This window comes from Marmota flaviventris, chromosome 4, assembly GCF_047511675.1.
Source record: "Marmota flaviventris isolate mMarFla1 chromosome 4, mMarFla1.hap1, whole genome shotgun sequence".
NCBI lineage: Eukaryota > Metazoa > Chordata > Mammalia > Rodentia > Sciuridae > Marmota > Marmota flaviventris.
The window spans coordinates 110341588-110413676 of record NC_092501.1 but is presented as its reverse complement, the minus strand read 5'-3'; the positions used below and the strand labels follow the sequence as shown (position 1 = coordinate 110413676).

At 34.1% G+C, this 72089-nt stretch overlaps 1 pseudogene; it reads right to left on the bottom strand.

Moving 5' to 3' along the window:
• Positions 1-18392: 18392 nt before the first annotated feature.
• Positions 18393-64478, bottom strand: LOC114094904 (heterogeneous nuclear ribonucleoprotein A3 pseudogene; annotated as a pseudogene).
• Positions 64479-72089: the final 7611 nt, after the last annotated feature.

Below are 72089 nucleotides of genomic sequence, written 5' to 3'. Positions count from 1 at the left end.
TCTCTCTTACATGCAAAGGAGAAAAAAATTAAGAAAATAATTCCTCCTGTTGCAATTGAAAATTGGAAAAATACATGAAAATACAATTCACAGAAAATACACAACTATCTCTCAGACATGTGAAAAGTTGCTTCAGCTCAATCATCATAAAAGTTATGTACATAATGACTGTTACCTTTCATAATCTGATCATTCAGATTGGCAAAACAAACAAATAAACAAACAAAAAACCCAAAATTGGGAAACATAAGATATTTTGAATACATCAGTTGTTTCTAGCAACTATGAAGAATATGTGACATGCTTCTAAGACAATCGTAAGTTCAGTAGGCGGTTTTAGTAATAAATATTATTCAAACTCCACTGTAGAGTGCACCTTTGCCCCTTAACTTTTTCAAAAGTATATAAAACAAATGAAACTGGGTAAAATGTCATCAAGAACACAAAGTAACAGTCTATTCTGGGCCCTGAAATTTTCTGTACAATATTTTTAAAATCAAATGGCCACTGTTTAGTTCATCCATATCTGTTAGTGTTGGTCTTTTTCCTGGTCTGGAACTGGAAGACCCACAATTTGTCTCATTATTACTTAGCTACAGGTCTAACCAGCATTTCAAGACTGTCTTCAAAAGCATCAAGATAGTTTTGACCTTTCGTAGACCCAGCAGATAAATCCTCATCAGGACACTTTCCTCACACATTCCCTAGGGCAGGCCCTTTAAAAAGTGTGCCCTTACACTTGGAGACAGGTAATAAAATACTCTCAAATTTGTCCCAATGGAACTGCCATTTCTCCTTTCCCCATTGTTCACTTTTTTCTCTTTCTTTACTTTTCCTCTCAAAATAATCACCTGAAAAGGGGTGGGGGAGGGGGCTGTCAGAATGCCAGTGATGGTCAAAGCCTTGTTTCCTCTTACTGACAAACTCACTGGGTCCAGCAATAGCCCTCTAGAAAGTCACATTTCTTCAGATCTGAAGACTCTCTGTGTATCATATTTCCTCCTCAACTTTTCTTCTATATTAGTCATATGCAATGATAAATCATATGGGCATAGTTTTACTTATTTCTGAAAAGTATATGTTCATAAAATTTTCATATACAATAACTGAATGTGGTGGTACTCACCTGTAGTTCTAGCAGGTGGCTATAGAAGGAGAATGGCATAAGCCCAGGAATTCAATGTCAGCTAGGCAAGATAATGAGACCCCATTTCTTAAGAAAAAATTTTTTCTTATATGTGTATATATATATATATATATATATATATATATATATATATATATTATATGTATGATATATGTATATAAATATAAAATAAAACATAACATCTTGGAGCTTCTAGAAAAGTATCTCTTATCTTTGTGTAAAAGAACATGTCCTTATGTGGATCATTTATGTTTACTCTCACAACAGCATATCATTACTTTTTACCATACATTATGGATTCTAAGTAATGAGTAATGTGATAATTATCATTAAGTGACTTTCATATATATGTATGCATTAAAACACAAGACCCAGAATTTATGCAGCTTAAAATATATGAATTATCTCTTCTGAAATTTCTATTTAATATTCTGGGACTGTGATTTACTACAAGTAATTTAAACCATGGAATGTGAAACTGTAGATAATGGAAAATTACTGTACCTGATTCATTTAATTAGAATAAAAATGTATGATAATTTGGGTATCAAATTAACTTTGTTTCTAAGATTATATTAGAATAATATAGTTTGATGTTTGCTAATTAAATAAACTATCTCATTAGCATTAACCAAATAGGATTATTTTTAAAATAACAATTTTAAAAAAATATATTTTTATTATATTTTCATAGCATTTTTTTCAAAAAATCTTCAAAAGCTGTGCATATTATCAAGATCATAATAAAATAGCAATGCACAAATATTAAATACTTTCTTAAGATACAACCTATAGAATGGGAGGAAATAATTGCAAATCATATGCCCATTAAAAGATGACTATCCAGCCAGATGCAGTGACACACCTCTGTAATCCCAGTGGCTCAGGAGGCTGAGGCAGGAGAATCACAAGTTCAAGGCCCACCTCAACAACTTAGGAAGTTCCTTGGTAAGCTAACAAAACCCTGTAACACAATATTTTTTTTTTAAAGGCTGGGAATGTGACCTAGTAGTTAAGCACTGCTGCATTCAATACTCACTATCAAAACAAACAAACAAACAAAAAACCATAAGGGAGTCAAGTCAAACAACTCAACAGAAGTACAGTAAATAAAAAATGGGCAAAGAACCTTAAGAGACTTTCTCAGATGAAGATACACAGCCAGCATAGTTTTGCATGCAATTACAAAGTATCAGGAGACTGAGGCAGAAGTTCGTAAGTTGGTGACCAGTCTCAGCAACTTACCAAGACTTTTAGCAATGCAATAAGATCTTCTCTCAAATTAAAAAAAAAAAAAGTAAAAGTTAAAAATAAAAAGGGTTGGGGTTGTAGTTCAATGATAGAGCATACCTGAGTTCAATCCCCAGAATAAGAAAAAAATGAAAAGAAGAATCAACATATGTTTAGATGAACGAATAAAGAAAATATGACATATATATCTTTATAGATAATGGAATAATATACAAGCATAAAATTGAATAAAATCTTTTCATTTGTTTCAATGTGGATAAGCCTGTAGACACTATGTTAAGTCTGAACCACAGTGTCTCTCTTCATTCTAGTGCTCAGCTTGTATATTGTTCTACTAGGGTGAATAATAACAAATGATATATTGGCATTTGATTTTAATATTTTAAAAAGGAAAGGAAGAGGAAGAAAGGCAAAGGAATGAGGAAAAAATGGGGTACAAGAAAAAAGAGAGAAGGATTGAGGGAAACTAGTAGTGAAAGATTATATTGTGTTTCATACATATTTCATAGTTAAAGAATTGTAAGTTTGTGGACTGGGGATCTGTAGACCAGAAAGACTTAGGAGTGGAAGGGAGAAACACTGTGGCCCACAGCAGAGTGGAAAGGTATAAGCAGATTAAGAAAAATGACTTAGGGTGCAGAGCAAAGCATCTGAGGTAAGAGGACCTGCACAGGCATTGCATGGTGGGAATGTATGCTAGACTAGGGACTCAGCCTGCCAGGATGAAGCATGAATTCACACAAAAGTGTGGCCATTGGTGTGGGTTCCAATACTCTGAACAAGTTATGGAGATCTCAGATTGTGTTTTCAGGGAGCTAAAATCAAGTAGGTTGGAATATGTGTAATGTGCTCAAAGGTGTTTTCAGTGGATAAATTTTAGTTTAACCTCTGTGATCTCTGAGTGCTGAGAATTTTAACATATATTACACGTGATTTTCAGAGTTTAATTAAAAATCAAAAGTGCAAACTTGGTATTGATACTGAGCTCCTCAGGTACGCAAATTGTGGGAATCCATAGGGCTTTATTCAGTAAATACTTATTATATTTTATTGATTTAATATTTTCATTCCAGCTGATTATTCTCTATGCATAGCTTGATAAAATGTCATAAATACCTATATACATAACAGAATGGCCAAAAATTCAAAAGAAAATATGGAGTGCTAGGAAGCATGCAAAGCAATTCTCATATAGTGTTGCATAAAATGCAATTGGAGGTAATATTTTATATTATATTGAACAAATGCTTAAGAGCATCTACTAAATACTTAACACATGTTGAAAACATAATACTCTCTGATAAACAAAAACAATTGTATATAAATATGCATTTATTTGTTTGTTAAATATATATATACACACACACACACACACACATACATGAAAACCCCAATATATATGATATATTTTATAGCCATTAACAAATAGCAAGAGTGTGTATAGCTGCTCTATTAGCAAGGGCTTTGAATATTACCTAGATTGTAGTAGAAGCTTTTAGAAAGCTTACAACAGGAGTGTAATAAGATTAGATTGACATTTTTGTTTCCAAATAACAATCTGCCTCAAGGGGAATGAATGTATGGTAAGGGCAAGACGAAAGAGTGGAAGAAGAGTTAGGTGAGGGAAAATGGTAATTTGGATGTGGTTATTTGAAGCATAGATGACTCAACTTGCATTTAGGATATATTTTATTTGTATTTGACATGTTTTTGCAGTAAATGCATGATCATTTTTGCCTTTGGAATACTGTTTCATATAAGAACAGAGAAGAGAAAAAAAGAAAATACCAACTATTTTCACATTTTCCTAGATATATGTCTAGGCTTAGGAACACATTCAAGTATTTGGAATGTGTATTTTACTTTTTCATATCCTTATGATATCTTTTCACATAATTAATTTCTTATATTCACAGGCATAATTTTTCCTCATGCTACCCCAATTTCCTCTTTGTGACATCAAAGTAAAAATAAAAATAAAATCTCCAGGGTCTCAGTTTGTTTTCTCTGTGAAATTTCTCAAAACATCCATTATTTTCAGGAAGAAAATGAAATAATCACATTAACAAATATATAAGTAGTAAGAAAATAATTTTCTTAAATTTCTGAAGGACTGAGAGATCAATATTCCTTCTTATAATGTTCTTATTTACTAAATATTAGGAAAAGATCCTGGCCTTAAACAGAATGGCATGGTGCAAACTAGCTATAATTAATAAGTATTGAAAGAAAACAATGAAGCTGGGCTCAGTAACTGTAATTGCATCTACTCAGGAGGCTGAGACATAGGGATCACAAGTTTAAGGCCTGCCTGGGAAAATTAGAGGGACTGTATTTCTAAACAAAAAATAAAAAAGGGTTGAGGATGTGGCTCAGTGACAGAGTGGCCCCAATTTCAATTCCCAATACTACAAAAAGAAAAAAGAGAAAACAAAGTGGACAATGATACTTAATGGATAAAACAAGATAGGTCACTTCACAGAGAATAGCAGACAACATGAGCACCAGCAGAGTCATATCAGTTTGTGTTTCCAAGTCCCAGGGGTTGCACTGTGGTCACAGATAGCTATTAGGCACATACTATGCTTTTCTTTTCTTTTTTTAAAAATTTATTTGTTTTAATTACTAACACAAGAGTACAATGATACATATCATACATTTCAATCAGTTGGGATATAATATCTCATTTTCTGAGTATACAGTTTGCAGAATCACATTGGTCATACATTCACATATATACACACAGTAATAATAATGTCTGTTTCATTCTCCTATCCTTCCTATCTCTCCAACCTCTCCCCTCCCCTCCCATCACTTCTCTCTACCTAATCTAGGGTAATACTATTCTTTTTATTTTTTTCTCACATCTTCATACATGTATTTTGTATAACAATGAGGGTCTCCTTCCACCATCCATGCAATTCCCTTTCTCCCTTCTTTTCCCTCCCACCCCTCTTCCCTATGAAGAGGTAATCTTCTTCCCATGCTTTCCCTCTCTTCCCCATTTTGAGTCACCCTGCTTACATCAGAGAAGATATTTAACAAAAGAGGTGAAAGATCTATACAATGAAAACTATAGAACCCTAAAGAGAGAAATAGAAGAAGACCTTAAAAGATGGAAAGATCTACCTTGCTCATGGATAGGCAGAATTAATATTATTAAAATGACCATATTACCAAAAGCACTATACAGATTCAATGCAATTCCGATCAAAATCCTATTGGCATTCCTCACAGAAATAGAAAAAGCAATTATGAAATTCATCTGGAAAAATAAGAGATCCAGAATAGCTAAAGCAATTCTAAGCAGGAAGAATGAAACAGGTGGTATCGCTATACCAGATCTTAAACTATACTACAGAGCAATAGTAACAAAAACAGCATGGTACTGGCAACAAAACAGGCTGGTGGACCAATGGTAAGGGATAGAGGACATAGAGACTAACCCACAAAACTACAAGTACGTTATATTAGGCAAAGGTGCTAAAAGCATGCACTAGAGAAAGGATAGCATCTTCAACAAATGGTTCTGGGAAAACTGGAAATCCATATGCAACAAAATGAAATGAATCCCTTTCTCTCACCATGCACAAAAGTTAACTCAAAATGGATCAAGGATCTAGGAATTAAACCAGAGAGTCTGTGTAGGCCCTAATCTCCATCACATGGGGATAGGCCCCAATTTCCTTAATAAGACACCTATAGCACAAGAATTAAAACGAAGAATCAATAAATGGAATGAATTCAAACTAAAAAGTTTTTTTCTCAGTAAGAGAAATAATATGTGAGGTGAATAGGGAGACTACATCCTGGGAACAAATTTTTACCCCTCACACATCAGATAGAGCTCTAATCTTTAGAGTATACAAAGAACTCAAAAAGCTAAACACCAAAAAATAAATAACCCAATCAACAAATGGGCCAAGGATCAGAACAGACACTTCTCAGAGGAGGATATACAATCAATCAACAAATATAAAAAAAATGCTCATCATCTCTAGCAATCAGAGAAATACAAATTAAAACTACTCTAAGATACCATCTCACTCTAGTAAGAATGGCAGCCATGATGAAGACAAAGAATAACAAGTGCTGGCGAGGATGCAGGGAAAAAGGTACACTCATACACTGCTGGTGGGACTGCAAATTGATGTAGCCAATTTGGAAACAGTATGGAGATTCCTTGGAAAGTTGGGAATGGAACCACCATTTGACCCAGCTATTTCTCTTCTTGGGCTATACCCAAAAGACCTAAAAACAGCATACTACAGGGACACAGCCACATCAATGTTTATAGCAGCACAATTCACAATAGCTAGACTGGAGCCAACTTAGATGCCCTTCAATGGATGAATGGATAAAAAGGAAAAGTGGCATATATACATAATGCAATATTACTCAACACTAAAAAAAATAATAAGATCATGGCATTTGCAGGGAAATGGATGGCATTAGAGCAGATTATGCTAAGTGAAGTTAGCCTATCCCAAAAAAACACATACTATGCTTTTCAGTGAAGCTCAGAAAATTTGTCACTTTTGTAGGAGGCAATAAGCAAGGCTGTCTCCTTTGTCTAAACAAAAACATACAGAAGCACAAAAACTCAGACAGGACTAACTAACCTTCCAACATTCCTCTGTATGTGTGTATATGTGTGTATTAAACATCAGCAGAAGGAAGTAACTAAAAGCATTTGAGAAATGTGAGGTAGAATTTTTCCCCAGCTAGTTGTGTGCGTCTTTACTCAGCATTCTATAGCCAAGTTAGACATGATTTTAAACACTCTTCACTTCACTAATCTAAATTCAGAGAGTTTTAAAACTTCAAGTTTTCAATTTGTTTTGCTTTTTCTTATTTTCTCTCATTTTGTTTTGGTCTCTTAATTGCTCCCATAGAGACAATGGGAGTTAGGGAGGAGAATTTATGGAGGGGAGTGTGGTAGGGAAATCCTGAGTTTGGGTGGGAAAGAGAATATGAGGCCAGTGTCCAGGTGGCTTGGGGAATGGAGATGATTGCAGCTGCTTGTATTTCACATACTGATAAATCAAGTCCTTCCAGCATTCATAAACTAGAACAATACTTTTTTATATATAAATAGTAGTAGCTCCCTCTGCATACAAAGGCATGAAGCTTGGAGTATATTTTCAGCTGCTTTGTCTTTTTTCCTGTTAATGTGATCTTGCTAAAGCAAGGAAGCTGAATGAAAAAGATAAAACATGTAACAAAAATGTATATGCCTACTACTCTATAGTCCTGCTAAAAGTGTGCTTTGTCTTTTTTTAAATTAAAATGCCAATTCTACTCAATGAATTCAATATACACTGTTTGTTTAAGAAGGCAAGCATTATTTCATACTTTAGTAGTTAAAACACCTGTACAGGAACACCCAGCTAACCAGAAGAGGTTAGTTTATAACAAAATGTGCTAACACCTGGTCCAGGAACCCTGAAGAAATGAGATATCATTATGAAAACTAATTATGCCAAGTTTTTTTTTAAAAAAAGTCTCAAAAGTGAACCTGAAACAAACTTATCTATGAGAGCAGCTGTATCAGTAAACTATTTTGTGGCATATCCAGTAAAATGAGAATTCGGTCTCTAAATTGGAAGAAAGCCCCCACAAAAGCTAAATGTTATTCTCATTATAAATCAAATTATAAACCACAAAGATTCTCCATGGCCATTTATGAACAATGATATACATGTGTATGCACACATATACAGGTGTTCACACACACACACACACACACACACACTCACATGTAAAGAAAGATCAGCTTGGGAAAGATGTTTACTTGCTTTATGGCGTTTAAAAGATTTGACTCAACCAGAGTAAAATTTAGAATAATGTAAGTGGTATTTCCAAATGATCCAAATAATTCTGACCATAAATTCACAAGAAAAACAGCTTATAAGGTCTGAATCAAACACGAAAATAATGAAACATACCAACTTCCATTTTAATTTTGACCACATAGCATATTTGCTACTTGTGTAATGCAAGCAGAGCAATCTTCAAATATAAAGATAGCATACTTAGATCCATTATGCTTACTCAGAAAGATTGTCTCTAGAGTGTACCAGCTATTCTAAGTGAAGCAGCTTTCAAAGATGATAAGACCAATCATTTCCTTAGTGCACAGAAAATTGTAACATCTATGATACTGTGCCAGATGTTGAATATATTAGATGCTACTTGTGAGTAAATTACTTTCCAAAGGTAAATAAAACAATTTTAAAAACAGAACAGCATTTTCAAATCATTCATATTCTTAATAAATGAAGGAACAATATTTTTTTAAAGTAGCAAATTCATTTTAATGCAACAGAGCAACAGGATATTTAAGTGTCAAGCTGTCTGTGAATCTTTGTGACTGCTTATAAAAATAAGTGTGCATTTTCATAAAAAAGGTATATAAAAACCAAACGCAAGAAAAAGTCCCAGATTCCTCAAGGCACTATTATGAAACTGTATTTGTTTTCCAAAGTACATAAAATTATATCTTGTTTCAATTGAAAATTTGGTGATTCAAAACTATAAATTATCATGAAATATTTTTACATATGCTAACATGTATTTTCTGAAAAATAGAAATGCTTATATCAAGAAATTTATAAAGAGAGGAACTTTGAGGAAATAAGGACATTAGAATGAGTAGTAGACATGGATAGCATATGATATGGAGATAAAATTGAGATTAATAATTCTAGAAGTTAAGTGGGTTCATTAAATCATAAACTTGTTAACTGAAATCACATAGATCTTACCCACATGTTGTAAAAATAGGGAGAGAGAAATGGCAAATTTACCTAAAAGAATTGATTAATGACAATGGAGGAAAGGAATGCTGAGTTTCCTTTTTTATAAAACTGAAATATAGAAGTTAGATTGATCATAAATATGGTTCAGTTTTATATATGGGGACTGCAGATAGAAGAAAAGTAAGAAAATATAGACAGGAGATCTCTGTGCCTTCATTTTCGTATAAGACAGAATCTGTCCACTAGTCCAGCCAAAAAGGTCTGGGTACCCCAAGGTGATAAGCATTTCAGATGACTTTGAGTCAGCTTGAACATGCAAGCAGCCCTATTCATACAATTTTATTTATTCATCCTTTATGTTATGCTGTTAGTCATATTTGTATATTGTTTTACTAGTGAAAAAGTTCTGTCAATTGTACTTGTAAGTCCTTTGCAAAATTCATGAGAGTAAAGCAGCATTATCCCAGTTCCTTACAAATAATAATAATAATAATAAACAACTTTGAAATGATAATTGATTTTACCCTATTTCACATGAAATTGATTGACCAGCTGGTGACTTACAATTGCAAAAAGAGTTATTCATAATGTAATACATAATATAAAGAAGTAATAAGTTTGCACTCAACAATAGCAAACACAACCAATTCAAGATACTTTCAAATTTATGAGTGGGGGAAACTTATAACAGGAAGTGAAGATTTAGGAATTTCTTCACACAGATAAATGGCAAATGTTTAAGGAAGTAGAAATGTTTAGCTCCTTGATTTGATTGCATATTGTATACATATATAATATAATTATACTGTACTCATAAATATGTCCAATTATTATGTCAATTAAAATACATATAAAAATAAAAAATTCTGATCTGAAACAAAAATTTACTAGCATATCAAGAAAATCTTAGAAGAGAAAAACTGTTTGTTTTCACCATCCTGTCTTTCCAAGTGCCAAAATGTGAGTAACCACAGCAAAACTTTTTTTTTTCCTTGAAGCTGTTATTTCAAAATTGTTAATATTTGGTTGATTCACTGCTGGTTTCACTATTTGTTTAATTACTAGAGATGAAAGAAGACAGCAAATTTGTCGAATACTTCTTGAAGTTTTAGGAGCTGAGGTAAAATTTACAGGCCACAAGTAATTTAAATCAATGACTGTGATTGTAATATAATTTTAAAATTACAACAAGAGTTAAGTCTATATAGAAATTTGGGATATTAAACTAGTACATTCAATATATATAGTTATCAAAAATGAAAGTAGAATGGAAAGATGGGAGAAATTTAAACCTTTACAAGATGTTTATAAGTTAGTTTAAGATTCTTACAAATCTGTACTCCCTTCAATATAGCAACATAGGTCTCAATGTAGTAAATTGAGTATACTTAATTTTATATTATTAAATAGCTCTATTGTGATCCTCAATTTGGACTTATTTTTAGAAAACAACCAAATTCTTTATTCATCACCAAACATGATACAAACTAGAGTAATTTATTTATAAACATATAGAACATTGAGTTATATAAGCATACAATGTCAGTAATATTACAACCAAGATTGAAATACATATAATCATTTAAGTGGTTAATAATTTCATTATTATATATCCCTGATGAATGTAATTTTAAAAGGAGTTTTCCTGTGAGGTACTCTTTCAAAAATCTAAAACCCCAGTCTGATAATAAAATGATAACCACTAAACACAAACCAAGGTTTGTTCTAATAAATACCTTACTAATACTTATTGTCTCTTAAGCTTTCAAGATCATGAAAAGCAAGTAGAGAGTAAGGAATTAGATATGAGGAATAAATCTGTTATGGTCTTCTTCATTATGTATCAGATGACAGAAAAGATAGTGGAAATCTGGAAATCAGAATAAAGTTTGCAGTTTTAGAATGTTTGACTAATTAATATTAAAAATCTTACTTTTGTCAAATGCATCATGGTTATTGATATTCTTGCAATAGTATAGATTAAAAGAAAAGTATTGGGAAACTCTATTATCTTACTATTTTTGCAATTTTTCATAAATTTGAAAGTATTTCAAAATAAAGAGTCAAATAATATTAACAAATAAGCTTTATCTTGAGGGAAATATTAGACTGGTTGTTTGAAAATATCTGCTAAATAACTATGCTGTCAGTTTTTTGTCACTGATCAAAATATCTGACCACAACAAATTAGAGGAGGAAAGATTTATTTCAACTCATGGTTTCAGAGGATTTGGTGAAAGGTCAGCCAGCAATATGGCAGAAATTTTACAGAAGAAGGGCATAACAGAAAAACTGCTCAGCTCATGACAGCCAGAAACCATAGACAGAGAGATGAGATAGAGATAGAGATAGAGATATATATAGAGAAAGAGAGAGAGAGAGAGAGAGAGAGAGGGAGAAAACAAGGAACCACCAATAAGATATAGCCCCAGGAGGGACTGAGGCAGGAGGATCATGATTACAAAGCCAGCCTCAACAATGGTGAGTCATTAAGCAACTCAGTAAAACTGAATAAATAAATATTTATTTATTTATTGTAGGAATGTATTTATTTATTGTATGAATAAATAAATGAATAAATAATAAACATATCTGTAGTGATCACATTCTTCCTTGAGCCTTACCACACCTACCTTACAATTAAAACTCAGTCACCCATTCAAATTATAAATCCATGAAATATGTTAATCCACTGTTGAGGTTACAGCTCTGACCATTGCCAACTCTATCTCTGAATGTTAATGCATTAATGAAAGATCATGCTTTCAACACATGAACTTTCTGGAGAACATTCTAGATCTAAACCAAAGTAGTAACCTAAGAATGAGAGTTCCTGTCATCAGTTAAAAATATTTTCAACTTAGAGATAGTTGTACATTTATAAAAGAAAAATGAGTCGTATGTATTACCTTTGACATTTTTTCATATAGTTAAAGCACCTCTTTAAATGCAAAGACTGACATATTTCAAAATTCTCTGTTTCTACCTCCCTCCTTCCTTCTTTTAAATAAACTCAACAGCAATAAGATGACCTGTATTAATAGCATATTTATAAATTCAGCTTTTATATGTAATAGTTTGCTTGTTAATAATATAATAATACGTTTGCCTAGATTGTTGCCTATATATCTTAGAATGATTTTTAAAATAAAATATAAGAAGTATTTTTCCTAGTCAGTAATTATACATATTTGACTTTGTCACAAACATTGAAACTTTTTGTCACAAACATTGAACTTTTGAAGAAGTCATTTTCTTTTGAAGATGTATCTCTCCTAATGTATCATTCATTTAATGACTTACCTCCCAAATTTGTTTTTCTATTCACTTTTCTATTGATGTAGAAATTTCAAGTAACATGGTAAAATCAGCTGAAAACATTAAAAATTTCATACAACTTCATGAAAATTCTCTCATGCTATGTAATTTTTAAATATTTGGTTCTTATAAATATCAAAGATATTGTCTATGCATCTTCAAAAATTATATTTGGAAAGGTATACTTGGGCATATCTTATTATCCCATCTACTTTGGAGGCTGAGGCAAGGGGATTGTAAATTGGAGGCCAGTCTGGGAAACTTAGTGAGAACTTGTCTCAAAATAAAATTTTCATAAATGTCTAGGAATGTATGTCAGTGGTAGAGTACTTGCTTAGAATGTGCAAGGTCTTGTTCCAATCCCTAGTACTCAACAAATATGGCAAAACAAAAAACTTATTTGCTGAAAAATTAATGCTATTTTCCCTAGCATACTAACTGTAGAAGTAGTAGCTGGGTTATTTTTTTAGCAGGAAAATACATGAATTTTCTTTTATGTAATTTTAAGTAAATAATGTTAAAAGGATCTTCCCAATACATGTGGGGTTCTGCTCTACCCACTCATGGCTTAGCCTGAAACTTATAAAGAACATTCTAAACATTATATATAAGTTTTTATATTTATTATATATAATAAATTTCAAATACCTTTAATTATTGCAGAAAAAAATATTTAAATTGATTTCCTATTTTGTATGTTTTAAAATTTTTTGTTGTTCTAGGAAATCCTTTAGCATCATTAGCCATTATCTCAAAGAAAAATAAATGTCAGGTAAGGTTAATCATCAATGATAATTGATCCAGCTCTATATTTAATGTAATTTAATAGTCATTTATGACTGTGTGTATATCAGTGTATGAGTTTATCACTCATGCTTTTACTAAGAATTTCATTAAAAAATAAATAATTTCAAATTTCTTCAAGAACAACAAATTCTTTTAAATAAAACCAAAAATTCGGTATATTAAAAGTTGAATCTTTATCAATTCAATATTCTAGTGGTAGAAACTTAATTGAAGTTTAATGTCTCCATTTAGAGAAGTATATCTATACTAATAGCACAATCATAATATTGAAATAATTACTTTTTTATGTTGTACAAAACTTAACTGAAAACTGTAAGATCAGAAATAGAAGTCATAATCTTACCATGGTACTCCCGTGTGTAAAAGTTCTTTTATTAGTTTCAGAGTCATAAAATACTTATCATGATATAAATGAAGTGGGGCTTAAAATTTTGGTTTATGAAGAAATCCATTTTGGGCCCTATCCATGTGTCTTTTATAAAGTCAAACATTGCTGGCATGGTGGCACATACTTCTAATCCTAGTGGATTGAGAGGCTGAATCAGGAGGATTGAAAGTTCAAACCCAGCTTTAGCAAAAGTGAGGAATAAGCAAATTTCAGTGATACAAAATAGGGCTGGGGATGTGTCTCAGTGGCTGACTGTCTCTGAGTTCAATCTCCAGTACTTCCCCCATCAAAAAAAAAAAAAACTAAAAAATATTATAATGTGAGACCAAAGGCACATAAAATTAACAACATGTAATTATATCTATAATAAAATTAATTAATGTTTTCTTTATAATTCTATTGCTAAATAGTAATCTGAATTATTTTATATTTCTTTTCTTGTAGGTATGTTAGGATGATCATGCTTTCTGTCTACATATTTCACTTTTTGAAGAATTGTATGCAGTGACCCATGCCTGTAACCCTAGCTATTCATGAATACTAGGCAGGAAGACTTGAAAGTTCAGACAATTAAGGAGATTCTGACTAAAAATTAAAAAAAAATAAAAGGGGATGAGATGAAGCAAAGTGATAGGAATCTTTGATTTCAGACCCTAGAACCATAAACAAAACAAAAAACAAAACAAAAAAAACAGGTTTACACTAATAATCTGTTTCCAAAACGTTAAAAAACAAAATTCTACAATGTTTAATTTTAAAGACACTAATTTTCAATTTCAATGTGAATGAATAGAAGTGTGAATATGACAGATGCTGAATGAGATTGGTTCTTGTTCTATAGCTGAATCCGATATAGTGATTCCTCTTTTAAACTGCTTCCTATCATCAAAGTATGAGCCTCTGACCACACTCTATGCTAATAATAATAGCCTTTCCTTCTGCCCCTAAATTCTCCCAATCAATTCTTCTTTGTCCTTTATAATAACAATTTGCACTTAACATTAAGTTACTGGAAGGTTCTGCAAATGACAACCATGGAAATAACCATCTTCTCTAATCCTTAGCAAAAAGCAGAACTCAAAATGGAATCAGCAGATAAAAGACTGGAAACTTGAGAAGCAAAACTTTATAGTATCATCTCAGCTGATTGCCTCAGGGTTGAACTTTAAAATATTACTGGGGAGTTTAAAGCTAGAAATTTCAAACTCATGGTTTTTCTTTGTATCATAATGGATCAAGGTAATAGCTGACACATCATTCTAATTTTTCATCATTAGTCCATATGTTACAGAAATTGGTGTTTAATCTTTGAAAAGGGACATTTACCTTTGACTAGATTAATTTTATTAAATTCCATTGAAAACTGTAAAACAGAATATTTTACAAGAAAAACAGATTTAAAGAAAATATTGGGCTAGTTAATAGAACTTAGAACTATGAAAATGCTTCTCATAACATGTTAAAGGAGAAAAAATTATCTTCTAAAATGACTTTTATTGGTTTTCACATATGCAGTCATAGGTACAGAAATTTTGTCCACAGTGCTATAAGAATTTAACAAAAAGTAAAGGCAATTGATACTCATAATTTCAAATCTGATATATTTCTAAAACACCAGTCACAAATTCAATACATGCTTTGGTTTGTTGGGCTGAGGGAGAGGATGTAATTAGAGAGGAAGATGACAAAAGGCAAATGTGACTCAGAGAAATATAATACAGAAATTCTGACCCAATTTGTCCAGACTCATAATCCTTTTGATTTATACATGATCATTGTATAAAATCTTTACTTAATTTTGATGCCTCCTCAACAGAAGACCCATATAGATTGAAAAAGGACCATTGAAGGTAACTTCTTTCGTTACTATGCAAGAAATTCTATCAGAAGGAAGCAAATAAGTCAATTTTCTGTACCATATGCATTCAACTGTGCCTCTAATCCTGTAGATTTAGTAATTGTTTCATTTTGCTTTCTTATTTTATTTAGAATAGCTAGCTACTCTACAGATAATTGTTTTTCTTCATTTTCACTCTACTGGGCAAAATTCTGTTTAATCCTGGAAATAATTAATTCTTATGATTATAGTTTTTGTTGCAGATTTAATTAAACAGAGAAAATTTCAAATAGTGAGTGATCTTGGGTTTTATTTCTTCATATATATATTTACATTTATGTTTTTACATGGAAAAATTTATATTAATGTATAATATAAAGCAAGATGTTTTGAAGCATTTATATATTATGGAATTAATAATCTCAATTTAGGTAAATAGCATATGCATTATCTCTTAGAGTTGTTATTTTCTATTAAGAATAATTAATATATCCACTTTATTTGCATTTTTCAGAAATACAATATATTATCATTAGCTGTAGTTACTATGTTGATGAATAGATCTCTTAAACATATTCCTTCTCTTTCACTACAACTATATATCCTAACTAAAATCCTTCCAATCCTTCTCACCCCTGTGAATGCATTTCCATCTGGTAACCGATTTATCCCTTGCTTCTTGGAATCAACGTTTTTATCATCCACATATGAGTGAGATAATACAGTATTTTTAATTCTGTTCCTGATTTATTTCACTTTTCCTAATATCTGCCATTCATTTGAGACGACAAAATTTCCTTCTATTTTGTGGCTGAATAACATTATATTGTATATATAAACCATATTTTTCTTATCCTTTTATTCATTGATGAACACTTTCTTTGATTCCATGAATAATGCTAAAATACACATGGGATTGTAGATATCCCCTCCCTCCACATACCAATTTAATTTCTTTGGATATATACTCAGTAGATGGATTTCCAAATTGTTGTGGTAGTACAGTTTTTAAATTTTTGAGCTATCTCCATATTTTTTCCATGATGTATGTGCCAATTTTCATTGCCATCAACAGTGTGTAAGTGATCCCTTTTCATTTTCTACCACTCAACTACATTTCCAGTCTTCTCTAAAATTTTTATTTTGAAACAGAGTTTTGCTAAATTGCCTACGTTGGCCTCAAATTTGTAATGCTCCTGCCTCAGACTCCAAAGTATCTTGGATTAGAGGTGTGCACCACCACAGTAGGCAAATGTTATCTTTTCTTTATATCCTGGATAATACTTACTATCTTTTGTACTTTTTGTTAAAGACCATTTTAACAGGTACAAAGTGATCTTCAAACTAGAATTTTGAGGTGAAACTCTATTTATGCTTCTGCAACCAGGCTGGGGCTGCACAATCTGCAGTTCTCTGTAGCTCATAAGTGTTGCAGCTCTTAATGGTAGGTCATGCCCTCCAGTATAGCAGCAGACCCAGCAGCTCATCTTCAATTTCTTCTTCTTTCTGGTTTCTTGTCTTGTGAATTCAAAGAATGAAATCCACAAAATTCAAAGAGTGAGTATAATGGTTGGATATATTGAAGAACAGAAACAGAACTCTTGAAATACAAGAGGGGACCCAATATCAGATTTTCTTCTTCTGAGTATTCTATTTTAGGGGGTTTATAGCACTTGGTTCACTACTATAGGTACAAATTTATAAAAATTAGGGCTTGGAGCTTTACTAACACTATTGGTTAAATCTTGAGTCTCAACTTTCATTCAAATCTGTCCCCCTTCCATTTTCTCAAGGCTGGTCAGGAAATGGGAGGTTGAGGTCTTGGGATGCTTGGAGTGGGCTCCATATCCATTTTAGGCCTGTCCCTAAAGGATCACAGGTCTGCAGGTGTGCCTGTGTGCTGGCTCTCTGGGCCTGTATGGCAGGCTCCATGTAGTTTTAGGACCTGCTTGCCAGTGTGTGCTCTGACCTACCCAGGCTGCCACTGCACTGCATCATATTCCACCATATGGTACTAGTACGCCAGATGCAGGGCTTGGCAACTGGGGAGCCATGTGAATATCACATTGTGTTTTTTATTTGTGATTCCCAGATGATTAGTGATTCTGAATTTTTTTTTTTCATATATTGTTGGGCTACTTGCTTTATTTACTTATTTATAAATATTTGTCCAGGTTCTTTGGCCAGTGCTTTTATTTGCATTTTTTTTTTTCATTTCTCATTCCTCTGGCTATCTATCAATCTGTCAATTGCTCTCATTGGATCTGCAGAATTTTATTTTATTTCTTATAATCCTTTTTTGATTTTCTTATTTTCTTGCCTGTGCTTCTGGAATTATACCCAATAAGTTATTTTCCATACCAGTATAAAGCTTTTTTCCCTGTTATCTTCTAATAATTTTAGTTTCAGGTCCTATATTTGTTTTTAATCAATTTTAGACTGATTCTTATATATGATATGCTAGTATAATTTTATTCTTTTGCATATGGATATTAGTTTTTTTAAATATGAATTTTTTTGAAAAGTTAAAAATTCCTTAATTTTTTATTCCTGGTACCACTACCACAATTTACAGGGCAATATACCTGATGTAATGAAAAGAAAAAGACAAAGCTACAACAGATAAAAGACCTCAGGAATGTACATCTAATTGACACTACATTGCATTAATCAATAGCTGCACTTTTTGCAAACTGTGGTTATGACAGTCCTGAACAAGAAGGGTTTCCTGTTTAAGCTTCAGTAACTTTTCTGACTATGGATCATCGTTCCTTCTGTGGCAGATTTTTACAGTTCCTCCAATGCATTTGGGATGACTGTCTCAAAGTAACCTGCAGCTTTCCTGACAACTCCTCGCTCTCTCTCCTGCTAAGAACTTAGCCCTTTTCTGCTATTTTTAAAACCTTCTGCTACCATATCCACCACTTCCACCACCAGATCCATAACCACCACCATAGGGACTGCCAGAGCTTCTTCCACCAAAACTGCCCGAATTCATGGGTCCATAATTTGATTGCTGTTGTCCACTGTAATTTCCAAAATCATTATAGTTCCCACCACCACCATAGTTACCACCACCAAAATTTCCTCCTTCATTGTAACCATTATATCCTCTTCTACCACCATATCCACCACCTTGGTTTCCATATCCTGGTCCACACCACCATAATCTCCTCTACTACTATACCCAGGACCACCACCATAGTTACCACCATCACCTCCAAATCCATTATATCCACTATTACCTCCTCAGTAACTACCTCTGCTGCCACAACCTCCACCACCATAGCCTCCTCTTCCACCAAAGTTTCCACCACGGCTAAAGTTACCTCCACCACCTCCAAAGTTTCCTCCACGACCCATAAAGTTGCCAGATCCACCTCCACAACTTCTTTGTGATCCAGCAGACTGCATCTATTGTGTAGAAAGGGCCTTTTTCATTTCACAATTATGCACATTAATAGTGTGGTATTTCTGAAAAACAATTTTGTCAACTGTATCATGATCATCAAAAGTTACACAAGGAATTCCTCACTTTTTCCCACTCTGCCTGTCTTCCATAACTTCTATGGTTTCAATCTTGCCATATTTTTCAAAGTAATCTCTCAAATTATATTCTTCTGTATCTTATTTAATACCACCAACAAAAATTTTCTTCACTGTTAGATGGGCACCAGGCTTTACAGAATCCTCTCTAGAAACAGCTCTCTTCGGTTCCACTACACGCCCATCAACCTTGTGTGGCCAAGTACACATCGCTGCATCCACCTGTTCAACACAAGAGTAAGTCACAAAACCAAAGTGCCTGGAACATTTTGTTTGGGGGTCTCTCATTACCACACAATCTGTGAGTGTGCCCCATTTCTCAAAATGTTCTCTTAAACTATCATCTGTAGTTTCAAAGATCAGACCACCAATAAACAGCTTCCTCAATTGCTCTGGTTCCTTTTGATTGTGGCCCTGGAGGCCATCTTCGGCATTACTACCAGGCCGCCTCCTGACTGCTCCTCCAATATCACTCTCCCTCCCAGCGGGGCAGCGAGGCAGCGGCCATTGCGGGCCAATGCCTAATTATGATTATTTAAAAAAGAGATTTTTCCCCTCCCCCCGCGACTGCAGGATAGGCCGAACTGTGACCACCCACAGAACAGGCCCAGCGGCCTGCTGAGGGGCAGAGCTGCCCCCTCCCCCCGCGCCTACAAGGTAGACGGAACTCTGACCACCGACAGAAAAGGCCCAGTGGCCCAAGGAGGGGCAGAGCTGCCAACCACGCATGCAAGGTAAGCGGGCCTGCGACCCACCGGCAGAACAGGCCCAGAATTCCGCGGAGGGGCAGAGCTGCCCCACATGCCTGCAAGGTAGGCGGACCTGCGACCACCAACAGAACAGGCCAGACCTGCAACCAACAGACAGAACAGGCCCAGCGGCCTGCGGAAGGGTAGAGCCGCCCCCTGTGCCTGCAAGGTAGGCGGACCTGCGACCCACTGGCAGAACAGGCCCAGGGGCCTGCAGAGGGGCAGTGCCGCTGCCCACGCCTGCAAAGTAGGCAGAACTGCGACCACCGACAGAACAAGCCTAGTGGCCCGCAGAGGGGCAGAGCCACCGCCCGCGCCTGCAAGGATCACAAAACAAGACCCAACAATATGCTGCCTACAGGAGACACATTTGATAGGAAAAGACATACATAGGCTGAAGGTGAAAGGTTGGGAAAAATCATATCACTCATATGGACTTCGGAAACAAGCAGGAGTGTCCATACTCATATCAAATAAAATAGATTTCAAGCCAAAGTTAATCAAAAGGGATGAAGAGGGACACTACATACTGCTCAAGGGAACCATACACCAACAAGACATAACAATCATAAATATATATGCCCCAAACAATGGTGCAGCTATGTTCATCAAACAAACTCTTCTCAAGTTCAAGAGTCTAATAGACCACCATACAATAATCATGGGAGACTTCAACACACCTCTCTCACCAATGGACAGATCTTCCAAACAAAAGTTGAATAAGGAAACTATAGAACTCAATAACACAATTAATAACCTAGATTTAATTGACATATATAGAATATACTACCCAACATCAAGCAGTTATACTTTTTTCTCAGCAGCACATGGATCCTTCTCAAAAATAGATCAGATATTATGTCACAGGGCAACTCTTAGACAATATAAAGGAGTAGAGATAATACCATGCATCTTATCTGATCATAATGGAATGGAACTGAAAATCAACGATAAAAGAAGGAAGGAAAAAGCATGCATCACTTGGAGAATGAACTGAATGATCAATGGGTTATAGAAGACATCAAGGAGGAAATTAAAAAATTCTTAGAGATAAATGAAAACACAGACACAACATATCAGAATCTATCGGACACATTGAAAGCAGTTCTAAGAGGAAAATTCATTGTGTGGAGTTCATTCCTTAAAAAAAGGAAAAACCAACAAATAAATGATCTCATACTTCATCTCAAAATCCTAGAAAAAGAAAAGCAAAACAACAGCAAAAGAAGTAGAAGGCAAGAAATAATTAAAATCAGAGATGAAATTAATGAAATCGAAACAAAAGAAACAATTGAAAAAATTGACAACACTAAAAGTTGGTTCTTTGAAAAAATAAATAAATTCGACAGACCCTTAGCCATGCTAATGAAGAGAAGAAGAGAGAGAACTCAAATTAATAGCATACGGGATGAAAAAGGCAATATCACAACAGACACTTCAGAAATACAGAAGATAATTAGAAATTATTTTGAATCCTTGTACTCCAATAAATTAGAAGATAGTGAGGGCATCGATAAATTTCTTAAGTCATATGATCTGCCCAGATTGAGTCAGGAGGATATAGATAACCTAAACAGACCAATATCAATTGAGGAAATAGAAGAAACCATCAAAAGACTACCAACTAAGAAAAGCCCTGGACTGGATAGGTATACAGCAGAGTTTTACAAAACCTTTAAAGAGGAACTAATACCAATACTTTTCAAGCTACTTCAGGAAATAGAAAAAGAGGGAGAACTTCCAAATTCATTCTACGAGGCCAACATCACCCTGATTCCTAAACCAGACAAAGACACTTCAAAGAAAGAAAACTACAGACCAATATCTCTAATGAACCTAGATGCAAAAATCCTCAATAAAATTCTGGCGAATCGGATACAAAAACATATCAAAAAAATTGTGCACCATGATCAAGTAGGATTCATCCCTGGGATGCAAGGCTGGTTCAATATACGGAAATCAATAAATGTTATTCACCACATCAATAGACTTAAAAATAAGAACCATATGATCATCTCAATAGATGGGGAAAAAGCATTCGACAAAGTACAGCATCCCTTTATGTTCAAAACTCTAGAAAAACTAGGGATAACAGGAACATACCTCAATATTGTAAAAGCAATCTATGCTAAGCCTCAGGCTAGCATCATTCTCAATGGAGAAAAACTGAAGGCATTCCCTCTAAAATCTGGAACAAGACAGGGATGCCCTCTCTCACCACTTCTGTTCAACATAGTTCTCGAAACACTGGCCAGAGCAATTAGACGAAAGAAACTAAAGGCACAAAAATAGGAAAAGAAGAACTTAAATTATCACTATTTGCAGTGACATGATTCTATACCTAGCAGACCCAAAAGGGTCTACAAAGAAACTATTAGAGCTAATAAATGAATTCAGCAAAGTGGCAGGCTATAAAATCAACACGCATAAATCAAAGGCATTCCTGTATATCACCAACAAATCCTCTGAAATGGAAATGAGGACAACCACTCCATTCACAATATCCTCAAAAAAAATAAAATACTTGGGAATCAACCTAACAAAAGAGGTGAAAGACTTATACAATGAAAACTACAGAACCCTAAAGAGAGAAATAGAAGAAGATCTTAGAAGATGGAAAAATATACCCTGTTCATGGATAGGCAGAACTAACATCATCAAAATGGCGATATAACCAAAAGTTCTCTATAGGTTTAATGCAATGCCAATCAAAATCCCAACGGCATTTCTTGTAGAAATAGATAAAGCAATCATGAAATTCATATGGAAAAATAAAAGATCCAGAATACCAAAAACAATGCTAAGCAGGAAGTTTGAATCAGGCGGTATAGTGATACCAGACTTCAAACTATACTACAGAAAAATAGTAAAAAAAACAGCGTGGTACTGGTAGCAAAACAGGCGGGTGGACCAATGGTACAGAATAGAGGACACAGAAACCAATCCACAAAACTACAACTATCTTATATTTGATAAAGGGGCTAAAAGCATGCAATGGAGGAAGGATAGCATCTTCAACAAATGGTGCTGGGAAAACTGGAAATCCATATGCAACAAAATGAAACTGAATCCCTTTCTCTCGCCATGCACAAAAGTGAATTCAAAATGGATCAAGGAGCTTGATATCAAATCAGAGACTCGCCGTCTGATAGAAGAAAAAGTTGGCTATGATCTACATACGGTGGGGTCGGGCTCCAAATTCCTCAATAGGACACCCATAGCACAAAAGTTAATAACTAGAATCAACAAATGGGACTTACTCAAACTAAAAAGTTTTTCTCAGCAACAGAAACAATAAGAGAGGTAAATAGGGAGCCTACATCCTGGGAACAAATATTTACTCCTCACACTTCAGATAGAGCCCTAATATCCAGAGTATACAAAGAACTCAAAAAGTTAGACAATAAGATAACAAATAAACCAATCAACAAATGGGCCAAGGACCTGAACAGACACTTCTCAGAGGGGGACATACAATCAATCAACAAGTACATGAAAAAATGCTCACCATCTCTAGCAGTCAGAGAAATGCAAATCAAAACCACCCTAAGATACCATCTCACTCCAGTAAGATTGGCAGCCATTATGAAGTCAAACAACAAGTGCTGGCGAAGATGTGGGGAAAAGGGTACACTTGTACATTGCTGGTGGGACTGCAAATTGGTGCAGCCAATTTGGAAAGCAGTATGGAGATTTCTTGGAAAGCTGGGAATGGAACCACCATTTGACTCAGCTATTCCCCTTCTTGGTCTATTCCCTAAAGACCTAAAAAGAGCATGCTACAGGGACACTGCTACATCAATGTTCATAGCAGCACAATTCACAATAGCAAGACTGTGGAACCAACCTAGATGCCCTTCAATAGATGAATGGATAAAAAAAAATGTGGCATTTATACACAATGGAGTATTACTCTGCATTAAAAAATGACAAAATCATAGAATTTGTAGGGAAATGGATGGCATTAGAGAAGATTATGCTAAGTGAAGCTAGCCAATCCCTAAAAAACAAATGCCAAATGTCTTCTTTGATATAAGGAGAGTAACTAAGAACAGAGTAGGGACGAAGAGCATGAGAAGAAGATATTCATTAAACTGGGATGAGAGGTGGGAGGGAAAGGGAGAGAGAAGGGAAATTGCATGGAAATGGAAGGAGACCCTCAGGGTTATACAAAATTTCATACAAGAGGAAGTGAGGGGAAAGGGGAAAATAATACAAGGGGGAGAAATGAATGACAGTAGAGAGGGTAGAGAGAGAAGAGGGGAGGGGAGGGGAGGGGAGGGGGGATAGTAGAGGATAGGAAAGGCAGCAGAATACAACAGACACTTGTATGGCAATATGTAAATCAATGGATGTGTAACTGATGTGATTCTGCAATTTGTATACAGGGTAAAAATGGGACTTCATAACCCACTTGAATCAAAGTGTGAAATATGTTATATCAAGAACTATGTAATGTTTTGAACAACCAACAATAAAAAATTTAAAAAAAAACATAAAAAAATAATAAATAAATAAATAAATCCAAAGGTAAATTTAGAATTTAGCTAAGCTGAAAAAAAAAATAAAAATAAAAACAAAAAGAGATTTTTTTTCTGTCCCATTGCATGCCTATGGCATCTTTTTCAGAGATTCATTGACTCCAAATTCATTTTGGGTTACTTGTTCTGTTCCATTGAACTATATATCTGTCTTAATGCCAGTGCCATGCCATTATGTGTGAATGGGTTAAACAAAATGATCTGACTGTATTTTACCTACAGGATACTTTCTTTAAGTAAATTATAGGCAGAATGTCAAGAAACACAAATGAAAACCAAAAAGAAAGAAGTCATATCTTTTATTAGACAATAGCTGAGTCAGAAATTCTCATGAGGAGTAATGATAAAGGGGTCAATTTGTAAAGGAGTCATAACCATTGTAAATGTAAATGCACCCAACACTAGTTCTCCTAAATGTATACAATATGTATTAGCAGAACAGAAGGAAGAAATGGGCAGCATGATAATAGTAGTAGGGTACTTCAATAATAACTCTCAACTATGGCTGGATCATCTAGAAAGAAAAATCAATATAGAAATATTGAATCTGAATAATAATATAGATAAAATTGGTTTATCAAATACATGCAGAAGATTACATTAAAACAACATTTTTTTTTTCAATTTATATGCAACAAATACTCCTAAATAGATTATATGTTAGGTTATAAAACAAGACTTAGAAAATTTAAGAAAATTGAAAACATATAAAGTAATATTGCTGACCTGCATGGTAAGATAAATGAAGAAAAAAAAAACAATAAAAAGAATAAAATTGGAAAATATCAGTGGAAATTAAACAGCATATTCTTGAAAAACAATGAATCAAAGAAGAACTAAATGAAGAGAATTTGCAAAGCAGGTTTGCTAGTTACCAATCCCAGGGGAAGACTCCTATTACATGGAATAGCAAAGATTATCTCTATTTCAACCATCAGAAAAAAATGAGCACATGTATTTATGCCTATTTCACTCAGGGTTACAGTTTATGCCCAGCATGTACTACTTTCCCATTTATCTGAATCCAGTATGACAGAGTATGCTCACATCAAGTTATATAAATTGTGTTTATTACATACTGACTGGTTCTATTGCAAAGACTGAGTCAAAATTTGTCACAATGGTAAAAGAAGGGACAGAAATCTCAGATCAATATAAGTTGTTCATCCAAGTCTCAAGAAAATCACTAAAAGAATTGAGAGACTTGATACTCATGTTCTACTTTGCAATACAGAAGTAAGATTCTGAGAGGTATCCATCCCTGAGTTATATATTTCAAGGTCATGTGACACACTGGGAAAATATTTGAAGGGCTTCCTTCTCACAGTGGAGACAAAAGTTTGGGCAGCTATCTTTTGACAAATTAAAATAGAATTTGCAGGGAAATGGATGGCATTAGAGCAGATTATGCTAAGTGAAGCTAGCCAATCCCTAAAAAACAAATGCCTAATGTCTTCTTTGATATAAGAAGAGTAACTAAGAACAGAGTAGGGACGAAGAGCAGGAGAAGAAGATTAACATTAAACAGGGATGAGAGGTGGGAGGGAAAGGGAGAGAGAAGGGGAAATTGCATGGAAATGGAAGGAGACCCTCAGGGTTATACAAAAGTACATACAAGAGGAAGTGAGGGGAAAGGGAAAAATAATACAAGGGTGAGAAATGAATGACAGTAGAGGGGGTAGAGAGAGAAGAGGGGGGGAGAGGGGAGGGGAGGGGGGATAGTAGAGGATAGGAAAGGCAGCAGAACACAACAGACACTAGTATGGCAATATGTAAATCAATGGATGTGTAACTGATGTGATTCTGCAATCTGTATATGGGGTAAAAATGGGAGTTCATAACCCATTTGAATCAAAGTGTGAAATATGATATATCAAGAAATTTGTAATGTTTTGAACAACCAACAATAAAAAATTAAAAAAAAAATAAAATAAAATAGAAACACACCATATAAAAACTTATGTTATACACTAAAACAGTTCTAAAAGGAAAGTATACAGCAGTAAATACTGAAATTAAGAATAAAGAAAGTTATCAAGTAAATAACTTATGTTATACCTCAAAGAACCAGAAAAAGATGAACAATTTAAGGTGAAAAACAAAAGATGGAGAAATAATAATAAATATTGGGGCAAAAAAATAAATTAATTAAAGATCAATGACACTGAGTTATTTTTTAAATAAAATAAATGAAATTCACAAACTTTAGCCTAATGTAAGAAGAAAGAAGTATCAAATAATAACCTCTAAAATGAAAGAGGAGAGAAACATCATTTCACCTGATACCACAGGAACCAAATGGATCAGATGCAAAGAAATCGAATACCCTAGAAGAAATGTGCAAGTATCTAGAAACTTACAAGATACTAAAACTAAATAATGAATGGAAAATCTAAACAGACCTACCATGAAACTGAATTGATGATGATGATGATGATGATGATGATGATGATGATGATAATAATAATAATAATAATAATAATAATAATAATAATAATAAGAAGAAGAAGAAGAAGAAGTAGAAGAAAGAAGAAGAAAAAGAAGGAGAACAGCAAAAACAATAAAAACAACTTCTAGTGAAAAAGAAGATGGGACATGATGGTGATGGCATGAGTATTGAATGCTATCAAATATTTGAAGTATGACACCAATGGTGATCATACACTCCAAAAAGCTCAAATGGCTGGATCACTTGTAAACCCTTCTTAAGAAGGGACAAAATAAATCCCAAAGTCAGCCATGTTCTATTTACCTACAGTTATCACCCGTGAATCCATGAGTGGAGTAAGCCTGCTGCTTAGTTTATAGCTCTCATGATCTAATAATTTCACTTCTGAATATTCTTGCATTGTATCACAAATGAGTTTTAGGGGTATACCTCATAATAAAACCACAACATTCTGCCCTTGTCCCCCAAAAGCTCATTCTCATCTTACAATGCAAAATACATCTAGTCTAAGAGTCCCCACAGTTTGAACAGTTCCAAGCACTGCCCCAAATCTAGTTCACATTCAAAGTCTTTGAGACTCAAGGCAAACTCTTCATTGTTTTCCCCTATACAGATCAAAAACAAGTTGCATATATCCAATATATGAAGTCACAGAGTAAATATTTTCATTCCAAAAGTGAGAAATAGGGTCATAGATAGAAGAGATGGAAGAAGAACAAAATCCAACTGGGGAAACAAGTCCTGTAGCTCCACAGCCAGCATCTGAGGAACAGGGCATCCTAATCTCCCCAAAGGGCTCTGTATCTATATCCATATGGCTTTGCTGGTTACCACCCACATGGCCTATTTCTTCAAAATGTCTTTGCTCAATTCTTGTAGCACTCATTGTCAGATGACCCATGTTACTGGCATCTCTTAATAATGGGGTTTCTCCACTTGTAGTTTTGGTTTTCTTCTCACATCTTCACAGATTGTCCACTTAGGGGCTACCTGCAGTAATGTTGACCATACTATTCTTTAGCTGTCCCACCCAATAGTTTCTTTGAAACTTGCGGTAAATACTTCTATGATCCAAACACCAGCACACTGAATTCCTGCAGAATCAGCACCATGTGGTTGACACCAAGGTCTGCCACCCTGTCAAATAGTAGCCAAGCATTCTGGTACTATGGTTGCAGCAGCTTCTGACTGCCTGGACTGATGAACCCGAAGAAAAACTTCCTAGACACTCCCATTCCCTTGTAAAAACAGTGCCTCCATAGTTTCAAAGGAATTTTTGCTTTTAAACCATTTAATCTAAGATAGGTGTGATCTTTTCAATCCCAGGATGCCCTCAAGATATCTTTCTTATTGTTTTAGGACACAGTACTTTGCATTTCTTAAGTAGCTATAATCTCTTTGACAATCATAACTTCTTTAGATTTAATTTTACTCTCAGTTTTAAGGCCAAACTGCAGGTTTTTCAGATCTTTATGCTCTGATTTTTGCTCCTGATTATCATGATAAACTTGGCTAAGTTGCTAGCAATAACCATGCCACCCCCAAGGATATGATGCCCTAAAATTTCCATTGTCTGATTAATTTATCACCTTGAAATTAATTATCAGAGAAAGTCTCAGAACATGACAAAATATAGTCAATTTCATTGCCAGAGCATAACATGAATGGCCTCTAGTGTTATTTCCAAAACAGTACCATTCTTCCTCTGAAAATTTATGTGCTCTGTCTTTACTGTCTGCAAACCAGTTTAGTCTTCTGAATCACATAGCCATTTTGGTCTTCATAAAGATCCTATTTCTAGGTACCCATTTCTATTTTAGTCTGTTGGTTGGGGGTGGTTTTTTTTTTTTTTTTTTTTTTTTTTTTTTTTTTTTTTTTTTTTGTTATTGTTGTTGCGTTGGCCAAAATACCTGACAAGAATAACCTAAAAGAAGAAAAGTTGATTTCATTTCATGGTTACAAAAGTCTCAGTTCCCAGACAGGTGATGCCACAGCATAGCTCTGGGTCTAAGGTGAGGCAGAACGCCATGAGAGAAGTTTGTGGCAGAGAAAAGCAGCTCAGGACATGGTAACAAGGAAGCAGAGAGATAACTCTGCTCATCAGGGAAAAAATATAAATGTAAAATCATGCCCCCAGTAACCTAGTTTAACTGGCCACTACCTGCTTACAATCATCACCCAGTTAATTTAGTATAAATTATGAAGCAAATGAACAGACATTTAGCCAGCCACTGATGCACACAAGCTGGAGAGCCTAAGAAGACTTGGACTGACATCCCATCACTTGTCATTTTTTGCCTTATCCTCTACATGGTCCTCACTGCTCTCAAACTCTACAGCCACATCTTGACCCTGGTGAGAGCCATAACTTCTCCCTATGAGATCCCCTCCTCAACGGACCACCCATCACTCCACCCCAGGAGAAGCCTACATTGGTTCCAGATCTGATCATCACAGTCTTAGTGTGTGTGCATCTCCTGAACTTAAACCCCGAGGCTTGAGACTTTTGATCTGACACTTGAACTTAGTATGCAGAGGGAATGTCTGTTATGAGCCTGTCATGATTAAGTGTGTTTGCAGTGCTTAGAATTAATTAATCTAGAATGGTTTGCTGTGAATTAATTTATCTAGAATGGTTTGCTGTGAATTGATTATGTCTATTTCAGTGCCTAACATTAAGAATTGTCATTTTCTTGATTAAGAACCTATAGAGTGAAGTTGTATTGAGTGATTTGAGTGACTAAAGCATTGTAAAGTGCAGAAATTCATGGTCAATTTTATTTCTCCCCCTGAACTGTTTAAGTCACACCTTTTGCCCATGGCGACAGGTTGGGAGATTGGGTGACTTACGTAGTTCTATTATGTTTTGTTTTGTTTTTGTCTACAATTCTGTGTTAATTTTCTCAATTATGGTTTAACCAAATAGAACATTTGGTTGAATTACAATGATGATGAGAAATTTTAACCCAAGTTATAGGGTCAGATATTGACATACTTTAATAGAAATTTTGCTTAATTTTAAACATAAATGTGAATATTTATGGAACCAAATTCATCATTCTCTCCCATTTCAACAGCTGACATCCTTTACAGGTTTAGAGGCATAGCTCAACACACATTTTATGACTATGGAGAAGAATTTCACACAAACTAATAGAAAAATAACTTATCCCAAGACGACATATAACAGTTTATATTTTCCAAAAAATCCACATTTTAGTTATACAAATCTTTGTTTTTATGATTTCTAATGGGTCCTTTTGGGAAGGAAGTCACTTCCATTTCTCCATTTTTAGCAATTATTCATGGACACTTTGGTTTGGCAGTGTCCCTTTTCTATCTACTCTACTATAGGTAAGTCTCAGATGAAAACAAATTCTGTAGTCCACCCACTAAGGAACTCAAGTATAAAAATCAGTGTGGGCCCAACTATAGGAAAATAATTGGCTTTGGCTGCCTGCCTGACCTTTCTACAGAATGTATCAGACTTAAATAGAGCTCCACCATTTGGGGGCTTATTACAAGTGAATTGGAGTTTTTCTCATGTCCTGAGAATTATCCAGCTTTAGTTAAAACAAATGTACTCTGCTACTTTGTTTTTTAATTTGTAGACTTTGATCAGTAGTGATATGCTAGCTGCCTCATTATTAGAAAATAATGCAATGTTGTTTCCACTAGCAAACACCATTTGTCAATTACATTTGTTATTGTTTCTCATGGAAAATAACTTCTGGTTACTGTGGATTGATGTAAAAACCACACACCATGTCCAAGTAGCTTGGGAAATAAAACATATCAGTACACTATATTCAATGGCTGTTTAAAAATAAAAAATAGCTCAAATTATTCTGCAATGTTATGATAAATGGGTATGGTTTCAGAAAACATAATGTATTACTTTGTATCATTCATATAGATATAATAAATTAAGGATTATAAGTTTTTTTTACATATACTCTTCTATTAGTAGTTTACATTTAATTACTCTACAAAGACAAATCATTGTTGAAAAATCTGCTTTTTTATGGTTTAACACCTATACAATTTAGAGCTCTAGAAGTAATTGAAATTATCTCTTTTAGTCACAAATACAAAATTTGAACTTTTTTTACATTGAGAATTACCAAGGATATGTCTTGAAATATCATTATAGAGAATGATTGAAAAAATACATAAAGTATAAATAGTTAATATAAATATAAAATGATAGCAGATAAACTATTATCACTTTCCTGAATATGTATCTGTCGGTAGTGTCATAGCTTTCTTTGATATTAGCATATACTTCTTTCTTAAATTAGAAGCAAACAGAACATACAGCTTAAAGTTTTAGAGTTTGGTTCATATTAGCTTCTTATTGAATCCTAGTAATATTGTTATAATTAACAATAACATTGTTATTATAACAATAACATTGTTATTATAATTAACAATAACAATTAACTGTTTTTTAACTTCCTGATATTTAAGATAGGTTTTTTGACAATTTTTAAAAACTATGAAAATAGTATTTTTAAGAACAGACTTATGATTAATTGTTGAAAATTGGGATGTTAAATTAAGTCTGTGGAACAATTTTCTTTAAAAATAAACTTTGTTACTTTTATAGGTGGGATTGAAACTTAATAATCTTTAAAAATAAATAAAAAACAATTTAAATATATATGCATATTTAAGGACTGTTTTTTCTTGCAAACTTAATGGAATTAAACTCACTTAAGAACTAAATATACAAAATATGGTGGCCAGAAGAGAGTGAGCCGCGCCATGCCCCTCACCACTGCACCCGCAGATCACCTCTTGTGGGAATACAGCATCTCAGACAGTGTTAGAAGTCCCCTATCCAGCTTCTCTCCTCAGACATCACCAGCACTGTGACCCCATGCAGGGCTCCAGGCCTCAGTGTTCGAGTAGGATGCCCGACATTGGAGCAGGACCCAAAGCCTGAAGTTCTAGCCCATGCAAGATGCAGCAAGCACCTTAGCAGAATCACCTATCAACACATCTGCAGATCGCCAAGACTTCAATCCACTCCCACGCAAGTCACTCAGCTGCTACCTACCCACAGCACAACACCATCTCCTGGGCTCCCCCCACCTTACCAGACACCCCAGCACTGAAAGCAGACCACCGCCATCTTGACTTAACATTCTCTCCATTTAGCTGGGGGCAGTTCCCAGATCGAATCTCTAGCTCCAGTGGCCAGGTACTAGGTTTCCAACCTTTCCCCTTCCACAGTGGCAGTAACCCAACATGGTAGCTGCCCAACAGAGGTGTCCAGTGCAACTGGGGAGCTGCCCATGGGAGCCAGGGTTTGAGAGTTTCCTCAGTTGGCAACTGCTAGGGGAGAGGGAGAGAATAGGAACTGGAAAATCTCCAGGTAAGAGAGGGAGATAGTACCGGGGGCTCAAGTCATATGAGCAAGTGGTCCCAAAAAGAGACCCATGAGGTGCAGTCTTTCTGCAAAGAATGTAGGTGCCACTCCCCTCATCCAGGTGCCCTGAGCCAGGACCAGTCTTCCCACCCTGGTTACCTCCACCATCTGAGGGCAGAGACACCAGCTTACAACAGAAGACTCTACCTACTGGATGAGAAGAGAAGCAGGAAAGATTCGGATCTTTAAACTAGCCACAACCCTGGTTTCTTCGTTCAAGTTTTTTGTTTGTTTTTTTTTTTTTTTTTTTTTTTTTCTCTTCTACCGCTCCATCCTCCAGCTCTCACATCCCAAATATATGTGAAACCAAGAACTTTGCATAAAACAGGACGTTGAGGACAGAGTCATCTGAATAATATAATATAGAGGTGTTGTATATGCTTTTTTTTCTTTTCCTTTTTTTATTATTTCATTTTCCTTTCCCCCCTCCATATTTTACTGTTTTAACATCTGTATTTTTCTAAATACATATGTCTGTTTGTTTTATGTACCCTACTGTCATTCCACATACTGGCCTACCCTAAATTACTTCCTGTCTATTCTCTTGCTACTAACCCTCTTCACTAGATTTCTCCTTCATACTACCCAAGAAATATTAACTCTATATTGTCACATCCTATGTCCTCAGCCTGTCATCCTAAGCCCCACTCCCAGTTTATTGTCCACTGTCAGAAACTGTAAACCTTTTTACAAAACTATTGATTATATTTTAGATAATAATTGCATCCAGTATTTCTGTACATCGAGACTAAACTGTAAATGTCTTAATAACAACAAATTGTTCATAGGTGGTATATTGTTGATATTGGGATCTGTGAACATTGTCCTTCCCCACAAAGAAGAGGTCTTGGAACCCTTTACGAGCACTACAAACCTGTAGGGTAAAAACAAAAACAATCTAGACCCACAGAGCTAGAAAGGAAGACACAAGAGCAACATGAAAAGACAAGGAAAGAAAGTGCCCCAAACAAATGAAGACTCCACATCATTAGAATCATTGGCAGCCACAGCAGAAGATATGATAGAGAAGGAGTTTAGAATGTGCATGGTTAAAATGTTCTGTGAATGCAAGGTAAATATAAAAGAGCAAATACAAACAGTGAAGGATCACTTTGACAAGGAGTTACATAAACAAATCCAGGAAGTAAAAGATCACCTCAAAAGGGAGATAGAGGTTCTTTAAAAAAAAAAATTCTTGAAATGAAAGGAATAATAAACCAAATTAAAAGCTCACCAACAGAGTAGAGCACTTGGAAGATAGGATATAAGAAAATAAAGACAAAATATATAATCTTGAAGAGAATAGAGACCACACAGTTATAATGGTAAGAAACTATAAGCAGAACATTCAAGAAATGTGGGATAGCATAAAAAGACCAAATTTAACTGTTATTGATATAGAGGAAGGCATAGAGTTCCAAACCAAAGAAAGAACAATCTATTCAATGAAATAATATCAGAAAATTTTCCAAACACTAATGATGAATTGGAAATCCAAATTCAAGAAGCCTATAGGACGCCGAATGTACAAAATCAAAACAGATCCACAACAAGACACATTATAATGAAAATTCCCAAAATACAGAATAAGGAGAGAATTTTAAAAGCCACAGAAGAAAGGAATTAGATTACATATATGGGAAATCCAATTAGGATAATGGCAAATTTTTCAACACAGACCCTGAAAGCTAGAAGATTCTAGAACAACATATATCAAGCTCTGAAAGAAAATGAGTGCCAACCAAGAATCTTGTATCCAGCAAAATTAAGCTTTAGAATTGAAGATGAAATAAAAACATTCCATGATAAAAAAATAAAACAAAAATTATAGCTAGAAAACCAGCACTACAAAACATCCTTGGTAAAATATTCCATAAAGAGGAAACAAAAAACAACAATGAAAATCAACAGAGGGACATAGTACTCTAAAAGAAAAACTAATCAAAGAAGAAAATCAAGTTAAATAACAAAAATAAACAAATATGGCAGGGAATACAAACCATGTCTCAATAATAACTTTGAATGTTAATTGATTAAACTCACCAACCAAAAGACATAGGCTAGCAGATTGGATTTTTTAAAAAGGCCCAACAATATGCTGCCTATAGGAGACTCATCTGATAGGAAAAGACATAATACACAGATTGAAGGTGAAAGGTTGGAAAAATCATACCACTCACTTGGACTATGAAAACAAGCAGGGGTTTTCATCCTCATATCAAATAAAGTAGACTTCAAGCCAAAGTTAATCGAAAGGGATGCTGCCCAGAGGAACCATACACCAACAAGACATAAAAATCATATATGTCCCAAACAATGGTGCAGCTATGTTCATCAGACAAATTCTTCTCAAGTTCAAGAGTCAAATTGAACATAGCACAATAAACTTGAGTGACTTCAACAAACTTTTCTCACCACTGGATGAGTCTTCAAAATAAAAGTTGAAAAAAGAATCTATAGAACTCAATAATACAATTGATAACTTAGACTTAACTGACGTATATAGAATATTTCAACCTGCATTAAGTGGATATACTTTCTTCTCAGCAGTATATAGATCCTTCTCTAAAATAGACTATATACTATGCCACAAAGCAACTGTTAGCAAATACAAAAAAGTAGAGATACTACCATGTATTTTTTTCAGATCATAATGGAATGAAATTAAAATCCATCACAAAATAAATAAAATAAAAATTACTCTAACATCTGGAGACTAAACAATATGCTACTTAATTAACAATGGGTTGCAGAAGACATCAAAGAGGAGATTAAAAAATTCTTAGAGGTAAATGAGAACATAGAGAAAACTATTGAAATCTCTGGGACAGTATGAAAGCAATACTAAGAGGAAAGTTTATTGCATGGAGTTAGAAGAATAAAAAATCAACAAATAAATGATCTCACTTTACATCTCAAAGCACTAGAAAAAGAACAAATCAACAGCCAATGAAGTAGAAGTCTAGAATTAATTAAAATTAGAGCTGAAATCAATGAAATACAAACAAAAGAAAAAAAAATGAAAAAATTTACAAAACAAAAAGCTGGTTCTTTGAAAAAATAAATAAAATTGACAGACCCTTAGCTATGCTAATGAAGAAAAGGAGAAAGAGAACTCAAATTACCAGCATATGTGATGAACAAGGTAATATCACAACAGACAATACAGAAATACAGAGGATAATTAGAAATTATTTTGAAAACTTATGCTCTAATAAAATAGATATTGAAGATACTGAAGACATCAACGAATTTCTTAAGTTATACAACTTGCCCAGATTGAATAAGGAAGATATACACAATTTAACAGACCAATATCAAGTGATGAAAAAGAAGATGCCATCAGAAGCCTACCAACAAGAAAAGGCCAGGACCAGATGGATACTCAGCCGAGTTCTACAAGACATTTAAAGAAGAACTAATACCAATACTCTTCAATTTATTTCAGGAAATAGAAAAAGAGGCAACATTTCCAAACTCATTCTATGAGGCCAATATCACGCCAATATCACCCTGATTCCAAAACCAGACAAAGACACACCAAAAAAAAAAAAAAAAAAAAAAAGAAAGGAAAAAGAAAACTTTAGGTCAATATCTCTAATGAACACAGATGCAAAACTTCTCAATAAAATTCTGGCAAATCGAATACAAAAACACATCAAAATGATCATGCACCATGATCAAGTGGGATTCATCCCAGGTATGCAAGGTTGGTTCAACATAAGGAAATCAAGAAATGTAATTCATCACATCAATAGACTCAAAGATAATAATCATATGATCATCTCAATAGATGCAGAAAAAGCATTTGACAAAATACCACACCCCTTTATATTCATAACACTAGAACAACTAGGGATAACAAGAACATATCTCAACATCATAAAGGCTGTCTACACTAAGCCCCAGGCCAACATCATTCTAAATGGAGAAAAACTGGAACAAGACAGGGATGCCCTCTTTCACCACTTCTATTTAACATAGCCCTTGAAACACTGGCCAGAGCAATTAGACAGACAAAAGAAATTAAAGGGATATGTATAGGAAAAGAAGAACTTCAGTTAGCACTATTTGCTGACAATATGATTCTATACCTAGAAGACCCAAAAGCTCCACTTATAAAACTAGTAAATGCATTCAGCAAAGTAGCAGAATATAAAATCAACACCCATAAGTCAAAGGCATTTCTGTATATCAGTGACAAATCCTCTGAGAAGGAAATGAGAAAAACTACCTCATTTACAATATCATCAAAAAAATAAATAAAATAAAATACTTGGGAATCAACTTAATGAAAGAGGTGAAAGATCGATACAATGAAAACTACAGAACCTTAAAGAAAAAAATCAAAGAAGACCTTAGAAGATGGAAAGATCTACCTTGCTCTTAGACAGGCAGAATTAATATTATCAAAATGACCATACTACCAAAACCACTGTACAGATTTAATGCAATTCCAATCAAAATCCCAATGGCATTTCGCATAGAAATAAAAAAAGCAATCATGAAATTCATTTGGAAAAATAAGAGACCCAGAATAGCTAAAGAAATCCTTAGCAGAAAGAGTGAAGCAGATGGCTTCACTATATTAGACCTTAAACTATACTACAGAGCAATATTAACAAAAACAGCATGGTATTGGCACCAAAACATACTGGTACATGAATGCTACAGAAGAGAGGACACAGAAACTATTCCACAAAATTACAATTATCTTATATTAGACAAAGGCGCCAAAAACATGCATTGGAGAAAAGATAGCCTCTTCAACCAATGGTGCTGGGAAAACTGGAAATCCATAAGCAAAAAAATGAAATTAAACCCCTATTTCTCACCATGCAAAAAACTCAACTCAAAATGGATTACGCACTTAGGAATACAACCAGAGACCCTGTGAATAATAGTAGAAAAAGTAGGTCCTAGTTTCCATCATGTGGGATTAGGCCCCAACTTTCTTAATAATATTCCTATATCACAAGAATTAAAACCAAGAATCAATAAATGGGGTGGATTCAAACTAAAATTTTCTTCTCAGCAAAAGAAACAATCTGTGAGGTGAGTAGAGAGCCTACATCTTGGAAGCAAGTTTTTACCTCTCACAGATCAGATAGAGCACTAATCTCTAGGGTATATAAAGAACTCAAAAAGCTAAACACCAAAAAAACCCCAAATAATCCATTTAATAGATGGGCCAAAGACTGAGCAGACACTTCTCAGAAGAAGATATTCAATCAATCAACAAATATATGAAAAAATGCTCATCATCTCTAGCAATTAGAGAAATGCAAATGAAAACTACTCTAAGATACCATGTCACTCCAGTCAGAATGGCAGCTGTTATGAAGACAAACAACAATAAATGTTGACAAGAATGTGGGTAAAAAGGCACACTCATACATTGCTGGTGGCACTGCAAATTGGTGCAGCCAATATGGAAAGCACTAGGGAGATTCCTTGAAAAACTTGGAATGGAACCCTCATTTGACCCAGCTATTCCTCTCCTTGGCTATACTCAAAGGACTTAAAAACAGCTTACTACAGGGACACAGCCATATCAATGTTTATAGCAGCACAATTCACAATAGCTAAACTATGGAACCAGCCTAGATGCCTTTCAGTAGATGAATGGATAAAGAAAATGTTATATATACATATATATATATATATATATATATATATATATATATATATATACATACACACACACACACACATACACAATGGAATATTACTCAGCAACAAAAGAGAATAAAATCATGGCATTTGTAGGTAAATGGATGCAGTTGGAGAAGATAATGCTAAGTGAAGTTAGTCAATCCCAAAATAACAAATGTCAAATGTTTTCTCTGATATAAGGTGACTGACTCATAGTTGGGTAGGGAGAGAGAGCATGGGAGGAATTGAGGAACTCTAGATAGGGCAGAGGGGTGAGAGGGGAAGGGAGGGGGCAAGGTGTTAGCAATGATGGAGGAATGTGATGGACATCATTATCCAAAGTACATGTAGGAAGACATGAATTTGTGTGAACATACTTTATATACAGAGACATAAAAATTTGTTCTATATGTGTAATAAGGATTGTGATACAGTCCGCTATCATGTATTTAAAAAATAAAACCAATAAAAAACTAATTAATTAATTAATTAATTAGAATACAATGATTCAGGAAGATGGCTGATGCCACTTTAAAGTAAAAAAAAAAAAAACTAAATATGATTAGTTTGTTTTAAAATTAAAACCATTTTCAAAAGAATTAGTATATTACCCATGTTAATATTATATGTAAACTGTTGATGACATTTCTGAGGTGTAAGCAGATACCAAAACACCAGAAAATGTTCTCAATATGTTGTTAGGCAAATAATTTCCAAATATATTAATAAATACAGGATTTATCAAGTTTAAATGATAGCACCATAAATAAACATTGCTTAAGCAATAGCTGAAGTAACAAAAGCATAGGGAAATAAAAGGTAAATAAAATTTTTAACATTGAATTGCCACCCTTTAGCTATTGTAGAGAAGTTAGCAGAAATGTAAATATACTGTGAATAAGGCAGTTTATATCTATTTTTTAATCCTGATATAAAAATGAATGATACTAAATATTGTTAAATATCACTTTAATATATAGATTTTCTGTTTCTCCTTTTACTATAATGCTGGGTGTTTTTCTTTTTCCAATGCTAACAAAATTCTCATATGTTCTTGTAGATAGATTTTGAAGATTCTTAGCTACTTTAAATATTTTTTTCTCTTTTTCAATTACGTGACCTGTAGTGTTATCATAAACATTAGGAAAAAAGGAGAGCAGTAATAGCACTTTGGTGAAAATACTAATATATAGGTTTCAATGGCTTAAATCAAATGCAATGTGGCACTATATTAATTATTTCATCAAATTATTAATTATACATCTAATTATGTAAATGTCTTGTATATGTGTAATGAATAACTCATAGGTTTCTCATTCTACAATCTTCTTCTTTATTAGGAAAAAAAATTAACCCAGTAATCACTAAGTGCTGTGAATTATAAATCAATTTCTTGCATCACTTAATTATAACAACAATCTTTTAAGGGAGGATATTTCATTCCCTATTTTACTCATGTAGAAACTGAAGTCCAGTGAAAATCATCCTGGAGACAAAGGTCACAGAACCTAGTAGGGGTGGAGTGTGAACTGAAGTATAGGTTCCCTGGGCTTCTGATTTAGTTCTGTCTTTGTAATATCAAGCTATTCACATTTCCTCTCACCTTTTCCTTCCTTACAACTATGCCACTTCATTTTTCTAATGCTCACATACACTGAAGAACAGAAATTCTCTAAACAACTCATTTACTGTCATCCTTACATACTTATCTCCAATAAGTTTTGTCCAGATTATAAGCCAGGTCAACATCTTTCCATTTATAAAATTCTAGAGACTTTTAATGCTTACCTCACACCTATTCATTTTTATATTTCAACTACCTCATGGAGATTCCAGTATCACTTATCTTCTCACTACTGTCAAAAGCCTTCTACCTGCACATCCTGTATAAAAAATAGTTATTTTCTTACTCTATAACTCATCCATGACCTAATGTGCTGTACACCTCTGTAACAACATCTGATTTCCTTGACAATGGCGCAGTGATGCATACATTTGCACATGTATATATTTGTACATGTGTACATATATACTCTCTACATTTTTTCAAGGGGAGACTATTTTAGTATCTTAAAAATTCAGCTGCTATGGAGAACTTTGGTGTAAAGAAAAATGCTATAAGGAAAGCATGTGAGATCAAAATATATAATCTATCACCATTAGAGTTTCTAGTTTAAAACAGAACTTGTTATTATGTGGAGACTTTTGGTATTTTGCAAATAAGAACACTCCCTCATGCTTGCTTGATTATATCTATTTGCTGCTCCAAGTTTCCAGCCTAATGAGACCTTGCAAAGTTTAATAATTTCTATATGAAAAAAAATCTGTTATCTGGTGTTGACCAATCTGAAGTCTTCTTGAAATTCTATTTATTGAAAAGGAGCAGATATGACAGGTGTTTGAAATTATTCCTGCAACATAGAAAGGATAGCTTTTTTAATATGATAAAGAGGGCCATGTCACTCCAGACCATTGACACCAGGTCTGGGAAACTGTAACGCAATGAATCTAATCTCTTGCTACCAAATAAGATCTATGCAGGAAAATTAATAAGTAAATGCCTTCCTTTCATCATGATGGCATTTGGGAGTTTTAGAGCTCTGTAGCCCATTAGTCAGTTTAGTTAATGACTCTGCTTATCCTCTTAATCATGTGCAACACATTGACTGAGCTTCATTTAGTTCAAAGTGCCTTTCAGAAGCTTGAATTGAATCTTAGTTGTGGAAAATGTTATCTTTTCATATTATAAAACACATTTAGTTTACACCTCTTATGTTTTGATATATTTTCAGAAATTTGGAAATGATTCTGCATAAAGAAAATGAAAATCAAGATAAGGCTCAAAGAAGTCATAGTTTCAGTGCTTCAGTGTTTTTACTTCTATGACTGATTTAATACTGAAGCACAAACTGAACTCACAACAATTTCAAATAATAAAGAAAGCAATTTTAATAGAACCTCTTCATAATATTATATTGTAATTTATTTAGGAAAATACTTTAAACATCATTAAAATAGAGTGCTGAATGAAAGATTATAATCAGATTAAAATTTCTAATTTAGCAGATATTCAAATCATTCCCCTCTCTTACTAGGGTGGCAATAGATTGATCCTTTGTGAGATGAAGAAATTTCAAGTTATTGTAATCAACTGGAACCTAATACATTAGAGAGAAACCTTACTTATTCATTACAAAATCTATCAGAAAAATAATGATGATTGAATCTTTCTTATTTAGTGAAAAGAGCTAATGTTAACCAAGAATTTTGAATATGTGATTCAGGTACCTATAGAGTATAGGAATAAATCAAGTTTAATTGTATATAATTGCTTGATTGGTATTGTGGGGTACTAAAATAATAAAACATGCATTAACCAAAAGTGCAAGCATTATTTTCTTTTTTCCATCTTCTTTCATTTCTTCTTCCCACATTGTATCTATTTATTCCTTTCTACCTTCCCCCCATATTCCACAATATCAATATGTCTAATAGGTATTATTTTATATATCTTTATTTTGTTTATATAAAAATTATTATGTTATAGATATCATATTATTTTCCATTAAGTATTATGGTTATGAGATTCACAGTCTGTGTCTAGATCTGATTTATTGCTCCTCCCTAAGGGAGAGAACTTGATATTCATGCTCCACATTTTCCCTATCCAATTCATCAATGATATGTGGATTACCTTCAACAATCTGACATCACAACCAACACTGTGATAAATATATTCTTTACTTATTTATGGCTTTGTGATCTAGATAAGACTGTTTTTAGTATTATCCAGTGATAGCATTGTTAAGTCACAGAACATATATGTCCAAATTTTACTTTTTACCAAGGCCGATATCCCTGGAGTGGCTTGTCAGTTTGCATTTACACTAGCAGAGTATTAAGGATCTCATATTCTAGTATCTCTGGATTGCTGACAATATCAGGCTTTCTGATTTGTGCTAATTAAATGGGGTAAAAGTGGCCTATTTATTGCTCTTTTAAGTGATATTCACTCTTTATGAGAACTTGAGCTTCTCTGCATACTGTTGTTAGGTATTTTGGTTTTTTTCTTCAATAAAAATGTTCTTCTATATTATTACTAACCAGCTTTTATGTTTTGTTTTGTTTTTAAAGTAAAATTTCTATCCTTATTTCCAGGAATTCCTTTAGATCATAAATTAACAAACTTTTCTACTAAAGTCCAGAAGTAATATTTTAAGCTTTGTCAACTGTGTAGATTTTGTCATAAAAATTTAACTTTGTCATAGTAACATAAAAGCAGTCATAGGCAAGACATGACAGTAAAACATAAAGTTCAGATTTGACCCAGAGGCTCACTAACTGGCAAAATCACCAAAAACAATGTCAGCAACGGTAATAGGAACAAAGAACTTAAGGGGCACAAAAGTCATCAGAAAATGAAAGAGAAGAATCAAAAATTTAATGTCAGAGTTATGAATGATAAAACTACAAAATTGATAGAAGTTTAGGAGAATATTTTATGATGCATTTCACAAGTAAAAATGCAAACAAAGAAACCAAAAAATTAATAGAGAAAAACCTGAAATAGGAATTTATATTCGAAGGACATTATGGGTAAAACTTAAATACCAAGCACAAAATGTGAGAAGATAATTATAACTTCTATAACTAGCAATCTAAGACAATGGTTAAAAACTGTTTCAAATGTTAATTGTCTGATTATGAAAAACAAATACTGAACAAAAAAATATTTTAAAGGAAAAATTGGAGAAGAGTTAATTCCATGTCTTTGGATAGTTTAAGGTACTTTGTTTCCAGAAAGTGTTTACAAAATTATCAGGAATATCCTCAATTACGTTTAATTATAACAAATTGAATTCAAGAAAGGCCATGATTTACCAGGAATGAGTGGAAGAAAGCACATCACTCTGAGGTGGTCAAAATAGACTTGAAATAATGGTATGAAGGAGATGATGATATATATGGGAATTATTTTTTTATTTTAACAAATTAGCTATGAATTTATATATTTTATTATTGAGTATAAATGATACATATGCATATGTATTTAGTTATATGTGGATAAATAGACCAGATAAAAATATTAGAAAATCAAAGATGTATTAACTGTATGTAACAAGTGTGTTTCAAAATAATGTGTTTGCTATAAATCTCAAAAAGAAGAGCTTACAATGCAGTCGTATCACTTGAAATAAAATCTGTAGATGACTGCACTAATTTTAGAAAGAGACAATTAAGATATACATAAATTTTCAGCTATAATGATATAATAAGTGTATATATCACAATGACAAAACAATAGGTTCTGTACTTTTGGCCACAAAAAATTCAAAGAAAACACCTTTTCTAGGAAACTTACCAAGATTAAAAATATACATAAAATTTATATGAAAGTTAAAGACTTAAAAAATTCCCATGATAAAACAAATAGGAATTTATTGTAAAAGGAAATGAAACTCAGGTTTAAATTATCTTCTATTACAAAAATAAATACCATGGACAGAGCAAGTATCTTTGGAAACCCAGATCCTTAAACCTCAGCCAGTGTAAGACTCTCTCTTTGTTTTTTACTTCCTCCCCACCCCTTCTCTTTTTCTCATCCCTTGTTTCTTTCCTCCTGTTCTTCCCTGCATATCTTTCTTCTAATTTGTTTTCATATTTATTTTAAATATTGAAACTTTAGCACAATATGGTCATCTATCTGGTAAAATATAGAGGAATACCCTTACCAATCTAAATGTATATAAATAAAAATGTAAAGAAAAAATATATTTAAATCCATAAAAAAACTTTACCATTCATTTTACTTTGTTTGTACTTCTTAAATGTGTGGATATTTTGTATGTATCATGTATTATGCACACAAAAGTCTGATATATGTAATTTTCACTCTTTAAAAATTCTGTCATCTTCAAATATCTATGGGCATGTGATATTATAAGTACATAAGATTTAATATACTCTGAGTAATTGTTGTGATTATTTGAGGAAATATTAACAGTTAATTTAATGTTGAAGGATTAATATGAAATTAATAAAGATAGATTTAGATGTTAACAGTGTTAAATATCTACCACTGAACACAGAAAAGAGTAGAAAAATTAAAAAATATTTTGAAACCTTCCAAAAATATCAAATTGCCTTGTTTTGATTCTATAGGCATTGTTATACTCCTCACCTCCCTGTGACACTGTCTGCCCCACTGGACTGTAAAATTGCACCTGCTTAGTGCCTGCCCTCGACCTGTACTGTTGCACACAGCAGGACATTACTAAGGCAGAAAACATCCTGTGTTGTGTCTACAGAGTTGACAAAGCTTAATGTAAAAACATAAACCTACATTTTAAGTTTAGAATACATTTCATCCTTAGGATATGTGGTATTCTGATATAGTTTCCAAGTCAATTTAATCTCTAAATTTCAAAATGAAAAATTTTCATCTATTTGTCTTCTTAATTATTTCTGTATCCCATCTGCTGCCCCATACTATAGAAATTCTTAAATATGGAATTCAGAAGGGTTTTGGGGATTCATGGAGGAAATTCAGGTTTTCAAAAAGTTACATATGAAGTAAAATATTTTGACTAATATCTAACTGAAACTAATTTCCTCTGCAGCTAGGAATGTAGACAACAAACCACTGTTATTTTAATTGTCTAGAGACTTTATAGAAAATGCATGTATTTCAAAGCACATTAACATCATTACAAATATGTCAAAATACATGAATCTTCACTAGTTAAAAGTGACAATAGTTTAAAAATTTAACACTTAATTCTGTGACTTAATAAGGTAATTTAAAAAACATTTATTATTACAAAAACCAAGTTCCTTGAAAGATCTTGGAAATTCCTTAATAATTTTTGCTATAACTAGTTTATTTTATATTCTTGTATATTTTATATTAGGAATTTGTGAAAAGTCTACCAATGTACTGAAAGATCCATAGCATAAACACACACAAGCTGAAGATCTGATGGCCTTACTTCTTAATTAACAGTGCAAGGAGAACAGCAGAGAGGTTTTTCACCTTCACCCTGTAATATCAGTGTATCTATTTAGTCTTAATGTCCCAATTTTCCGCTTTACTTTCAATCAGAATGAAGACCATGTACTAGCTCTCAAGGCTAAACTTTCCATGTATGTGTGAGATTATTTTCTTTTTACCTACTCAAGAAAGGTATTCTTGGGTGGATATTCTCTCTTCTCTACATCATCAACAATATCTTTCTTATTGCTTATTGAAATACACCACCAATGACAGAACCTTTAATATTCCTTACATTTGAATTGAATAAATTTTTCAGTGGTCCCTATTATGTTCTGAGTCTCTTTTATTATTTTTCATAGGGCTCCTACTTCTAGATACTACATAACTCTTGATTATAACTTTATTTCTATGCCAGAATCAAATCCCTTGGGGAAAAACCTTTGTCTGTTTTTTTGTTTGTTTGTTTTGTTTTGTTGTTGTTACTATTAAAGCAGGGCAGGGCTGCACTACAAGGAGAACTTATTGTAAAAGGAACCAGATGCAAAATGACATGGATTGCATGTTTATATGTGGAACTCTTGGGGGAAGTGGAGGTAGATAACCTGAAAATAGAAGGCAGACTAGAAGGAAAGAAAAAAGAGATGGGATAAGGGGCACTATAGGGTAATGGAGAAGAATAGGAAGATGTTTATAATCAAAGTATTATAAACATTAAAGTATCATAAGCAAAGTATCATGAGCATTTACAAATGAGCCAAAATGAAAACTGATGTTCTATGTAACAAATATTCAATAATAAAAATGGAACCTGAAATATTACACAGGAAAACCTAATTTTCCCAGAATAAGATATATTCAGTAATTACAGATTTGAGACAAAGGTAGCATCAGAAAATTACTGAATAAAATATTTAAGATTCAGAATATATGCAAGAAAAATCCTATCATAAAATAAAAGATAGTTTTTTAAGTATTTATTTATTTTTTAGTTGTAGTTGGGCACAATACCTTTATTTACTTATTTTTATTCTTTTATGTGGTTCTGAGGCTCAAAGTCAGGGCCTTGCACATGCTAAACGAGCGCTCTACCACTGAGTCATAACCCTAGCCCAAAAGACAGTTTTACCAAATAATTAAATATCATCTCCAGAAAAAGATGGTCATAGAATTGATAATCAATATAAATATGGGAATATTGTAATAAGATTTAGACATTATACTGAAACACAGTTAGGGCCAGCCTCATCAGGAGCATGTAACCTGTGAATTCAACAGGCTTACCCACCAGGAAGGGTTCTAGGCTTGGTTTAATTTTCTGCTTCTGTCATCTTTAAATTCTTAGTAATTTCTGAGCAAAGAACTCTGCATTTTTTTCACCCACAAATTATGTAACCAGTCATGATTGCAAATACAACCTTACACATTTAATTTATATATACATATACATAATATATATATAATATATAATATATACATCATATAGTATATTATATATCCGTATATATTATGTATATATTAGCTAGAGGAATACAACAGAATAATTGTTCTTATATTTGCATTACACATGTGGTAGACATAAGATTCCTTTAACACTTCTAAGTATTACTTTTGAAATAAGCTTTTGAAGAATTTCATCTTATAGAAAAATTAGTGAATTATTCCAGTAATAAAATTTTAACTTAAACTAACCACTTACTCAAATCTTTTATATGTCTGCATTAGAAATTTAGTTAACAGTAAACATAAAATTAGTTTTAAGAAAATTAAGAGTTTTTTATGTAAGACAAATCTATTAAAAATGTGAATTTAGTAAACCTCAATTTCTAAGTCAATTTTTTTCTTACAGAGGTAGGTACTATTCCTTTTTATTAAGTATATACATTTTCTTATATTTTTTATTTTTGCTCTTTTTTCTTTTGCCAAAGCTTTCCAGTTCACCGTATACTTGTTAAAATAAAAGACTTAACATAATTTTCAAGATGTATAATATCCCTTCTACTTTTAGAGGTTAACTTTTTACCAACTGTGATATACAAAAGTCTGAGCTATCTTAGTACTAGTCCTAGGGTCCATTTTAATCTTTTTGGTGGAAGTAACATCAAAGCTCCTATGAAACTTCTATACAAATCTGATCTGTGTTCCTTCTTTTATCATAATTTTAAGGGTTTCCATTGGAACTAGAAAAGAACTGTTCAAAAATATCTCAGCATTAATCTCATATTATGATTTTTAGGCTTTAGAAAACTAAAGAAGCTTTTACCTAATAAATTATTCTAGAATCTACCCAGAGCTACATATCAAGTCACTGGAAGTAAAAATGTATAACAGAGTCATAGCTTAAGAAGTCAGCTATTCCCAGGTTCCTTTACAATTTCCTGAAGTACTTTTCTATTCAGCCTGGCTAGGCATGGCATCTGATTCAGCACTGAGTTGCAGAGTATCTTCTTAACATTTTAAAAGTCTCCTCTAAAGGGCTGAGACTGGTTGCAATATTAGTGCCCTCTTGGTAGACTTCACTTAACTGACACTAAGATCCTATGTACTCTTTACACTTTTTTTTTCCTTTTCAGGGTCTCTGATTGTCTACCCTTCAAATGTGCAGTTTGGTCCAATTCATCACCCTCCTGAAGCCACCCCAAAATATGGTATACTAGAATTAATATTATGTCATCAGTCTAGGTCACTGAAGGCTAACTATCAACCTTTAGCTTGATCAGAGATCTAAGCTGTCCATATTTCAGTCCTGGTACCACCTCTCCCCCAAAATACAGGCATGGTGGCAGGTAACTAATACCTTATATGCCTTTTGCTTCTAGCCTTCCAGAAAAATCCTGTCCCCCCTGTTCATAAGTATCAGCTATGTTAGCCAGTAACACAGCTATGATCTTTTGTGGTTGTGACCTATCTGTCAAGAAATATTCTTCTTCCTATGGCACAGGCTGAAGACAGGAGATTAAAGAACCATTAAAGTCAAGAAAGGTCAACCATTGGTATGGGCTTGTTCTATTCACTGTTCCCAAAGCCAGTCCTCTGAAATCTCTAAGTGGTAGCACATTTTATAAGTACTAATAAGACAACTTTAAAATGTTCAAGAGAAAACATGATTGTAAGATGTGTGTTGTACCTTTACATTTTCTAAGTACAGTCAATAACTTTGAGAAAGTCATTGGGAACATTTAGACACTGTACAATAGTCCAAAGAGAGACATGAATGTAGTTAAAAGTATTAAAAAATAGGCCAGATATAATGGTTCATACTTGGAAACTCAGTTACTTTGGAGGCTGAGGCAGGATTGCAACTTCAAGACAACCCTGAGTGACATAGCAGAGTGAAATAAAATAAAAATTTAAAAGGACCTTGGATATAGCTCGATAATAGACCGTATCTGGGTTCAACCCCCAAAACCACACACACACACTCACACACTAATGCTTAAAAATGTCATTGCAGAATTTCATCACACACACACACACACACACACATACATGAACCCTATATTGCTTCAATAATAACACAGTGTTTACAAAATCAAGAAATGTCATTAATAATTTTCTTAGTTTTTTTTGTGGCAGAAGATGTGACATTAATCAGGAACCAATTATTTGACAATAAAATATATAAAAAAAGAAGCATGAGCCTTGTGAAGAATATCCACTTGCAATAATTAAACAATAGAATAAGAAGTGTGAAAGTACCTGTAATAGTTAATTTTATGTGTTGAGCAGGTCAAGGAATACCCAGATAACTAATAAAAAATTTACTTCTAGGTGAATCTTTGGTGTTCTCTGGAAGAAATTAGCATCTGAATCAGTAGACCAAGTAAAGAAGATAGCCGTAATCAATGTGGTAGACATCAACCATTCAATTGAGGGCCTTGATAAAACAGAAATGTAGAAAAACGACAAATATGCTCTCTCTTCTGTAGCTGTAGACAGACTTCCATGTTCTTAGGCCCTTGGACTCCAAGATTTAGTGAAAGTGGTCACCTGCTCTTAAGTTTTCATTCTTGGACTGAGAGTTGTACCATCGGTTCCCCTGTTTCTCAAAACTTCAGACTCACAAAAGATGTTCTGTTTCTACAGCTTGAACAGAAAATACCATCTCTATAATTTTGTGAGATGCTTCTTCTAATAAATCCCCTCTTATTTATCTACATATATTTTATTGGTTCTCATATACTACCTCTCTGTTCTAAACATATAAATACATATAGCTGATACTGACCCACAGATCTTATAATACTTGTACTCATCAAATATTTTTATATGGACTGGTTCCCATAAGAAAGAAAAGGCATCCAAAATTTGAGGAAAGACTTGTAATTCTATGACCAGCTGCATAAATTGCTAGGCATGGTACAATACAAAATGCAAGTTTTGTGTAAAAACGGTACTATGAATTCCAGAATGGTAATACAAAAGAGCATTGATTTAAACACTGAGACTTTCTGAGGTCAGAGTCTGCTGCAACTTCTCTCAGAAATGTATAAGGCTAAACCTGGCCTACTCAATCAAACAAAAATTTGCTTTGTTTTGTTTTCTATCTTCCTACTTTATAATATGCTTGGAAATTATAAAAAAGTAACTTCTTGACATGGATTCAACTATGCTCTCCATTATGCACATTCTACTTGCATTTCAAAATTCTTTATGGATATGGCTGACTCCAGGGTATTGACTCAGTCACACAAATGTGCCTGGGTTTTAATTATTTATTTTTTGTTTGTTTTTACTTCTGTTATTCTTTTTTGGTATGGATTAGATTTTGTTTGTGAGATTAAAATGAATTAGATATGACTCTTATCCTCAAGTTCTTTATTAAGTTGGGAAGATAGGCATAACAAAAAATATAAGTCAAATATGTTAGAGAATGATTTATCTTGATAGTTTGATACAAATCTAAAATGTAATAGGAGTTCAAAGGAGGAAATGATTGAAATAGCCAGATTAGTAAAAATAATATTTAACTGGATCCTGATGGATGAAAAAGTAATCATTTGGAGACAGATCATGCAGGTGATTTAGAAATCCTGAGAAATAGGTGGAAGATTTAAGCCTGGACATGATTGAACATAGAAGGATATTGAAGACTTACTAGATTGTTGACCAAGAAAATTGCCTGACAACCATGAAGTGATAAGAAGAATCATTTGAGAGCAGAATCCAGTTTGGGAGAAGTGACTGGAGAATGACAAAGGAAGGTGAGTGTAAAGGGGCAGATAGAATATTCCAGATGAGAACGTCTTAGAGTTATAGATTAAGTTGGATCAAAAGGGAGAAATGTGTAGGTAAAGATCAAATCAAGCCAGACTCCAAGAACAATGGCTGACCTTCATAAAATTTAAATACAAGAAAATATCAAGATGCTTCAAAAGTGAGATTGAAGAAATGACTGGTCAGTGAACCCACAAATCACAAATACACAGCTGCAGTGCAGCTACACAGATTCTCAAATTTTCCAAACATAAGAAATTTTTAGTTTTTCTCAAATATTTTTATAAGAGCTAGAATACTTCCTCAGTTTTAGCATCCATGGTATTTAAGTACTATAGGCCCTCTTAAAATCATGCATTTTAATATCAGTCTCACCAACATGATTTTTAGTATAAATACCAGTACTTTTCAAGTAATATTCTCTAAAGAGTATTGCTTTAATTTTAAAGTGACCAAGAGAGTTTCTCATGCATTTTTTTAAATTAAATAAAGCAACAGGAATTTTACTAATACAACTTAATTGCATATAGGCTGGGTTTATATATATATAAATACATATACACACATATACACATATAAAAGAAAAAATGATGTAACTTCAGAGTAATTTATGGTTGTGTGGTTGTGTGATTACTTTTTTTCTTTGCTTTTAGAGTATTTCATTTGTTAAATTTGAATCCCAAAACTACCTTCTTTTAAATTTAACATTGATTCTTTTGAAAATATATTGAAATAGAATGCATATGTATAACAAAAAGTAAGCTCTGTCTCATTAAATTATATTAGTTTCTTTCAGACAATTATATTCTAATTAAAATGTACTATTCACAGAAGAATCAAAAAATGTGTGTATGCAGTTTCTTGGCATATATCAAAAGATTCTGCAATTTATTCAGCCCTTGGTGATATGTTTTGATGACTCTTTACATTTCAGTCATAACATTTTTCTAAAACACAACTGCAATTACTTACCCTTACTAAAATATTCTGTGCATGTGCTAAATCTTGCCATTATGCTGATTTTAGAAAGATTTTAAGGATGAGAAATTTAAATAACATATTTAAATTATACCTTTTATCAAACTTGTTAAATACAAAACATACAATATAAAAATGCAAAATGAAAATATTAAACAATCAAGAAAGAGTTTGCAGAGGTATTAAAGAACAACATTGTTAGGTTTAACTATTTTAATTAAAGGTTGTTAGAAAGAGTTGCCCAGAAGGTCAACATAATGACACTTGTTAGGCTATTGCAGCCCAGGGTTGCTTAGGAAAGTCATGACCATGTGGAATGCACTTCTCTTCCTAAATAAAGCTTCATATGCCTTAAATTTGGAAACTCATCAAACTTACTGCCTAGCTTCACATGTCATTATATGGTAGATAGAGAGAAGGGATTTCTGAGTGTGCCAGAGCCCAAACTATTTACAGCTTTTTAGAGTAAAGTCAACATCTTTGAGTCACAATTTTAAGCAAATGAGTATGCAGTGCAGACTGTGGAAAATTGGTATTATGTACTCCCCGTGGCTTGTGCCACTTAGTTGCTGAGCCGCAGAATTTAGCCTATGTAGAAGCTTATGGGTGGTATTGAAGACTGGGACTACACTAAGGGAAATAAAGCTGATGTTCATCCAAGCACACATTCATTTGGAGGAGAGCAGAGTAAAATCTAAGGGAAAGTTCAACAACTGTACTCAGAAAACAGAGAAAACATTGGAAGTTGAAGGCCTCACAATTAGCTTAATTCTGTTTTCACTAAGTAGTGCTTGTATGAGCAACTGTCATAAACACATATGCCAACATGTAGTTTTTGCCCCTATAGATGAAAAACCAATTCTTCCTTATGAAAAGGTCCTGTGTCTCAAAGGCCATTGTGAGATGACACTATTTATCAACTACTACTTTATGAAGAGTCTCAGCACGAATTCTCCATGTGGCATGCATATATTTAATCCCTAGAAAAATCCCATTTTTTTATGACAAAGGGTACACAAAGAACCTTGGGCAAATAGTACAAAATTTGACATATTTGCCACCACTACTTCATTCTTTCAATCCTAAATCTGTATATTCTAAAACTTCTCTACTCTCAATCTACCCTCTGTGTCAACCCTTTGTATCAAATAGGCACTCTCTTCCACACAGGGATTTTTATCAGAGGAAATAAATGAAATCTTCATATTTACCAAGATTATTGGCACTTTAATTATATAGAATATATTGGTTCATGGAAGCTTTCAGGGACCTGAATATGCAATAATTTCTTAATACTCTGTTTTGAAGAAACTAAACAGAACACTTAATCAGATCTCATTACATAGCTCAGCTAACTCTTGATAATTCTGCTTCCTTTTTCCTGTATATATTTTAAACTTGTCTCCAAATAACTATAGTGGACAACTATAAGAAATGGTATAAACATTTGAAGTGGCCAGGACAAATTAGAAATTGATAATAATGAGAAGTGAGATAAAATTTCCATTTTAGTACCAAAAGAATAAGCAGTGCAAAAGTACTACAAAGATCCAGTGTCAGTTCCACCTAATTGGGTAGTTTCCTACCATCGTTGCTATTGTTCCTGATGAAAAGGCTCCCAAACAGTTGTCAGCATTGTGTTAAGAAATATGACAGATTAGAAAAATGTAGATGTATCAGTGTGCTGATGGGGGAGGAGATAATGTGGTCAATCCACCTAGCCACAAAAAAGAAAAATGGCTCTTCCATAGTCCTTTTTTGTATTATTATTATTATTATTATTATTATTATTATTATTATTATTATTTTACCATCAAGCATACATGAGGCTCCATGCAGTAAATCCATTGCTTATTTCAAAAAAGACTATAAAAAGCATCACTATCTGTTTTTTTTTTTTTTTTTTTCCTTGGAGGTCAATATTTTATTGTGGCTAAAATATAGGAGCCATATGACTGGTTATCGCCAACATTTAATTTATTTAATCTTTCATTCATTCAACTACTGCTTATTTTACTACTGCTACTAGTACTACTGCTGTTGCTATGACTACTGTTGTATCTTCTAATTTTAACATTGATAAATATTAGATTGTATTAATATTCAATTACATTAAATATATTAAAATCAATAATACAAGTGATACTATCATTTAGGCATTCTGCTAGACACTTTACATTATCTATTTCAGCTCTAACAACAATAGCATAGAAATATAGCTTAGTAATATGCCCACTATACAGATGAAATTTAAACTTAAAGAAGCTAAGTAGAGTGCCCAAGGACACATATAAAGAAAGTGGTAAAAATAAAGTGTGACCTCATATATGAACACAATTCCTCAGCTAATAAGCCTCAATTCTAGATGGTTCTACTGTTATTCATAAATAAATTACTTCTTACTCTCAAAAAATCAGTTTGATCCGGGAGGTATATAGTTAAAACATGTAAATATAATCATACCAATTAAGTAGTAATAAAGATATAAACAAAGTTAAAAATGTTCCTTACTATGATGCAAGTAAAAGAAAAATGGAAAATTGTTCCAAAATATGGGAAATACTTCCCTTAAAATTTGATCTTAGAACAATAGCAAATTCGGGAATTGACTAAGCCAAAATATAAACAGTGGCCAGATGAGGTAGCACAAACCTACAGTGGCTCAGGAGACTGAGGCTGGAGGATCACAGTTCCAAACCAGCATCTGTTGAGAGCCACAGCCGAGTCAGAATGGCCCCTGGCATTTTGCCAGAAGTAGTGGTTGAGCGGTGACGCCAGCAAGCCATTAAGATGATGACTTTTGAGTTCTTGCAGAGTTCCCCTTGAGCTCTCGCGGGGATTCCTGAAGAGTTCGCGTTGGTTGGTGGAGTTCTGGTGGAGGCAGCTCCAGTTGGTGTGTGGTCGCTGGAAGGACCTTGTGGGTAGCGTTCGGGGAGTTCGGAAATAAAGATTGTTCCTGTTTGAGTGGCTCTTGATTTGTGCCCAGCCAGACTGCAGCAATTGGTGGCCCGTGCTGGGAACGCCTGAGGGTAAGTGATAAGGTAAACTGCTCGCTCCTGAGGGCAGTGCGAGAGGATGGGTAACCATTTAAAGATTCTTCTTTCGTTTTGTTTCGCTTTTGTTTTAAGTTGCCAGTCCCTGGAGATGGGTGGGACAGAAGAAAAACCGCTCACATCTGAGGAAAAACTATTTGCGTCTGAGGAACAGATAGGAAGAAAGAACGGATGGACATTTCAGGAGGACAGAAAGGCTGATATAATGAATTTTTGTTCCATTTTTGTTTCATTTTTGTCTCAGTTTTCTTTTGCATTATCTTAGTGAGGGGTATCTTCATCACGGAAATATGGAATTAAAATTTAATAAGAACCAAACTGAAAGGACATTAAGTAAAGTGCTAGAGGAAGGAGACATCTCAGTAAAATCAAGAACAGTTAGGGCATATGTTAAGACGATACAAAGGTGTAGCCCATGGTTCATTAAAGAGAGGTTGTTAAATATATTACAATGGAAACATCATGGTGAAGATTTAAAAAAGATACAAAAGGAAAGCCCAGGAACTCTGCCAGTTGGCACATTACCATTATGGACATTGGTACAATCTTGTTTGCTTAGTCTAGGAGAAGACATCTTACATCAAGTAAAAGAGGAAGTCTCTCAAGTTAGTCAGACAAAGGAAAAAGGTCTAGAGGAGGAAGGGCTATCAGGGGAGAAGTTACAACAGGAGGCTGCTACTAACACCTTTCTATCACCAGAGGGCATAAGTATCCAACCAACAGCTCCACCTATGGAGACAACATATGCTGGGGGGCCCCCAACCCCTGTAGTTGATAGATGGGATCCTGAGACAGGACCTCAAAGATTAGCATGCCCTGTATTTGAGGTGACAGAAGGGCAGCGAATTCACCATGCTCTAGATTTCAAAACAGTGAAGCAGCTAAAAGAGGCTGTAATAACTTATGGCCCTCAAACACCCTTCACTGTAAGCATGGTCGAATCCATTACCAACTTGGACATGACGCCAGCAGATTGGACTAGCATGTGTAAAGCTGTGCTAAATGGAGGGCAATATCTATTATGAAAGGTTGCCAATGAGGAATTTTGCACGAAGACGGCTAGGCGAAATGCAGCAGCCGGTTATCCTCAGAGAAATCTAGATATGTTGTTAGGAAAAGGACCTTATGAGGGTGAACTTCAACAAATTGCATATGATCCTGCCACATACTCACAAATTGCTGCAGATGCGATTAGGACATGGAAGACTTTACAAGGACTTGGAGATTTACAAGGTCAGTTATCTAAGGTAATACAAGGAGCTAATGAACCTTACGCTGAATTTGTAAATAGGCTTATTCAAACAGCTACCAGAGTATTGGGGGCTACAGAGCAAGCAATGCCATTAATTAAAGAGCTAGACTATGAGCAAGCAAACAAATGGTGCAAGGAGGTCATTAGACCATGGAAACATGAAGATTTAAACACATACATTAAATTATGTAGAGACATTAATGAACAAGAGCAAGTCTTGGCAGCTGCAGTACAACAGGCTTTAGATGCCAGTCAAAAAACATGCTACAATTGTGAACAAACAGGACATTGTAAAAGGAGTTGCCACATAGGAGGAGGGTTTAACAAAACTAGGTATCAAAGGGGTAGAATACCAGGTATTTTCCCATGATGCTGTAGAGTGAGACATTGGGCTAATGAATGCCATTCTCAAACCACCATAGTGGGTACTCCATTATCAAAAAACAGACAAGGACCAGGTGTTTACCCACGATATCATGGAGAAAAGCATCGGGCTCCATTGCCAAAAAACAGACAGGGGGGCCCAATGCTCTGGGGCCCATAACCACAAATATACGGGGCACTGGAGGAACCCAGCAACACCATCAGGGTAGTGCCCAGGACACATTGTCCATTAGATACCTCACTAGACAAATCAGAGGGAGCGCAGCATTGGACATCTGCACCTCCACCAGAGCAGTAATAACTCCAGAGATGGGAGTTCAAATCATTCCCACAGGGGTAAAAGGACCTCTTCCCCAAGGAACAGTAGGAATATTATTGGGACACAGTTCTTCTACTATAAAAGGACTTATGATAAGTCCTGGGGTAACTGATCCCAATTATGAAGGTGAAATAAAAATTATAGCCAGTTCTCCAAGTGGTATATCAGTAATTTCACCAGGAGATAGAATAGCACAGTTATTAATAATACCCAGCCTACATGATAAATTTTCCAGCCGTACTATAGAAAGAGGTTCCAGGGGATTAGGCTCCACAGGTATAGATTAGGCTATGCTTTCTTTAAATTTAGATTCTCGCCCCATGCTAAAACTAAATATTCAAGGACATGAATTTAATGGGCTGCTGGATACAGGTGCAGACCTAAGCATCATATCTTGTCAAGAATGGCCAAAACATTGGCTGTTACAACAAGCCACTCAAACACTTTGAGGCCTAGGAGTGGCAACTAATCCCCATAGAAGTGCAATGGTATTAGATTGGAAGGATCCTGAAGGATGTGAAGGAACTATGCAGCCATATGTATTGGATCATCTTCCTATAAATTTATGGGGATGAGATGTCCTACATCAATTAGGTTTGACATTAACAAATAACATCAATCCAAATGTGCCCACTATTATGGCTAGAAAATGTTTTAGGAAAGGAAAAAGATTAGGAGAACAAGAACAAGGTATAGCAGCACCAATACAAATAGATCAAGGAACAGACAGACATGGATTGGGTTTTCAGGAGGGGTCACTGAGACAATAAAAATTACTTGGAAATCAGAAAGGCCAGTATAGGTTCTTCAGTGGCTCCTGACTAAAGAAAAAATACAAGCATCCCATGACCTGGTCAAACAACAATTAGTGGAGGGACATATAAAACCTTCCATATCTCCCCATAATACTCCCATTTTTGTCATTAAAAAGAAATCTGGTAAATGGAGATTATTGCAAGATTTAAGAGCCATTAATATGGGACCTGCTCAATCAGGAATTCCTCAATTGTCTGCTTTGCCAAAAACCTGGTATGTTTTAGCTATAGATATTAAAGATTGTTTTTTTATGAAAATTGCTTACAAAATTTTGCCACTGTTAAAATGTACTTATTAAAGCAAAAAGAGGGAATTGGAAAGGGGTATATATCCCCCAAATATAAACTTAAAATAACCCTTTTTACTCTAAACTTTTTAAATTTGGACTCATCAGGGCTTAGTGCTGCAGAAAGGCATATGTGTCCAAAAAATGTACATAAGCCCAAGGTACTTTGGAAGGATATTCTAACAGGGCAATGGAAAGGTCCTGACCCAGTGATTGTCTGGAGTCAGGTGTCTGTTTGTGTATTTCCACAGGGAGAGCAGCAGCCGATTTGGATGCCAGCCCATGACCTGGTCAAACAACAATTAGCGGAGGGACATATACAACCTCCCATATCTCCCCATAATACTCCCATTTTTGTCATTAAAAAGAAATCTGGTAAATGGAGATTATTGCAAGATTTAAGAGCCATTATTATGGGACCTGCTCAATCGGGGATTCCTCAATTGTCTGCTTTGCCAAAAACCTGGTATGTTTTAGCTATAGATATTAAAGATTGTTTTTTTTTTTCAATTCCAATTCATCCTGAGGATAGTCCACGTTTTGCATTTACTATCCCTGTACTGAATCATGAAGGTCCTGATCAGAGGTATCAATGGAAATTACTCCCTCAAGGGATGGCTAACAGCTCAACTATGTGTCAAATTTATGTTAACAAAGCAATCCAGCCACTTAGAAATCAAATCCTGAACTACAAATATTTCACTATATGGATGATGTATTATTAGCACACAAAGATAAAAACACATTGCTAGAATGTTATGCCACACTTACAAACTTATTAAAAAATTATAATCTAGAGATAGCAATAAATAAAGTACAATTAAATTTTCCAATTAATTATTTAGGAGTTCTATTATCCTCAACCATGATCCGTCCACCAAAAATTCAAATACGAGTAGACCAACTCAATTCACTTAACGACTTTCAAAAGTTATTGGGAGACATAAATTGGATAAGGCCTTATCTAGGTATACCAACAGGAGAGTTGGGACCTTTATTTGATATCCTAAAAGGTCCATCAGATTTCAATTCACCCCACATGTTAACGCCTGAAGCAAGATAGATTAAAAATCATTGAAACATATATGGAAAATATGCATTTGGATAGAATTGATGTAAGTTTTCCTTTATTATTTATTGTACTACCAACAAAAAATATTTCTACAAGAGTATTTTGGCAAGAAGGTCCATTATTATGGATACATTTATCTTATTCTCCTAACACTATTCTTACTAGGTATCCTGAGGCTGTAGGACAATTAATACTCAAAGGAATAAAAGCAGCGAAGGGAGTGTTTGGAATTTCTCCCAATAAAATTATCATTCCATATACAATGGATTAAATTGATGAGTTAGCTAATGAGTTAAATACTTGGGCAATAATCATGTGTAAATCTAATGTTTCATTTGATAACCACTTACCATCTAACCCTTTGTTGTCTTTTTGGTCTTCTCATCCTGTAGTTTTTTCCAAAAATGACAAGAAAAACACCTATCATGAATGCTCCAAATATATTCACTGATGGATCAAATAATGGTACAGCAGCAGTAGTTACCCCTGATCAAACTTTTACATTTTTAGTACCCAAAGAATTAGCTCAAAAGGTAGAGCTTAATGCAGTATTACAAGCTTTTTTGATGTTTAAAGATTCTTTATTTAATTTATTTTCTGATAGTCAGTATATAGTTAATGCTGTAGTATCACTTGAAGATGCTGGTAGGATTTCTCCTTCCTCTGCTGTTTTCTCTTTGTTTTCCACTATACAAAGTCTAATCTGGGACAGAAAAGATCGATTCTTTATAGGACGTATCAGGGCACATACAGGATTACCTGGAGCCCTTAGTTTGGGCAATGATTTAGCAGATAAAACTACACATGACATACATATTTTCTCTACACTAGAAGAAGCTACAAATTTTCATAAAAGGTTCCATGTCAATGCTAATACTTTACAAAAGCATTTTAAAATATCTAAGGAACAATCCAGACATATAATAAAACAATGTCAAAATTGTGTGACCTTTTTACCACAAGTTAATCTTGGAGTCAATCCTAGAGGACTGATACCTAACCATATTTGGCAGATGGACGTCACACACTTGCCAGAATTTGGAAAATTAAAATATTTGCATGTTACAGTTGATAATTCTTCCGGATTTTTGATGGGCTCCCTTCATGCTGGAGAAAATACTAAAGATATTATAGCTCATTGCTTACAAAATTTTGCCACTGTTAAAATGTACTTTTAAAGCAAAAAGAGGGAATTGGAAAGGGGTATATATCCCCCAAATATAAACTTAAAATAACCCTTTTTACTCTAAACTTTTTAAATTTGGACTCATCAGGGCTTAGTGCTGCAGAAAGGCATATGTGTCCAAAAAATGTACATAAGCCCAAGGTACTTTGGAAGGATATTCTAACAGGACAATGGAAAGGTCCTGACCCAGTGATTGTCTGGAGTCGGGGTCTGTTTGTGTGTTTCCACAGGGAGAACAGCAGCCAATTTGGATTCCAGAGAGATTAACTAAAGTGCTTTCTACAGACCAAAAAGAAGATGATTCGGCTCAAATCCATAACAGCTGATATCCAGAACTCCAGTTTGGCTATCCTTACATCTGCTACAGTGATTCTCCCACACCTGAAGGCTAATTAAACCAGGATGCTTTTTTCAATATCTATTTTGTTATTGCCCTTTCCCACATCAAGAAGTTCTATTTTATTTTTTGAGCTCATACAGACCTAGGTTAATGTTTTTCTGATCAGTTGTATTTTTTGACTGTTGAGTTTTTAAACATTGCAATGGAGATTTCACCTGTGAAAAGCTACAAGGCCTTTACTATTGTCTTCTGTGTTCTATGTTCTGTGTTCACACTTGTGTTTTGTGTTGTATGTCTGTATGTGCGTATGTCCATATATCATATATGAGGAGCACTCATGAAAAAATGGATCCAATTTTTTTTATTATTCACGTGATTTAAATGGTTTAATTTAAATTGGGTAAATAGCTGTTGAGGATTGTTTTAATATGTGAACCAAAAAGAGGTTAACAGATCTGTTTGTTTACTTTCACCTTTCCTTTTCATTATATTTAATAATTCTGTTCAGGATAATGTAAATTGTTCAGAAAATTGTTTTTTTAGTGCCTGCTGAAATGTTACATATTTTTTTTTTTTTTAGCCGTCATTGCCAGAATTCCTATCTTCATCCCAGTGCTGGTGAAGACAAAGATAAAACCAAACTACAGCTTCTGCAATAGCTATCACAACAAACTGTATAAACTGATGCATCAATGAATAATGTAACTCAACAAGTGATGCTCAATCAAGGAGTCAATTTACTTTGAGAGGAATTGGACATATTAATGGATTCCTCTGCTTTGAACTGCTTGCAGAACTTGCCTGGACTATGTATAACTTGTATGCATTGTAAACTATCTGTTGGTGCAGCGACTTGTGGTAGTGCTGGGGTATCTTTGCTAATGGTGTCATCAGTGGTACAATTTTTCCAAAAGGAACCGTCATTTGGATTGGTGTCGTGGCATTTTGCATCCTCCTCCCTTCTGCTTGTGATGCTCTAATAATTTGGGGGCCAACAGAGGTGAGGCAAATAACCTCACCCCCCCCACTGGTGCAAAGGCCTATCCACAAGTATGGCTGTATGCTGGCCCAGTAGTCAACGACAGGTAAGATCCAATTGCAATGGTACCAACCTAACACAGGAGGCTGACGCCTTGAGGTCAGCTCATCCGATGACAGATAAGGTCCATATGTAGTATTGGACAACCTAAGACAGGCACGGTCCCTAAGCAACATGCTTATTGTTTAATTAAACAGAAGGGGGGAGATGTTGAGAGCTACAGCCTAGTCAGAATGGCCACTGGCATTTTGCCAGAAGTAGTGGTTGAGCGGTGACGCCAGTGATTCATTAAGATGATAACTTTTGAGTTCTCGCGGAGTTCCCGTTGAGTTCTGGTTGAGCTCTCGCGGGGATTCCTGAAGAGTTCGAGTTGGTTGGTGGAGTTCTGGTGAAGAGAGTTCCAGTTGGTGTGTGGTTGCTGGAAGGACCACATGGGTGGCGTTCAGGGGAGTTCAGAAATAAAGTTTGTTCCTGCTTGAGTGGCTCGTGATTTGAGCTCAGCCAGACTGTGGCAAGCATCAGCAAAAAATAAATAAATAAATAAATAAATAAATAAAAATTGATTTTATGTGTATATATATATATATATATATATATATATATATATATATATAATTTAAATTGGGTAAACATATTTTAAATTTAGACAAAAGCTGTTGTACCCCTTGCACTTAGCAAGCTAGAATTAATTACAAGTCCTTCAAGCAACCCCAGTGACATGCTGAAAAAAGTTGGTGCATATATGCTTCAGCTCCCCACCACTCTGAGTAACCCCAGCAGGTTACTTCCCAGTATCCCATAGTAAGTGACCTGATAAAACACCTTTTATTGAATACTATTCTTGGGCTTACTTACTATCCTAATCTTTGGTGATACTTGGAATCTCCTCATGAAAAGCTTCATGTATTCAAATGCGTATCTCAGGCCCAAGATAAGATAAAACAAGATAATATGAAATATATATTGACAGAAAATTTTATCAGTTACAACTCAGGTTACAGACCTTTTTGAAAACCTTAAAAAATTTTGGACTTGCTGCTTTCCAATGAGGTATGTGCATGTTTTCTCTCTCTCTCTCTCAATCTCTCTCTCTCTCTCACACACACACACACACTCACACTTATTTACACATCATTTTATTTCATAATTGTATTGATTTCTGGCAATAATCAGGCACTGTTAAGGTAGGTCATCTGTACACGGTGAAGAAGAAAGATGCTCTTATGAAGCAGATGTGCTGACACATACTTAAAAAATATGATACCATTTGACTCACAGGTACACTAACATATGAAACCTTGGTATGATAGACTGCAGGTTCAAAATCCCTGGAGAGAAAATAAATTTCAAGTCCTAATTTCAAGAAACACCAAAGTAAGTTTAGAAGCTGAGTAAATATTAGGGCATCGAGAAAAACTTATGATACAATTATAGGTAATATTCTCTATTGAAAAGTAAAATTAGTTAGAAATTATAAAGAATTACTAGCTAAAAGATTAAAAAGATTTGGATAATTTAAATTGTTGAGCTTATTGAATTTAAAATTATAACTGATAGCCTGAGTGTCTAGCCAACATTTTAGTGAATGAAGTTTTGTTTTGAGAGCTCCTGAGGGAGTCTGTGGTAGCTGGTCTTCAAATGAACCACTTCTCTTAGGAGCAATGCCCTACGTTGTCTCCTCCTACTTCAAGTTGATTCTGGTTCTATAACTTCCATTAACCTATAGAGTGTGGTGAAAGTAATGTTGTCCCTGAATTATTTCACTTTGTGTCTTCCAAGTTCATCCACATTGTCAAAAATGGCAGGATATCATTAATTTTAGAGTCAATAATATTCCATTAAATGTATTTACATATATCACATTTTCATTATCCATTAATCCATGAATGAAAATTTAGTTTGACCCAATACATTGAATTCTGAAACAAAATGTAAAAGAAATTAGAAATTATGTACTCTCACTAAAAATATGATAACTATATGAGACAATGAATTTGCTAATAATTAGCTAGATTTAAACATCCAAAATGTATATATATTTTCAAAAAAGTCATATACAGGTGATAAAACATATAATGGTATCGATTTAAAAATTAACATGTATAAAAAAGAGAAAAGGAAAGTGATATTGTACATATTCAGGATATAAGCCCTAAGAATCTTATCACTTCTTAGTACTTCTTGGAAACATTACTAGAAGTTCATTTATCCTGCTGGAAAAAGCAGATTAAGAGCATGTGCTATTTTCAATAAAAAATAATTTAATAATAATATGCCTAAAATTGATTATGTGCAACGAATTGTTTGAATACAACATGGAGAGAGAGAGAGAGAGAGAGAGAGAGAGAGAGAGTTTTAAGATTACAAAAAGAGAGACAGGTTTTGCCTTCCAGCTGTCCCTGACAAGGTGTCAGATATGCCAGCCAGCCAGATATCTTGGATGTCCCTGCCTTACAGAACCCCCAGATAATTATAGTCCCAAATTACATCATGTGGAATATAAAATTTTCCCAGGTTATTTCAGTTAAACAATGAAGTTTGTGAGTGAGAAAATACAGTTGTGTTAGGCCAAATCAGGAAGAGGAGCTCATCTCTAAATGAGGACCATTTCTTGTAGAACAGGAAGGATGAACCAAAGGGTGGAGCCAAGACACACAGGATGGGGGTATTGCCACTGTCTGGCTGGGCACAAAATAACCTGGCCACCACACTGCCTTGTAGATTCAAACAGCAATTCTTTATTCCCGAACTCTCATCGGCACTCTACATGCACGTTCTGGGAAAATTTTCCCTCCACCGGGCTCTGCATCCCAAATACTTTCACAACCCCGCAAGAACTCAACGGGAACTCAAGGAGCGGGCGCCTGAGGCAGCAGGATATGCCCTATTCCCAGCAGGATCCACCCTAAACCTGGAACCTCCCTAAACCCGGATCCACCCTGGTCCTTGAGCAGGGTCACCTTTCTCAAACATTCATGCAATGTCACTGCAAATGACCTGGGTCCAAGGCAAGCCCACTTCCACAATGGAGAGTCCTCCCTCTAAGCAATATTGGGTAGGCTGACAAGGAAATTGCCATGCGTCATTCCTACTTGGCTATGGCTCTCAGCAGGTATAACAACAGAGTTCTCTTATCCCAAAAGGTGGGAATCTGGGTGTAAAGAAATCAAAAGGAGACAGAAACAATATGCAGAGGCAAAATGGCTGCTTGCCTAAGCTGTGGCCTTTATTTATATCATTACATAACATTAGGTCATTGGCATCATTAGTACATTATTGTTTATTGTATCACTAAATAAGGTACATTAGGTTATAATGCAATATAATTAATATGTAATATAATATAAGTAATATGTTCTTGTTAATAATCAAATAAGTGTTTCAGTCAAGCATGCATTAGTTATCTTAATATACTTTCTGGGGAAAACTTCAGAATGTTTCAGCTGTGGAAAACAAGATGCCTATTATTCTCCAGAGGTTTGCTTACCAGTGAAACTTGTTGCCTTGTACCTTTCCATAGTCAGAACCCTTACATTTGGGGGTATTTTGTTGGATTTAGAATCACTATCGATCAGTCGAATGTTTTCCACACCTGTGCTATTTGTGTGTGCAAGTGTCTCTTGTGGTTCTTGTATTCCCTGTGTTATCTCACTATTGTACATTGTGCATAGGTCTCTAAGGGGCAGATAACCTGTCTCTTCATAGATGCTCAGACTGTTTTATGCAGATAATGATATTTAAATGGAGAACACTAATAGAATAGAGCTAAAATGGTGAAGCATACTTGGCATATGTGAGGTATGGGAATTATTTGGGTTCAGAGGGAGGATTATATACCAGCTTCATTTCCCTGGCTTCCACATAACTGCAGCCCCATCCAAGAATGGCTGAGCTACACCATACCTGGTTGAACACAGTGAACCCAGAAACACAAGAGAGATGGGCAAAAGTTTATTATTTTACATTTTTACAGTCTGAGAGATTTTGTTACATAGCAATATAAAACTGAAAGTGCCTTAGGTGCTTTAGAGATTATTTTATTTTGTTTACTGGACAAATCTTGTCCCATAATTGACTATTAAGTTCTACTCCCTTTCATTGTCTCTAACTTTGCACATATATTAAAAATTATGGAATCAAAACATTATTCTCTCCCAACCTCATTTTCTAAATCCAAGATCTTAGAGAGTAAGAGCCCTACATATGCTCATTCAAAATTAGCTCACATAGCTAAACTCTTCCCTATCATATGAATTCTTAAAGGAAGCTCTCTTCTAATCAGCCAAATTTCATCAAAATCAAACACTTCACTGAATAAAATCATAGTTTTGACTTGCTGAATGATATCTGTTTCCAAAGGAACTGTGGAATATCACTCCATAAAGGAAGAAGGGGAGTTTTTTTTTTTGTTGTTGTTGTTGTTGTTTTTTGTATGGTCTTAGTTTTATGTTGAAGAATTCTGAGGAAGATCTGAGTGAAGTGTATTATTTCTGATGTGAGTTCAAGAAAAATAGAGAATAACTAGGGATTGGATGTTCACATACAGCAAGGACAATTTAAAAATTGGATAGCCTCAAAAAAATAGCCACATAGGACAATATTGATAAGAAACAGCAATCACTCCAAATGAAGTATTGTAATTGCTGCTTGACTTTAGGAATAAACAATGTTTTCTCTTAATTTTTCAAGTTATTTAATCCATGTTTGTTCCCCCAGCCTGATTAATGCAGGCTCCATTTTGTATTTTAATTCCAAGAGTATTTTTACTCTTTTCATGTCTGTATTACTTAACTCTTTTTTAATCTTAAAATTTTGTATTTCAAAAAATTCTGGAAATAATTTTAATGTAAAAAGTAATTTTAATATTCTACTAGTATATCCTCTCAAAAACTTATGAAATTAGGTAGAGAAAATGCACTGCTATGTATAACTGTCAGTAAACAATATACATTACTTACTAATAATTAAAATTTTAAATTAATGAATGTCTTATTCAGTTAAAACTGCTAAAACAAAATATCACAGACTGGGTAGATGAAATAGCAAGTCTCACAGTTCTGGAAGCTGGAAGTATGAGATAAGAGTACCAGCATGGCCAGGTTCCTGGTAAGAACATCTCTTGGTTATGGTTGGTGGCTTTCTTGCCATATCCTCACCTGGTAAAGGCGAAGAACCATGGACTCCTTATCCTTATTAGGACATAGAACCCATCATGAGTGATCCATCCCTAAGACCTCATCTAAACCCAATCACCTCCCAACAGCCCCATCCCCTAATGCCATTATTGGGGGTTAAGGATTCAATATATGCATTTGGAGGGGGGGGGGTATACACACACATTCAGTTCATAGCAGTAAATAAATTTGACAAATATATTTTGATTATTCACAGGATCGTGTTTAGAGGTTTTCAATTAACAGATAATGTTGATGACAGAAGTAAAACTTATCTCTGTATTCTAGCTCAATTCCTTTTTTAATTAACTAAGCTACTTACTCTAACTATATGATTGCTTAAAGTACAGGAGGTCAAATTGTGTGTACCAATTTAGAAAATCCTAAAACTAAAAGAATTTGGTGAATTACTTCTAAATACTCATAGCAGATGCAATGTAAATATGCATGTAATCATTCTCAAGTACTAAAACCTTTTTTCACAGTCTTTGACTACAAAGTAGGAAATTATCACATGCCATCTGGTCTGCGTTATATCTATATTACTGTTTATCTAATGTAAATTGCTCAAGGTCAATATTTCTATAAGCTACTTAATGTTCAAAATCTGATACAGGCTTAACATTACCATGTAAAGACAATTATCACAGTTTATATTAGAGAGCTGAAAAGCAAATTTCTAAATTTTAAACATGTTTTTCATAGGGCTTTCATCATTTAACATGAAAATGAGTATTTTACTAAAGTCTTAAATCTTGGAGAAAATAGAGTTTTCTTTACTCAAGAATTAGTTTCTGAATGACATTGGACAAATGTTTTTATTTTTTCACTTATATTTCATATTCTTGCCCAAACAAGATTGTGGTAAAGTAATCCTTGTATATTTTGGAAATAGACTATATTTAAAACAAGATTTTATACAGCAATGAATGCTAATTTACCAGATGTCTTTCATTTATGACTTAAGTGAATATATTTTTTTAGAATTGTTTTAATGCAATATTACTGGAAATTTTTTAATTTCTAAATTTCTTGAAATGATGGTCAACTAATTTGTGTTAAGTCTGTCTATAATACTGTTTAAAAAACTAAAGTTTTCTATCAAATTATTGATAATATTGTAGTTAATGCTAAATGAACAGACAAGGATGTGATCTAGTTAACCTCCTGAAGACTAAAGAATAAATTAATTTCAATATTACTTTTCATGTAATTGGTTTTCCATCTTATAGAACACATATAAATATAAAATTATTAACATAAGAGTATCAAAGAGAGGAATAGGACTGAAATATTTATCTTGGGTAAAAAAAAAACAGCAATAGAGTGAGAATCAGTCTGACATCAAACTTCTCATTAGCAACAATGTTTATTAGATAATAATACAAGGATGCTTCAAATTTTTGATAAACAGGATTTTTAAGCTGAAATTAATATCCAATTACTCATCAACTTTGAGCATTCAAACCTCATAACTTCAGCCTTTAAAAGTATTTTCTTTTTGTTTATAGTATTAATTTCATAAAAATGAAGAGGAAGAACAATAAACATAGTAAAGAATCCAGAATACATATCTCTAGTGACAGAGACAGAAAGTTCCAAGCAGGATTCCAGAAAAACATTTATTTCAGTTTGGACTTGGAAGAGAACATCGTAGATGAGAAGCTCAGGTGTAAGAAAGCTTGAGATATAAATACTGTCCTCAGAATTAAGATCAACTTGATAAGGTGACAAAGTAAAAATGGAAAGCAATCAAGCCTTTGAAATATAGACATTTGGATCAAGATTACCGAATTTAATGAAATCAAATCAACACAGAGAAAAATAACAATATGGAAATTCATAAATTGTATAATTAACATGGGTAGTAAGACAAGCTGATGAAAGAAATTGCAAGCATTAGATTTGGAAGGGAGGATTTAACAGATGACTCCTCTAGCCTCTGGCATGCTTGAGGATTTGGTTCTTATTCTAATCCTCCTTAATCTTCACTGGAGGTATTTATATCAACATTTTGCAAATATTTAGATTACTGTGTATTGACCTAGCACCTGTTCCCAATAGTAACAATATTTAAAAAAAAAAATTCTGTCTACTCTACAATTGATTAGTAACTGGTAATTGATTATTTGTAGCAGCATCAGAGAATGAAAACTAGTGACATACCTGTAGTTTCTTAGTTGACTAGGTAATTTAAAGATCTAAATAAACATCATGGTTGATGGTTTCATTCAGTTGAACTGGCATCACTCACCTGTCCTTATTCCTATGATGACATGTGTCCTATATGTTTTGCAATTTAGTAACATCACCAGCTGTACTTGAACTCTATGTGGCTTTGTTTTCTCTTTGATATCCTTGTTTATAGTTAAGTAAAACTTTTTCAGAGAAAACTTGATGTGTGAGTTCTTTGTCCAAGAAACAAATGCCAACAGGATTATATGTGCAAGATATTTATTGTGTGGAAGATAAGCGGGGTGGGGGGATCTAGAAACAGCAAATAGAACCCCCAACCTGAACTACATATCAGACTTCCTAAAGGAGAGAGGAATTAGGTAAAAAGGATTAGCTAAGAAAACTACCCAATTGTATCACTAATTCCTAAGAAAGTTGCAGCCAGGTTAATGAGTCCTGGAGTCAAGATTTCCTATTTAAAAAGTTCTGAATCTTATAAAAGAGGTTCTCCTGCCTAATGCTACTACCTTGTTCAGTCATGGGAACATTTAGTAGGCCTAAGCCAAAGTGGCCTCAGTACAAAAGTGAATCCAGAAAAGCAGAATCTTGGCAATTAATCAATATGCTCCCTGTAAGAAGTTATGAGACTCTTATTTAATGGATAGTACAGTCAACCCTTGTGACTCATGGTTTATCAATGTATACTGCATAGTTTCCAGGAACAGCTCCTCCATGTTTCCTTAGAGGTACTTTTCATAAGAGGAAACTTAAAAGAGAAAAATCAGTAGAATAAACTGGAGCCTTTTAGTGTAAATGGCATCAAGGCCACAGCTGGTACTCATCTTCATGCTCTCCTATCCACCCTAAATTTCTCTCAATCTCCTTTCATATACTGCTGATTTCCTGATGATCTGACTCATAGATAATTTTTGTGGAATACTTCTTCTTGGAAATCATACACTTTTCAGGTTGGGGTACTGCAAGTGTCCTTTCATCAACAGCAGAACAAGTGAACATAAAGTAGGTGCCTAGATCACTTGGGTTCCATATCTATCACCCTGACTTTATAAGTAAAAACAGCTCTCCCTCAGCCTACTGATAGCAGTTAACTATATCTGTTGTAATCATGGCTTTTCTATTAGTCTGGTGGTTATTGAACATAAGAAGTACAAAGTGATAGTTGTCATTCAGTGGAACAATTTCTATGTCTCCTGGTAAAAATTTTAAAAGCACCATTTGAGGGAAAGAACACCTATATTTTGCAGAATGGAAGCAGAAAATGTCTCTGTACATCATAGGAAATAGTGGTTAATGGGGCCACTCTTTCTTACTTCCACCATTGGGTTTGAGACCCATCTATTCTTCCTATTAGAAATGCAGAGTTATACACAAGTTTCTGATTTAAGCATATTATGAATTGTGAAAGATGAAAGTCCATTTTTTCAAAAGATTCACTTTAAGCTTGTGCTTCATCTATCGTTTTAGAATGTAGCTCTAGCTTTCTATGACAGCTGATTCTGAGTACAGCACTGGGTTTTACAAGCAAACCCCATGGTTTTGAGCCCACACATCACCTTTTCTATGAAGTGAGTCTTCTGGTTTCATTCAGTATTTTCTGGTAGTTGGCAGAATTCCAGGATAATACTCAAGGTTCTCACTCCCTTATATGCATACTATATATAATTCAGGATATACATAGCATTCTCATTTTATGACTGCCTGTTTGCCTTTGGAGAAACATCTCATGGCATATTGATCTTTACTACAGAAGTTATGTCCTTGCTGGGGAAGGAAATGTTTTTTTACTTTCATTTGGTCTTCTGCACCATGGAAGCTTTTATTCCATAGGCAAAGAATCAATGTAGAAGTGAGTCCAATTGGTGATATCCTCCACTTGCATGTAGGTGGAACTTACAAGCCTTTTTAAAAGTGATTCTAGAATACAGAGAAAAAAATAAGTCAGAGAGATTTGAGGATGCATCAGATGTTCTCCTATTTGTCTTGAAGAAGAAAATTACCATATTAGAAAAAGGCACATAGCAGGAAAAAGCAGGTAGCCTTTAAGAGATGAGAATGACTTCCGACTAACAATCAGCAAGACCCTCCATCCTGTAATTTCAAGGTACTGATTTGTGCCTTGACCATGTGAGCACAGATAAGACCCTGATCTCCAAGAAGGAACACAGTAACACTTTGATTTCAGTTTTTGTAGAATTCTAAGTAGATATTCCAGATAATGTGCACCTCAAATTCTGATTAACACAAAATATGAGATAATAAGTGGATACTGTTTTAATACATGAAATTTATTTTGCAAAGCAGCAATAGAAAACTGACACAGATTCCATGCTTCTTGGAAAGGTTTCTGAAAGCCCCAATTTATTAGTGTTAACTAAGTTTCTGGAAGCAGGAATGCAAATTCATATCTAAAATATGTGTTAGCATGTGCACAAGTAAATTTCTAGCTCTTCTAGAAAATTAGAAGTCCAGTGTTGTGTATTTGCAACCAAGAGGCTTGTTATTATATATGAGGAATAGTGCCATAAGGGACTTCAGAATAAGTGATTAGGGCAAATTGTAGTACTGAGTAAGTGAACATTCATGTTGTTGAGTGACATCACAGTTTCTATTACTGTCACGGCAATGTAAGAAGAATCTGATAGCTAACAAACATTAAGACTCATAGGACACAAAATTAAAATACTTACAAATCTGCATTTTATCACAGGAAAAGTATACAATACATTTGTGGTAGAATTAAAGTACACAGATGCATTTCAATCAAATGCTATTTTGTGACAAGAAATCTGGAAACATCATGTTTGAGCTTCTATTATAATCTGTCTCTAAGAGCCATGGATGAATGCATTTTTTTATCTTGGATTGGGAACTGCCAATGTATGCAAGTACCACATTGGAACTAAGTATTTCAAAATTGTATCTTGGCAAACAACTTAACTTTTTGCTGGCCATGCAACATATTTCTATTGCTTAACTAGTTTTAGTGGCAGAATCCTCAAGGGTCTCACTGAGACCAGGTGCAAATCATCAATCCCACTGTTATCAAAAATCTATCTGGAATAAATGGCACAGAAACTCTTTGAACCCATAGTTATAAAGCAAGACTATTAATCAAGTAAACTTCAGACCTTGACTAGGTTTGATGGTCATGTATAGACTTCAGCAAAACAACCCAAGTTAATTATAAACCTGCTATAATTAACCTTTACAACATGGTAATTCAATTGGTGTGCCTATCATGCCAGACCCAAATTTGCATAGGAAATATTTGGCTGATGTCAGTTGAACTGTTTGGTTATCCAGTGCTACTTCTATGGTAGTACTCCATGTTGAGCATCAGCATGAAATATAAATATCTTAACACTTGGGGACAATTTCTGTATGCCATTTAATCATGTGTCTCTACCAACATTGTTGGCAGCTTTAAACACTAGCAAATATTTCATTTTCTTTGTTACTCATAAACATTCTCAATTGTGATAGTACTACTGTTGCCATTCACTTTTGCTGTGAACTGAATCATAAATGAATCTTGGGGTTTTTCCTCCTTCATTTGAAAATATAGTGATACATATATAAACAGAGATGGGAACTGAGAAAGGTTTTGTATTTTGTTTTTTATTTTTTTTGTATTTTTTTATTTATTTTTGTAATTATAGTGAATAACTTCATTAAAAATGTTTTAAAATAACTTTATATCAACACATATTATGTAGCAAAATGTTAAATATGGAATTATGGGTAATAAGGAAATTCTGAGAAAAGTTCTTGCTTGTCAAAGTCCCCTTCAAATATAGACCAGAAGTGAAAGTTTACTTCTCTTAGTTTGAAAGCATTACCTTGATAAAATTTGAGTTCAGTATTGCCCTGGGGCATCCTGTCATTTCATCCCCAGACTCTTTC